Source organism: Anabrus simplex, chromosome 1, assembly GCF_040414725.1.
Source record: "Anabrus simplex isolate iqAnaSimp1 chromosome 1, ASM4041472v1, whole genome shotgun sequence".
NCBI classification, from domain to species: Eukaryota; Metazoa; Arthropoda; class Insecta; order Orthoptera; family Tettigoniidae; genus Anabrus; species Anabrus simplex.
Window position 1 is genome coordinate 1,223,009,571 of NC_090265.1, and position 72,089 is coordinate 1,223,081,659.

The window sequence follows — 72,089 nt, forward strand, 5'->3', positions numbered from 1 at the left end:
CTACACTCTGTTTTAAGGTCGTCCCGATTGGTGCGCTGGCAATCAATGTCTTGCGATATCCCGCAAAGTGTCACATTTGTTTGCATCACCTTTGAGAATATTTCACTTATTTTAAGATTTGTTTTGGCGGTATTATAATTTTATTGAATTTTGTAATAATTTTGTGGTGATTTTGGACTGTTGTAATCAGCCGTATATGCAGTCAGATGTATAAATTATTATTCTCTTTATGTTCAAAGTAAGAAAGAAAAAGGAGGAAGAAGTTTTAGTTAACTCATTCGGCAAGTGTTGGTGATCTTGGCTAGCAGATTCTCTTTGCTTGGCTAGTGAATGCCAAAGTCATTGATAGAGGTCTCTAGCTTATGATTTCGTTTCGCATTTGGTGATTTTGGTGTGGACCAGTAGCTTGTACCTTGCTCTTGGGACCGAGGGAAGAAAAAACTGGGATTACTGGTTTTAATATTGTGTTTTTTTCTGAAATGGGAAATGCCTGGGCATTATATGTTTCGGATCCCCAAGGAACACCAAATCCGTTGAAAGAACCGTCATTTGATCCGTTGTATGGCTTTTCAAGCGGCAGAAAGGAGCGGGGTAAGCTTATTCGCTAGTACAAAAAACGAGAATAGTGGTGAATATATAATGTAGTGTTAAAACTAACATAAATATTGCAGAGTTGTTATTTTCGAACGAACAAGTTTGACTATGTAATCGTAGTACAATGGATAGGTTGTTTTTTTAAGGTTAAGTAGGACAGTTTACGTATGGCACTTCCTTAGTACTTCTGCTGTCGAGATGGATTTCTTTTTATGTGATGCCATTCTAAACTAGAATGAATTCATCATTCACCACTGACTTGCATTTAGGGCAGTAGCCTCTGTGGCAGTTTGCCTATCAGTTGTTAACCTAGTCTTTTTGTAAATAATTTCAAATAATTTGGACATTTCTTGAACATCTCCCGTGGTAAATTATTTCAATCCCTAACTCATAGGACTACTGTAAACGAGTATTTGTTCCAATTTGTCCTCTTGAATTCCAGCTTTATTTTCATATTGTGATCTTTCCTATGTTTAAAAAAAACCCACTTGAAACTTGTTTGTCTCAAGCATTCCATGCTGTCTCTCCACTGACAAAATTCAGAACATACCACTTAGTTGTATACCCCATATTACTCCTCCCATTGAAAAAGTATACACGAGAAAAAGTTTCAAGCATAGATTTTCTGCAAGGTTAGCAGATCTGGGCACGGATATCTTGTGAGAGAGTAAAATAACTGCTTCGGTCTTTCTATAAGCCCCAAGTCCCGAAAGAGGTTTTGTAATGGTATAAAACCTACGTTTGGTTATATGGATATTAAATATGAATTTTGGATGAAATATGTCAAGCAGTTTTCTGGTTAAGTTATAAGAAATCGGGTCTATACGCACCTGCTTCTGGGCTATGCTTACACTGTAAAACATTGTGGTAATAATATTTCTTTTATTATTTGTTCTACTGGAAAAATGATTAAACTGTTTTAGAAGTACCGGGTGAGTTGGCCCTGCGCGTAGAGGCGCGCGGCTGTGAGCTTGCATCCGGGAGATAGTAGGTTCGAATCCCACTATTGGCAGCCCTGAAAATGGTTTTCCATGGTTTCCCATTTTCACACCAGGCAAATGCTGGGGCTGTACCTTAATTAAGGCCACGGCCGCTTCCTTCCAACTCCTAGGCCTTTCCTATCCCATCGTCGCCATAAGACCTATCTGTGTCGGCGCGACGTAAAGCCCCTAGCAAAAAAAAAAAAGTTTTAGAAGTGGACTTCAATGGTAAATTATGAAGGAAGTTCAGTATCGACCTATAATGCAACACTTTTTTTTCCTAGAAGTTGGTTGGTTTTATTGAGGATTCAAATACATCATGTTATTCCCCAGTCCTTTTGCTACAATACCCTATTTTACAGCATAATCTCCGTTCATTGCTACGGCCTTTACAACACCATAATGTGAGGGCCTGTATGCTGCATGGTACTACTTGGCTGGTTGATGTCGGAGCCACCGTCGTGCTGTATCGGTAACTTACTGCGGAGTGCATCCGTCATTGGGCTAAGAGGATGGAAGTCGGAAGGTGCGAGATCCGGGCTGTAGGGAAGGATGAGGAAGAACAGTCGACTGAAGTTTTGTGAGGTCCTGTCGGGTGTGCAGACTCGTGCGAGGTCTTGCATTGTCATGGAGAAGGAGAAGTTCGTTTGCATTTTTGTGGCTACGAATGTGCTGTCATTTCTTCAATATGCTTAGAGTAGCACAGTACACTTCAAAGTTGATCATTTCATTATGAGGGAGGACATTGAATAGAATAACCTTCAGAGTCCCAGAAGTAGTGATGGGTTGCGAGTGGAATCGCGAATAATCGATTCCATAAGCCTTGGGAATCGGGTTACCAGATTCCAGAATCGATTCCGAGGAGCCAGTAGCACCATCTATGATGCAGATGCGGAAACACGTGCAGCATGAATGTGTTCTGTAACGTGAGGTCACTTTATTTTATAACCCTGTCACTCTCCAAGCCATGCCTGTTCTCATTATAGAGTTCTGGAGTTATATACTTTAATACGACTGTAATTTGATCACAGTATGTGATTCTCTGTTTGAAACTAATCACGTTATATGGATTACTGACATAAATAAACAAAACTTGTACGGGGATTATGCCATAATATATTAGTGCTACTATTTCACGAAAATAGACTTGTACTAAAGAGACAATCTTACCTACTCTTATGCAGAGATGAAAACAAAATAGTAATTCTGACACTTTCTCATAATAATATTTAGCAGTAGTATGAAATGTTGTTCTTTTTCTACCACTTTTCTCACACCTGTGGGGTTGCCTCTGTGAACTGTATCACACATTTTGATTTGGCCATTTTTTACAACCGGATACCCTTCCTGACTCCAACCGTATGTGGAGGGATATAATCACTATTAAGTGTTTCTGTGGTGGTTGGTAATATGTTGTCTGAATATGAAGAGGAAAATGTTGGGACAAACACAAAAAAACACCTAGTCCCCGGGCCATAATAACTAATCGGAGGTGATTAAAATACCCCACCCGGCCAGGAATTGAACTTAGTACCTCTGAACCGAAAGCCTCAACGCTGACCGTTCAGCCAATGAGTCGGACAGTAGCACGAAATGTTAATTGCAAATTAAATGTAACGGAAGACAGGTATGCTACGAAACAAGTTGTGTACATTAAAAAAATGTGACTTGATTCCACAGACGTTATACGTTTATACTCGTTATTTTTTAAAACCACATTCGAAAAAGACAGTATAGGCCTAAGCATAAATAACAATGTTGCTTGTTACACCCAGTATTGAACTGTGAAATGTGATTTCCAGACAACCAGGATAAATTACTTCATTATTATGTGGCATAATTCATTCATGACAACTAATACATTTCACTATTTCACTGTATACAAAAGAAATAGCAAATATTGCATGTTCGAATTTGCCTCACGTTTAAACGGAAGACTCACTCTAGTGAGTACGCTGAGCACACTCTGGTGACGTCATCGGAAACAGATTCCTCGCATGCGACATTGAGTGCGAACCCGAAATCGTAGGAACCGATTCTTGCGATTCCAAGCGTCATTTCAACACATCACTACCCGGAAGACCATAGCTATGACCAGCTGAGGGTACAGTTTCGATCTTTTTCCTCATGGGAGAGTTGGTGTGGTGCCAGTCCGTGGATTGCTGTGTTTTGCCAGTTCGAGGTGATGAATCCATGTTTCATCGCCTGTGATAATGTTTTACAAGAAATTGTCGCCTTCCGCTCATAACAAGCAAGCAATTTCGCACAGATGTTTCTTTTTTGCTCTTTATGATCTTCCATTAGGTGTCGAGGAATCCAGCGGGAACAAAGCTTTAAAAACTCCAATTGGTGGATAAGTGTGACAGCATTATCAACAGAGACGTCAAGTTTGGCCGCGAGGTGTTTGACTGTGATCTGCCGATCAGCTCAAATAAGGGTATCCGCACATTCCAACTTTGCAGGCGTCACTGCTGTGTGTGGCTGGGCGGCACGTGGGAGATAAGACAGGTTTGCTTGACCTTGTGATGATAAAACACGCCTCACCCAACGACTTGCCATGCTTTTGTCCACTGCCAGGTCTCTGTAGACATTCTGCAAGTGCCTATGAATATCTGTGTTGCCTTGGTTTTCCGCTGGAAGAATCTGAATAACTGTTCTCTGTTTGGTATGCACCTCCGTTACAGACGTCAGTTTGAAGGCTAGTTCTAGTGCTGCCGCCTATCGGAAATTAATGAAACTCTATGAGACAAAGCAAAATATTCAAAGACGTCCCAAACAAAATTCCAATTTTTAAAAATCGGAATTGGCCGAGAAATAAAATTTGTTGCATTATATATTGAACGCCCTTCGTAGATTTCCATTAAGATTTCCATTAAGATTTCCATTGAATATTTTGTGTGAGAGTAAAGAGGATGGAGGAGAATAGAATTCGAAGACAATTGCTGGATGCAAAGTGCGAGGGCATGAGAGCAAGAGGAAGACCTAGAACAAGATGGATTGAATCAGTGAAGAGCGGCATAAGAAGACGAAATTTAGAGTGGGACAGGATCGTTGAAGGAAAGAGGAAGATGAAGTACCATAAATACCCCGAACCAGCAAGAGCTGGATAAGGGGAAATGATGATGATTTTGTGTGAGAGTAAATTCACTGTTTTGTTTTTCCTATAAATGCACATTCCATTCAGGGATTTAGAAATCGTATGAAAACTACATACAATCTTAGGGTAGGGAGATTCGAAATATGAAGTTTCGTTAAAATGTCTCCAGTAATTTTCTGGTAGTAAGAAATCAGCAATATGTGCACCTGCTTTTGGGCTGTGTCCGGTAGGACTTTGACTGTAAAATATTCCATTAATATCTCCCTTCATAGGTTATGATTTTCATTGCCTTGTTGACGAATAACTAATATAATAGGGTTTGACGGATGTTCCACCATTCAACACAATGTAAAATATTAGAAATTTATTAAGTGAAGACCGGTTTCAACTCCTTTGGAGTTATCATCAGTTCTTGTAGAATAATTAAATCAAAGGGAATTTGATAACAGTCATCATGAGGATTGAGTACATACATCTCAATAGGTTGACATAAAACATAATGACAAAATTATATACACAATGGCAATTGCCTAAATACATATCAATAGGTTGACATAAAACATAATGACAAATTATATACACAATGACATGAATGGCCTTTGGATTCTAGATATGAAGTTTGGTTGAAACATGTCCAGTAGTTTTCCAGCTTTATAAGAAATCAGCATGTTGCACACCTGTTTTGGGGTATGTCCGCTACGACTTTGACTGTAAAACATTCTGTAAACATCTTTTCCGTTGTTAATACTCCTATTGAGAAAGTGTTTATGAGAAGAAAGTTATGAAATGCATTTCCATTAAGAGTGGATTTTTCTAATAAGGATGATCATTGATATTTTGCGGAAAAGTAAAACCAGTGTTTTGGTCTTCCTATAAACCTCCAGTTGATTCAGGGATTTTGAAATGGTGTGGACCCGAAAACCTACTCGTGGGTAGGTATATTCCAAATATGAAGTTTGGTTGAAATATGACCAGTAGTTTTTCAGTTTTAAGAAATTAGACACCAATGCTAAAAAAATCTGTAGATGGTCTTTATTATATCTGAGACTGATAACTAAAAGAAAATTTTTGCCAAAATCAATATGCAGCCCCAGCCCCATGGTCATTACAATTTTATTGATATACGGTAGATTATAACAGGTATGGAACTGAAAGGGGCCACAGAGCTTATAAGAAACTAGCTGATGTACCTGTGCTTTGCTACGGAATTCTACATTGTATACAGAATTCTAGGTTAAGTAGTGTACACCTTGTGAGCAAGATTGTATTATACTGCACAGCTCTTAATGTTACCCTAGAAGCGTAACAGAGAAGTCGCCAAGCGTCTTTTCTCATATGAAGACTGGGTTAGGGAATTTTCATTGTAATCGCCTACCATCAGTCACAATCAGGTTGGGGAGTTTTCATTATAATGGCAGACACTCACTCTCCACCTGCTTTTTTTACATCCTCAGTAAGACTGTCTTAGTAGTTTTCCCAAGTGAAATGAACATAGGTCATTTCAATGACATCAGTAGGAATGGCACGTTTAAAAGCAATATGAAATACTTGATCAAATGAAAAACCACACATTTTCTCGCTTTTAACGAACAGTACTACGCTACAAACCATCACTCTCATTTTTGATGCGCATTGAAAACAGCGATCTCACTCAGTTTACGAAAGAAGTACATTTATTGTTCCACCTATTCAATACAATCAACACGCGAAGCAGGAACTCCAGACAGACCAACGCTGCTAATACAGTAAAATAGATATACATACGGCATATGATATAACCACATTCTATTCATCGATGTTCCATGTCTTCAAGAAGGACTACTTTCACGTGAAAATCAAACATAACCTGTCTAATACTCAGAAAAAAAACTTGTATCAAAGCAGCTTCAACCAGCACACTGTCTGTTTGCAATGGTTATATCAGATAATATTTTAGACCAATCAACTTATTGTGATTAACATCATAACATTTGCCTTTTCTCTTAGCCAATCTTTTAATGTCGAAATATAAACAAATTTCACCCTCAAGTTTTCAACCATTTTAGTCTTTTGAAAACTTACATTGACAACTGCCCCAGCAAATATATGCTGACTTTTATAACGAAGAGGATCCTCTTCAGTACCAGACAAGTGCCATTTTTAGAACTGTATATTGACATAAATTTTCTTTTAGACAAGATTTTAAATTAGTTTACAATAATTTTAGCATATGTTGTACATGTTATATCCCAACAGCATATTTTATAACAACTGTTCTGTAAAGTTAATATTATAGGAAATCATAGTTCAATTTTTATGAATTATAAAGTGTCATTGTCCTCTAAACAATGTTTGTTTTAAGATTAAATTAACCGAGCTCGATAGCTGCAGTCGCTTAAGTGCGGCCAGTATCCAGTAATCGGGAGATAGTGGATTTGAGCCCCACTGTCGGCAGCCCTGAAGATGGTTTTCCGTGGTTTCCCATTTTCACACCAGGAAAATGCCGGGGCTGTACCTTAATTAAGGCCACGGCCGCTTCCTTCCACTTCCTAGGCCTTTCCTATCCCATCGTTGCCATAAGACATGTGTCGGTGCGACGTAAAGCAAGTAGCAAAGAAAAAAAAAAGATTAAATTAATATGGCTGATGATGCCCATTAAGAAGGGCGAAACATGTCCCCATAATATTTAGATTTTCTATGTCTAATTGACCACATAACGTGGTACTGATTGTATTTAATATGTGGAACAACAAATGTACTTCTTTTGTAAACTGAGTGAGTACTACGCTGCCGATCTAACAGTCCAAAGTTCCAGAGCTGGAATGACCAAGCCGCAGACAGGCGTGATCCGTGAACACTCTTCATATTTTTTTTGACAGGGGGGGTCTAATAGTGGAGAGTCCCAGGGCAAATCTATGCCCTTTTTCTAATGTTTCCTAGGAGTACCCCATGAGCCGTAAAATCTCATTTCACTACACTGGTGGCAGAAAAATCTGACTTCGAGACAAAAATTTTTCCTCCAAGTCAGAGGAGAAAACCCCTCTTCACTGCTAATTTGGAATAAAATGAATGTAGAATTTAATAAAAGTTAAGAGGAAGACGCTTTTTATAAGAAATGGCTCTTTTCAGGGTTGAATTTTGAATAATTATTTAGTGAATTGTGGTGCTATAATTTGGAATAGGCTTAAATTGTAATTCTAGACCAGGTTATACTACTATTACTAAGTGAGCCGCTGCCAAATGTGCACACTGCTCATTCAAAACAGTGCGTCAGAGTAGGGATCGAATAGCTGGAATACTCTGATGAACCAGTGTGTTACGTATCAGCAGTATCAGACAATATATGAACCAGAGGAATGGCATGCTAAAGAAAAAAAGTTTTCTAACTCCCCAGCTGTTTCCCGCCAGTATTTGGTCAGGCTGTTATACTCGGTACGCAACAATAATCCTATCTATCGGGAGTTTTGGGCACCATAAGAGGTTAAGAACATAACAACAAACAGTGGTCAATGTAATGTTATTGTTGATCAGATTATGCGCTTTTGATATTGTAGGCCTTCACATTTAGTTATCTTCTGACTATGGAATACTACTCTTATCATAGTCGGTACGGTAAAACTGATTAAAACATAAATGATCGGAGATTGTATTCTCTATAACTTTTGTTTTGGGGTACTTTTCTATAGAACCAATAACATAGGTATTTAAAAATTAAATTTTGGGAGCCTACCCCTAAACTACCATTTCATCCAGGGTCAGTAAATTGTTCATAGCTTAGACTATAGTTTCTTCTTCCCTGACTCTATATACCGATTTTCATTAAATTCTGTTCACCCATTTTCTCGTGGCTCGGCGTTGATATGGACTTAGCAACAAAAATCGAAATTCATTAGTATCTGTGTTATCATAGCCGGTACGATAAAAATGTATGAGACATAAATGTCGGAAATTTAATTCTGTGTAACTTTAGTTATGTAGTATTTATCGATAGGACCACTAATAAAATAAATATTTGAGTATTGAATTTTAGGCTTTCCCCCAAACCACCATTTCACTCAGCGTGAATAAAATGATTTATAGCCTAGATTGTAGTGGCTCATCCCCTGACTTTACATAACGATTTTCATGAAATTCTCTTCAGCCGTTTTCTCGTGATGCATGTACACACATACACACGGACAGAAATTACGGAAAAGTAAAAAATGTATTTTCTTATTACTATGGACATGATCGATACAGAAATACCATTCTTTTCAAATTCTGAGCAATGTACAGACAAAACTCTTATTTTATATAGATAGATAGAGGATTTTGGAGAAGAATAGGTAATTCACCAAGACTTGCAGACAGAATGCTGGAAGGTATAACAGTCCATAATGATGATGTATGTATACTTTTGAAGGAGGGATGAAAATCTTTTCTCACAAAGACGTTTGAAATTGCACGACAATTTTCAATGCTTCAGATAATTCAGGAAATTCACTTCTCGCCGGTAGAAAAATCTAGAATTGAGACGAATCATGATCACAGAATTGCATTTTAAGTCCACTGTCACTTGAAAACTGTATGAATTATTTTCTTATGTTTCAAATTTTGCTTCACGATTTTGAGGTAGTCATAAACTCTTTCAAGAAACGCGATAATGTTTTTAATGAATAAATAAGGTTCATTAACACAAAGTGTGTTGACAAGGTGGATCATTCCAGCATTCTGTTTTAAATAGCTTTTTATTTTGAGATCTTTCAAGAAACTCGGAATCAGCAAAAACAGGTTAGTTCAGTTACCCTCACTTTTCCAGGAAACAAATTCTCGCAGTGTGACCATTCAGATAAGAGTGGATTAAGACATCTCAAGCCAAGCTGCTTTATTCAAAATACTGTACAGTCTTTCATTGTCAAGGTTGGGCTCATTAGGAATTTTCAATAAGCCTCCTTTATGAATGCTACCTGCTAAAAGTAGACTAAAGGCAAAATAAGTATCCTGCACTTTCCTTCAGAAATAGGTTTTACATAGTTAGAAATAAAAAAAAACTCTTAGAACAAATATGACATGTCATAGAAATCTGCCCCTTAATCATGAATTATCATTTGCTTATCTTACATAGCACATTAATATTATTTGAAACTGGCAGCATTTACTGTCGCTCCCCTGGTGAGGAAATCAACCACATGGCCCAAAATACCAACTTGACTGGAGGCGTAACTTGCACTCCTAATACACTTTTAAAACCTACTTGGCACTAGGCCGCATACACAAGGGCTAATCCCATACTAAAGAGGTGACTTGTATAAGAAGACTTAATTACATTAAGAAAGGAAGAAACGGTTGTAAAAACAAAGTCACCTCAAAACAATAGGAGTGGGAGCTCGAGAAGGTTTAGCACTCTCTATCCCAATTTATAGTTAAAGGGACGAAGTTTTACCAAGTGTCTATTACATTTTAAAGATAGGTTACATGAGAAAAGTTTTCGAACCTGCCCCGAGGGTTAAACTGCTGAGCTAGCGAGAAATGAAGTTATTAAATGGCTATTACCTTATGGATGAACTGCTGCCCGAAGAAAGAGGCGCTTCCCGCCCCCTGCTACATAATCACACTAGGAGAGATGTTACTGAAGTGGCGAGGAGACCAGAAAATCAGCAGTTTTTAAACCCTCGTGGAACATTCAAGACCCACAGCAGTTTATTGGTTACAGAACACAGTTACAGAGCAGGTTGGGGAAGAAAGCCCCGATTGGCCGAAAATTAATTTAAGAAATTCGGGATTGGCTAATTTCAAAACTGGCGGAAAGAAAGGATTAACATTGCCAACCTACAACTGACAGAACAAAATTTAGTTAAGACAAAACTTATGAATGTTAAATTTCTTCAGGACAGTTCATTCCTTTACACCAGAGTGCGATATTAGTTTTGGTAGAGACATCTGTTAGAGAACGTCCAATTTTCTTGATCCGGAGGAAACAAACACAAGTCGAAATAGACACAGGTCAGAACACTTCAAAATTTATGGTAGTGACATCTTCTAAGAAATCTTTGAATTAGTACAGTTTGTTAAAGTTCAGGCGTTCTCCTGTAGAGGAGTTTCAACTGGCGCAATATTTGAATTTGCGTTGTGGAAGTGTACCGCCCGGTACAGACCCCCCCCCCCAAAGTCCTTCCACGGGGTGACACAGAAGAAAACAAAATTTTGTTTTAAAAAAAAGGTCCAAGTTATTGCTGAGGAGATGAAGAATTTAGACGAGAAAAATATAACTTTTCAGTGGTCGGAGGTCTCAGAAGTTGTTTGATATAAGTAGAATCCAGTTTTGAAATTTCTTTGTAGTAGCTTTGCTGAAAGGTACTTCTTTTGCTGAATAGTTAACAAATCTTGAAGAAAGAAAGAGAATTCAAGGTCTTTAGTGGTTATTAATTTAAATTTAAATTTAAAGATAGGTGAAACCACTACACGCTGCTAATGCTTGACGGCCAGACCTGCCGTCGCAGCCGATGTTTGTACGAGTCGCCCGGGCTCCTCCCGTACTCGGAGATACCGCTCTCCCGCACGATAGAGGGGTAGTCGAGGTGAAGCACGCCGCAGATGCGAAGTTTAGGAAGCAGTCCTCGAGTAGCTTGCGGTTGGTGCGCCGCACATCAGCCTTTGCCGGGAGCTGAACTCCGGCTCGCCGTTCTTAGAGAGTCTTCACAGGAACGAACGGGGCCCAGTTTCCGTTCAAGTTGCTGCGCGGCGGTTGATGGCTGGGGGGGCACTGAAACCAGTAAGATCTCCGCAACAGACTTTTGTTGGAAATTTTGCTTTAGGGTACAGTAATTGTGGTTGAGGCTGAGGCGCCAGCGGCGTGGAAACTTTTATTTCATTTATATAGTTATTGCCACTGGTGTGGTTTAGCAGGAGGCGGGAGCGTGGTAATGGCCATAGTGCAAGGACAGCAGAGTAACCCTGGGGAAGGTTTTACATAGTATTGGTACAAGGCAGATTCAACCACATGTAAAAATATAAGGGACAATAGGCCTTAAAATGAAATCAAAAATATAACCTTCAGGATTCTTACAAAATTATAAAGACAAAGTTAGCACGGAAATTATACAGATTTCACCTGTGACAGATGAACCCTAAATATCCTCTCGGTTTCTGGGTTACTCACAAGTGTCAAAAAACCAAGAATCAATTTCTGACATTAAATAGTTAGACATCCATCCATGTTCATATCTGTTTCATTACCAGAGTACCAAAAGGAAGAAAGAGCAACTCACTTTACGATATGAAAACACTGAATCCAAAAAAAAAAAAGAGGGACACGGAGATTCAGTAACATTCTATAAGGGAAGACTGTTATGATACACTCCCGAAAGAATTTAACGGAAGAAAATGAATGGCACCTACTTCCCAGGAGGAATTCTTGAGATGGTAAAAATAAAAGAAATATCGAGAACTTCACAGGGATGAACCTCAAATCGACCATGCAGATGGTTTACTACCGTATAAAAGCCTGCCCCAAAGAAAAAGCACAACTCCCAGGAGTAATTAATGTGTAGAAACTCATCGATAAATCCAAAGGCCGAAACACGCCTCATACCGATATAAACGTCCTACCGGGGATAATCACTCAGGGATGACTTACTTACACCCATGTTACAAGACAAATTACCCTATACAAGTACACATGAAAAGAGGTAACACCATGACCTCACAATACAGACAAGAAATAGCACGAGAAGATGCATCAATACCCAAAAGGAGCAACCTACTCCCAATACATCCTCCCATTCTCTTACATCATAAATACCCTAATTCACAAAAGAGGAAAATGTATATCGAAAAGGAGCCTATAACTCCCATACAAGATCCCCTATTACACAAAAAATGACCCTACAAAGCATCAAAATACAAAAGACATCATGGGTGAACTTGAGCAGGAGGACCAGAAAGCGGGTCAAAAGAGTAGAAATACATCTCAAATTAAAGCAAAATTCCTCAACTGAGTAGGCACTGTCAAAAATAGAGAAGTGAGACCGAGAACTGAGTATGTCGTGAGGACGAAAACAGGGAAGATCAATAAACATGACGGAGACCACTTTAAGTATGCTGGAAGCTTTACCCCATCTGACACATAACCAACGGGAGGGATATCTAAAGTGAAGACACAACAGAATGTTGGGCGACAGGAACACATACTTCGTTTGCATACCTCGCAATCACGCTACCCTACCAACCAATATGCGCTGCAAAATCAGAGAACCCTACAATCAAGCCTAGGGAATAGACGATATACAGATCCTGCCTAGAGAAGGCTACAGGTCCCAAGAACTTAGATTCCCCATAACATAGAAGGCTTCGATTACAGAGAACTAGGACGTAAGCGACCCCTGAACGCCACAAGGCTCATTCGATACACGGGACGAATTGGGCAGAGAAATGTCCGACCCAGGAAGAAAAATAAGCCGCGCAAATAAAATATACACATTTTACCATAGCAGACAAACATTAGACGTGACATCCCGCAAGGCTTAATAGGAAAGGTTGGCCAAAAGGCATAGTGCCTATACAGTGAGAGTAAGTCTATCGCAAAGAATTTAGCCAATGAACATACCCAGCGACCTCGCCCAAAAACTACATCTAAAAGGGGCAACTGATAGGAAAAGTGCAGTTAAGAAGCACTCGAAACGAATGACAAGGTTGATGTCAAACGACCAAAGCAATGATCATCACTCAAAAGAAACCACTTGAAAGGGGCAACCAGAGGGAACCTTAAGTTTCACAATCCCTTGAACAAGCATGCCACCATATTCACCCTTCGTAATGGGGAGTTTATAGAAAAATTCCTCCTTGCGCAAATGGCCAGGATGGAAGACTTCGCGAGGGTCAGACATGATAGAAAAGATTTTACAATTTTAGAGAAAAAAAAATTCCAGCACCTGAGAAAATCGTTAGAGTTCGAATCGAAAACAAGGTTTAGCCATCAAAAGGGGCTAAATTGAGACCCATTCAACCACGCTCTGCTATTGCTTGTTCCGAGGTGTCTGTGGAACAGCAGAGGTGAAAGAAGGTGCGGGCGGGAATAGGTCTCAGCTTACGAAATTAAAGTTAATTTTGAAACTCTAACAAAGGTTATATTTTCTTTTCAAGGTAAATAAATAACAGAATATAACAGGTACCAAGTAGAAGATCAACAAATTAAGAAAGTACAATTTTAGTTCATTACAAAATTTGGGCTTCGAGCCCGTCACTCACGAACCTTGAGCTATGAATCCAACTTTACCTATGTACCAAGTTCAAACAAAGGGGCAGAAAACCCCAGTCATGCCAAGGAGCACTGGCTCCTGATTACCATATTAAGCCTCTTCGAGGCACACAGAAACCAGATTTTTTTTTTGCTAGGGGCTTTACGTCGCACCGACACAGATAGGTCTTATGGCGACGATGGGATAGGAAAGGCTTAGGAGTTGGAAGGAAGCGGCCGTGGCCTTAATTAAGGTACAGCCCCAGCATTTGCCTGGTGTGAAAATGGGAAACCACGGAAAACCATTTTCAGGGCTGCCGATAGTGGGATTCGAACCTACTATCTCCCGGATGGAAGCTCACAGCCGCACGCCTCTACGCGCATGGCCAACTCGCCCGGTGAAACCAAATTTAAGAAAGAGCAAACCCGCTCTCAAGGTTCAAGCCCATCAAAGGCCACAACAAACTATACTTCAAACTGCTCTCAAGGCATACCAAGAACAGGGGTAATAAATACCCAACCTACTGGGCCTATTCAGTAAAGAAGCAGGTTAATTACTTGGCCCAAAATACCAACTTGACTGGAGGCGTAACTTGCACTCCTAATACACTTTTAAAACCTACTTGGCACTAGGCCGCATACACAAGGGCTAATCCCATACTAAAGAGGTGACTTGTATAAGAAGACTTAATTACATTAAGAAAGGAAGAAACGGTTGTAAAAACAAAGTCACCTCAAAACAATAGGAGTGGGAGCTCGAGAGGGTTTAGCACACTCTATCCCAATTTATAGTTAAAGAGACGAAGTTTTACCAAGTGTCTATTACATTTTAAAGATAGATTACATGAGAAAAGTTTTCGAACCTGGCCCGAGGGTTAAACTGCTGAGCTAGCGAGAAATGAAGTTATTAAATGGCCATTACCTTATGGATGAACTGCTGCCCGAAGAAAGAGGCGCTTCCCGCCCCCTGCTACATAATCACACTAGGAGAGATGTTACTGAAGTGGCGAGGAGACCAGAATATCAGCAGTTTTTAAACCCTCGTGGAACATTCAAGACCTTTCATGAATGATGAGACACACCCACAGCAGTTTATTGGTTACAGAACAGTTACAGAGCAGGTTGGGGAAGAAAGCCCCCATTGGCCGAAAATTAATTTAAGAAATTCGGGATTGACTAATTTCAAAACTGGCGGAAAGAAAGGATTAACATTGCCAACCTACAACTGACAGAACAAAATTTAGTTAAGACAAAACTTATGAAACCGGGCGAGTTGGCCGTGCGCGTAGAGGCGCGCGGCTGTGAGCTTGCATCCGGGAGATAGTAGGTTCGAATCCCACTATCGGCAGCCCTGAAAATGGTTTTCCGTGGTTTCCCATTTTCACACCAGGCAAATGCTGGGGCTGTACCTTAGTTAAGGCCACGGCCGCTTCCTTCCAACTCCTAAGCCTTTCCTATCCCATCGTCGCCATAAGACCTATCTGTGTCGGTGCGACGTAAAGCCTCTAGCAAAAAAAACTTATGAATGTTAAATTTCTTCAGGACAGTTCATTCCTTTACACCAGAGTGCGATATTAGTTTTGGTAGAGACATCTGTTAGAGAACGTCCAAATTTCTTGATCCGGAGGAAACAAACACAAGTCGAAATAGACCAAGTCAGAACACTTCAAAATTTATGGTAGTGACATCTAAGAAATCTTTGAATTAGTACAGTTTGTTAAAGTTCAGGCGTTCTCCTGTAGAGGAGTTTCAACTGGCGCAATATTTGAATTTGCGTCGTGAAGGTGTACCGCCCGGTACACTTATAACATGCGCTTTCTCAAGAAATGCAAGGTTGGTGACACGGTCCTCCCGTTTGATGTTCTAGATGGATGTAAATTTTTGATATCCTGATGGTAGAGGGTCCAAGTTTCACAACCATAAGGCAGTGTTGATATGACAAAAGCATGGTAAACCGTGATCTTGGTATGCATTGATTGTAAGGTCTTCATTCATGAAGACACAACGGGATAAACGTCCAAATGCTGAGTGGGCAGCACCAATTCTCTTATCCATATCTTGTGAGCGGTTAGCATTTGTTTAGAGGATACTTCCTAGATATAAAAAGTGGTCTACCTGCTCCAGTGGAGTATCCGTTTACAAGTTGCTTTACGTTGCACCGACACAGACATGTCTTATGGCGATGATGGGACAGGAAGAGGTTTAGAGTAGGATGGTAGCAACCGTGGCCTTAATTAAGGTACAGCCGCATCATTTGCCTGGTGTGAAAATTGGAATCCACAGAAAACCATTTTCAGGGTTGCTGACAGTGGGGTTCGAACCCACTATCTGCCAAATACTGGATACTGGCTGCACTTAAGCGACTGCAGCTATAGAGCTCGGTAGGAGTATCTGTAATGGAGATTTTGAAAGCTAGGAAGTTCAACCCAGGTGCGGGCTGTGCGAGTACTTTGGTTTTCTGAACAATAATGGAAGAGACCAAAACGATCGCAAGCTCTCTTGAAACAACTGACGGACTGTTGTAGCTCATCAGGTGTGAGAGGAGGGGCGGCAGCATCATCTGCATATTGCAATTCTGTAACTGAGGAAATCTTAGTAAACTTTCAGGAGTGAAGTTTAGCCAGATTGAACAGTCCCCTATTGAAATGATATCTGATCTTTACACCTTGGTTGTCTGTAGACATTCCATATAGTATGTCAGCTAGATAAAGAGCAAAGAGTGTTGGAGCAAGCACACATCCCTGTTTTAATCCATGAGCAATTGGAGGTGGATCAGAGATAATATTTTGATGAATGATTTGCCCAGACATATTATCATGAGCCTTGACCAGATCTACAAAATGCTGTAGACAGCCAAAGGGTGTCAAGTACCATCCACATAGCTGTTCTTGGGACTGAGTCAAAAGTCTTTTCCAGGTCATAGAACACTAGGTATAAAGGAGTCTGTTGCTCTCAGCATTTTTCCTGGATTTGCCTTGGACAGAAGATCATATCTGTTGTGCCTCTGGATGTTTGAAAACTGCACTGCGACTTGGGTGGGATCCTCTCGGAAATAATCTGCAGGCGATTGAGCAAATTTCTAGCAAGAATTTTACCTGCTATAGATAGCAATGATATACCCTGATAGTTGCCACAAACACTATCACCTTTCTTGAAAAGAGTAATGATAGTGGCATTTTTAAGGTCATCAGGTATTTTGCAGGTTTCCCATATTAAGAGGATAAGTGTATGAAGTCTGGTCTTTAGAGCTAGGTCTCCGCTTTGAATCATTTCCAGAGGAATGTTATCTGGGCCAAGGAGCCTTGCCAGGTTTCATTTTACTGAGAGCAGCATTGAATTCCTTGAATGTTGGTAGGAGAGCCATCCATGGTTGTTGGGGATGTAGAGGCACATCATTGAGAAAGTCTGCAGCTGCATTTGAACTCCAATTGAGTACCTTTCTATTAAATGAATGCCTGGCTAAAACTCTCTCCTATATTTTGATGTTGCTGTTCGTCAGAGTTTTTGCAGGTTTCATACTCATGTTTGCCAACACTTTTATAACACAGAACACTGTGTGGCTTTTGTTCACTGCTATCACTACACCAAGTAAACACATGAACTGTCATATTTCCTACTGGTACTATTTATTCTTGGAACCTACTTAGTTCTTCAACTTTAATAGCAGACATTTTACGTGAATTAGCCATAACAACACACATATCACAATTAGGTTTGCAAAATCCATATTATTGACATTTTTCAAAATCTGCGTTCTGAGCCACTTTTCTATTTTTAAGAAAGTATTTGAAAAACATATTGAAACTGAAATTAGCTGATGGCCTACTTTGTTCAGTTATTGATTTAAGAAGATAACCTTCAGTAATAAATTACAATAAACAACAGCTAATTTGTTGAAATGTTTGTAATACATGTTTACTTGAAATTCAAAAAAATGGCAGGGGAGTTTGGGAGCAATGAAAACATACTTTTGTATAGTTATCCTTCTGCAGCAACCAGTTGTTAGTGCAGACTGCAGTACCTCTAAAATTGACAATTCAGCTATAGCCTCATAACCTGGACATACTGGATTTTTGACTGATTGTTGAAATATTCATGAATAAGGATGGTTACACCATCCCTTTTATTTAAACAATTTTTATTAATTTAATTTTTAATCATAGAGTGAGTTGGCTGTGTGGTTAGGGTCGTATAACTGTGAGCTTGCATTCGGGAGGTAGTGGGTTTGAATCCCACTGACGCCAGCCCTGAAGATGGTTTCCTATTTTCACACCAGGAAATTGCTGAGGCTGTACCTTAATTAAGGCCATAGCCACTTCTTTCCCACTCCTAGACCTTTCCTATTCCATCGTTGCCACAAGACCTATTCATGTTGGTGCAACATAAAGCAAAAAAAAAAAAAACTTTGAAAAACAAAAATGTGTAGTTGCTCAGTTTGGTTGATTTTAATTGAAATTAGATAAGTATATTGTTACCTCAAAACAAATTGGCCCTTGAGTCTATCTCGTAAGAAACTGAAGAGCGAGTCTCCTCACTTAACCTTGGCACCCTTTCTTGCGTTGCCTGCTAATCTCCTTGTTGGATATTACCCACCAGTCATCAGTCTCTGCAGCAACTCACAAATTTACTCATAAAATAACCACTGTCATATCACGTCATGACGCGTGGCCTCCAGAGAGGCCTGGTATAGGTCTTTTGAACATACGCCGTATAGGCGACCTATGCGTCCGTGAGGATGGTGCTGAACATGGCACAAACACCGAGCTGCTGAGCCATTTGAATGAACTAATTAAAGTTAAAATCCCTGACCTGGCCTGGAATCAAACCCGTGACCCTTGTGACCAAAGGCCAGCATGCTAAACATTTAGTTAGTAAACCACGGTTTACCATAAAGAATTTATTTTGCATGTTAACTACTAAGGTTAAATAGAACATAAATAGCAACCTGAATAGGGCTAAACATATAATTGACAGTACCTTAAATATCTAATGGTATAGTTTAGTAATGCTTTGTTCATCATTATCAATTAATTAATTAGCCAAGTAAATAGTAAATTTTTTTCTTTTTACAAGTTACTTACGTCGCACCGACACACATAGGTCTTATGGCAACGATGGGACAGGAAAGAGTTAGGAGTGGGAAGGAAGCGGCCGTGGCCTTAAGGTACAGCCCCAGCATATTCCTGGTGTGAAAATGGGAAAACACGGAAAAACATCTTCAGGGCTGCCAACATTAGGGTTCGAACCCACTATCTCCTGAATACTGGATACTAGCCGCACTTAAGTGACTGCAGCTATCGTTCAGTTAAAGAATTTTAAATCTTTGCAAAAAAAAAGGCAATCACTGTGCAGTCTCTAAATCATCATCTAAGGGTTCAATTCTGGACATTTCACTGTCACTTTTATTAGGTTCACTTCCACTATCACTGCTGGTGTCATTGTAGTAATTATTTATTATGATAGATTCTCTCCTCTACTAGTTCCTCCCGTTCATAGCACTCATTTCCATATTTTTTTCTACATGGTCACAAATGCTAATCTGGCCACTTTCACCTCATTCTGAATGTCTCTGTTTGCAAAGGCATTTAACATAAATTCGACATTATTAGCACTATTTTACGATATACCAGATGAGTTCTATGGGATTTATATCTGTGTGGTATGGAGGCAGTCTCAATACTATATTCCCACAAACAGCCATGATTTCATCAATTACGTATGTACCAAGTGAGTGGCTGCGTGGTTTGAGTAATGTAGCATTCAGCTTGAGTTCGGGAGGTAGTGGGTTCGAACCCCACTGTTGGCAACCCTGAAGATGGTTTACCATGGTTTACCATTTTCACCCCAGCAAATGCTGGGGATGTATTTTAATCAAGGCCATGGCCGATTCCTCCCCACTCTTAGCATTTCCTGTCCCATCACCATACTATCAAAGATGAAACCTAATACATAGTAGCCATTCTATACCTGGGTGAGACATAAAAGCAAATTGTAATTTAAAAAAATAAATATGAAAACCATATGATATGACTCTTTTATCATTGGTTATGAAGTTTATTACGTTCATATAGTTGAAGTTTCAGCATGGAATCATACAATGGAATCTTTTTAACCTGCAGCCAGTGGTAGACTTCTTATGGGACTGGTAAATAAGCAGCGTGCTAGGAACAAAACCACCAGCATTGAGAATAATCAGTCGATCTCCTCGCCAGATGGGAAGTAACACTCCTGAAGTACTATTATCGGTTCAGGCTGTAGGCATAGAATAGCTACTATATATTAGGTTTCATCTTTGATCGGATGGCCTTCTTCATTGTAATTCTTTATGTCTGGAAGGTAAGATACATGCTTCCTATGTCCTTTTTCTCGATTAAAACCCTTCTATTATTTGTAGTCTTCTCCCAGTTGAAGCCCAACTCTTTTACACTACTTCTCAAACTGACAAAACCTCCTTGGAAACCAATCCTCTCTCCTTTTGCAGGGTGTAATTTATATATTGATAGAGTTTTAAAAAAAAAATGTAACATTAATGGATTTTGCATACATAACATTCTTATCAAAGTCGTCAATGTCCATCACACGCTTTTACCCTTTCTGTGTTTTTCTTGGCGTACCTAATGAAGTTCGTTCAATCTCGAGCTCTCTCTTTTCTACCATTTTTTTTAATGATGTGTTTAACGTTGGACTAACACATCGAAGGTTTTCGGCAACAGACGGATGGGAAAGGGACAGGATTGGGAAGGTACTGGCCGTTGCCTTAATTAAGGTACAGCCCCAGAATTTGCGTGGTATAAAATGAGAAGCCATCGAAAAACATCTTCAGGGCTGCCAGTGGTGGGACTCGAACCCACTATCTCCTGAATACAAGCTCACAGCGGCACGGCCAACTCGCTCGGTTAAAATTCTCTTGACTATCCCCTACAACACTTGTTGCATCTGCTGTTCTTTGTTGTACTTTCAACAGTTTTCTATACTGTTCTTGCATTTTATTCTTACTTTCCTCACCTTATTCATTCAACTATGAACATTGAGAAGAGTCTCTCGCGTTTGTCCTCTTGTTGTAAATTTCAGTTTAGAATTTTTGGCGGCATAATTCACTTGGCTCATGAATGGTAGGAATATGTACTCACAGTGAATCCATTTGTTTTAAGCTATTGAGCTTACATCCCAGTCAAGTCTGTCACAGGAAGCAGCCTCATCCCTTCCCACCTCTCTTCTTGCATTCCACTAGTATGCTAGCTGTCAATCAACATGTGATAGGTCTGCCAGCAGGCTTTGCTTTCCATTTCAAGTGCCAAATTGATTTAAGACAGTTATAAAAATGAGCCATCTTCATGGACAATGTATTGAGAAATGTAGGTGTTGGGTAGGATTCATAGTTTTCTTTTTGAAAATTGGAAATTCCTAATTTTTAACATAGGTGTAGACTATAGGCCCTTAAAGGAATTACTGAAAGGCAAAACATCTTACTGTCATCTTGAGATCTGAAGATTTTTATTGTAATAGAAGCCAAAGCAGTCAAAAGTTGAAACATTCATAAATTTAAACAAATTTTTACAATATTATTTTTTCTTCCTTATTTACATATTTTTCAGCTAAAGAAAGTAAACTCTTTTCTCAATCTGGAGGTGGTGCAGCTATTTTCAGGCACACTCTTGATGGAGGTAGGCTGCAAGTGCCTTTTTTTTTTTTTTTTTTCACAACATACCAGCCCTCCTGCTAATCTTAAATTTCTGGCCTAGGCTACACATTATCTACACAGCTTTTTGGAAGATAATTTCACAATTATGGTTATGCTTATGGAAAGTATTCTTTTCGTCAGTCATCAGTGATAGTCTTCACGAAAGGAAACTGTTTCAACCATATTTGATTAATACACATTTTCTTTTAGGCATTTTTGAACAATTTTCTTGCACACATTAGCCATTTCCAATATTGTTAAACCACAAAACAACTCTGACATTTACATTTATCGACTACGAATCTCGAAAGGAGAAATAAAGCAAATACAGTAGTTGGGGAGGGACTTATACCGATTGACTACAAACAAAGCATCATTTTACTCTTCCTTAGAAAGAGAAGTTCAGCTAAGAAGTAGAAACAGATGTATCAAGAAGGAAGAAACAGTTGGGGGTGTGATTAGCTCACTGGCTTAGCTGCTGGTTTCCCACCCAGAAGGCTGAGGTTCGAATCCTGGTTGATCCTGGTTAAGATTATCATCTCAAAAATCATTTTGCATCTCAGGAAGGGCATCTGGCCTTACAACCTTGGCTAAAACCAAACTCGAGCTTGGGTGGCTCCAGCAACCCCAGAAATAACAGGGATGAGCTGAAGAAAGTTTTTACTTCGAAGAAATTGACATGGAAGGTCAGGACATAGTTAGTGAAGAAAGAGCCTGACTATGACTGGTGTGTGGAAGTGTGAAATTTGTCCCTTTATACATTCCTCAATAAAAATTTGGAATACCAGTTAAAGAAAAGTATACATAGAACCAAGCCAAATTTTGTTTTTATGTATACTCTGTACTAATATATAAAGAGGTAAACTTTGTGTGTAATGGCTAATCTAGGAACTACTGGACCAATTCTAAAAATTATTTTACTAATGTAAATATACATTATCCCTGATGGACATGGGCTTTATTTTATTTTCAAAACAATTCGAGGGGAAAGGCAATGGGGCGAAATATAAAAATAATAGGCTAATATGGACAAAATAATGAATTTGTCGTACAAGGATGACACAAAGCTCATTTTAAGCCCCTTGACGCAAAGAACAAAACTTGTTAAGCCCTATGGGCCCGAAAACCATGTTTTAAGACCCTAAATCCAACCGTTATGAAGATATTGGCACCACATTACCCCTGCTCGAGGAATTGTTTAAAAGAAATAAACTGCCGTAACTATGGCAACGTCAGCTCCAGGATTCTTTAGCAGCGAGATTATGCATGTACGTTTGGGCATAGCTGCCAACTAAAATTGGTACACATATGACTTACTATCTGGAAGAAAATATAATCTTGTGTAAGACACTCATAGGACTCCTTTGGGTGGGGATGGAAAGGGGGTAAAGTATAAAAATTATATATAAATGTCATTGTTTTTGGCGTAGGGACGTGGCGACCCCATCGCCCAGTGGGAAACCACTGTAATCAACCACCCAAGTATTGGCGGGAAAACCATACCTCATTGGATTAGGAAGAAATGCCAACCCTGAACATCTAGGGTTATCCCTTTGCGGTTAACAACCGTGGTTGTAAATCGGAGCTTGCTTCACCCAAGGTTAACTACCTTCGAAAGTCAACCATAGAAAGGTCTTTTAGGAAAAAGTTTTCACCGTCCTGTCCAAGAAAGCAGGAGAAGGCTACATCGAATTCGGTGGGTAGCCACCTAGAAGGTGTCAAGTCGGAACGTTGGCAGTCACCCATTCCTATGCCAGCACATAGAACAGGATCAGATCTACTACATTGCAACTCATAATATTAATTCTCTACTTAAAGCAGGAAAAATAAGAACTTGACGGGCAAATTAGATAAACAGAAAATTTTAGTAGCAGGACTCCAGGAGATGAGAAATACTACAGAAGAACTATTTGAATCTCAAGGCTACAGAATTTACAACAGGAAACCTGTACTAAGGGTTATGAAACAATGTCCCCAATTTGGAGCTGGGTTTATAGTCAGTGTGAAAATAATAGATTCGATAATCGATTTTCAAGCCATCTCACCTAGAATTGCAACTTTGAGTTTAAAAGCATCCAACAAAATTTATACCATCATAAATGCCCATGCCCTTACTAATGAAAATAATTTTCTAACAAAGACTAGGAAAGAAGTGGAAAAGTTTCGGGATCTCCTTGACCAAACTGTAAACCAAATAAATATTAACAACGTTAAGATTCTGTTAGGGGACTTCAATGCCCAACTCGGAAGAAAAGAAATACTGAGATATCATTGGGAAATAGGCTCCATATAAACATACAAATAATAATGGTCAAAGACTTGTCGAACTCTGCAGAGAACACAAACTGATCTCAAAGTCCACATACTTCAAAAGGAGGCCCAACAAACTTAAAACTTGGAAACATCTTGATTGGAGAAAAGGGGAATGACAGCTGGATCACATATTTATGAACGAAACCTTCCACAGAGAAATCTACAATGTTAAAAGTATTAAGAGGAGTAGATATAGGTTCAGATCATTACATAGTCAAAATCAAAATTAAGTTCACACCACTGAAAAAGAAACCAAGACGCAATAAATGAAAGAGGAACTTTGATCCACACCAATTAATTAGAAATGATAAATATAGAGAAGTCACAGAAAACATAAAACTGACAGATAATTTAGAAGAACTGGTTCCAATTCTCAGGCAACAAGCTGAAAATTTAGCCCCATTGAACATGTGCAAAAGAATTGCCTGGTGGACCTCAGAATGTGACAAAATTCATGAAGAAAGACATCAGGCATGGTGAAAATTTCAAACACACAAAACAGAAGAAAGTGCAACCAACCTAAAAAATATCAGGAAAAAGTTCACACAAATTTTATCAGGCAAACCAAGAGACAATCACAGAAAGATCTACTCAACTCAATAGAATAAAACTACCACAAAACCAATTCCAGAGACTTTTACAAAATGTTTGGAAGACAAGTACAAAAATTTGCCCCTCCGACGTTAATGCTGAAAAGCAAGGGTGGAAAAACGACTCATAATGACAAGGAAAATGTCGAAATCATGGCAAAAACATTCATTAAAATTTTGAATTGTGAAGAACCCCAGGAACTTTTAGCAATTAATACAGACACGCCCATCAAAACCCCGCCTGAACTCATAAACCCCCCCCCCCCAACAATCCAAGAGGTGGAAACAGCACTCCAAGAGTTGAAAAATTATAAGGCATGTGGAAAAGACAGAGTTTTCGCAAAAACGTGGAAATATGCCAGTGATACAGTTCGAACATCCTTACACATGGTCTTAACAAAAATCTGGATAACAGAAAAGTTCCCCGAACATTGGACCACAGCCATAATCCACCACTGCACAAAAAAGGAGATAAAAGCAATCCAGATAATTACAGAGGTATCTCTCTCTTAGACTGCACATACAAGATTTTCTCCAGAATCCTATACAGGAGGATCAAGGAGCAACTAGAGGAAGAATTAGGTGAATACCAATTAGGCTTCAGACCTTGGAGAAGCTGGGCAGAACAAATCATTGTTTTAAAATTAGCCATAGCATATTACAAGAAGCAAAACAAACCCCTTGCAATAACCTTCGTGGACTTTATAAAAGCTTACGACTGTATCCATAGACCTTCAATGTTCAACATTTTAAGAAATTTCAGGCTCCATCCAAAATGAATCAAATTGATAGAACTCACCTTAACCAACACTAAATCAAAAGTCAAGTTGAGAGGGAAATTCTGTGAGCCATTAATCATAAAAACAGGCTTAAGACAAGGTTGCTTGTCACCACTGCTGTTCAACTGTGCCTTGAAATATATAATGAGGGAATGGTACAAGATTAACCCAAAGATCATCCGAATTGGAAGACCCAAAGACAACATAAGTTTAAATTGCCTAGGATTTACCGATGACCTTGCTATCTTGTCCAACAATATCCAGGAAACCAGACAACAAGTTATATCACTACAGGAAACAGCACAGAAAATTGGTCTTGGAATATCTTTCGAAAAGACAATAACTCATAAACAAAATTGCCATAGGAAACCAACAAATCAAAATTGTAGATAAATCTGGGAGAAATCATAACATATAACCTCAATGAAAAACCAGCATGGCATAGCAGAATAAATAAATTGACCAGAACACAATATGTCACCAAGAATACCTACAACAAAAAGGCCTGTCAATAGCAACAAAAAACACTACAAAATTCAATCAGAAATAACATACGCAAGTGAAACCATCTTCAAAACAACTAACACTGCACAAATAGACAAAATACTCAAGATAGAGAGAAGAATCATTAGAACGTACATCAACAAATTATACCAAAAAGATGGACACTGGAGAGTAGCTTTTAATGGAACAGTCTACAAGGAAATAGAACCAGTAATGAGCACAATCAGGAAGAAATGCATTTCATTTCTTGGACATCTAATTAGGACACCAGAGAACAGGATCATCAGGAGAATAATAGAAAAATTATGGAATAGTAAGTGCAACATTAGGTGGATTACAGAAAGCAAGGAAGATATGGGTGAACTACAAATTACAGTGTAAGATCTAAGAAACAAAACCGACAAAATCAGGAAACTCTCAGACAAGCTATCCAGACTGCAAACCAGAATCAACAAACAGACAATAGGGTGCTTTCTGATCAAGAAAGAAGGCTAAGATCAGAGAGAATGAAGAAGTACTGGGCTGAGAGGAAACTGAAAAGTTGGCTAGAGTTGTTTGTATGTATTACATCTCCTCCTAAACCTCTGGAGCGATTTCAACCAAATTTGGTACACTTATGACTTAGTATCAGAGGCAAACTGCGTGGGGGTAAGACCCCCCTAGCACCCTTATGCGCGGAGGATGAAGAGTGTAAGGTATAAAAATAATCTAAAATAGTATCAAATCCATAGTTTTCAGGGTCGCGAGATGAACAGTGATACTCCAAAATGTTTAAAGTCCAAGTTCAGGCCCCATTGGAAGTGAGGGGGGGAGTGAGATATAAAAATAATCGAAAATAGTATTGAATGTATAGTTTTTTGAGGGGTCGCTGAGATGAATAGTGACACTTCGAATTTTTTTGAAGTCCATGTTCAGTCTCCTGTGGGGTGAGGGGGCATGAGATATAGAAATAATCAAAAATAGTGTCAAATCCACAGTTTTTGGGGTCACTGAGATGAATGGTGACAATCCAGATATTTTATCTTGTAGAGAGAGGGCCTAGATGGGAGCAGTCTCGTTGACAGTTGAAATCCTGTACATTGTATCTACTGTATAGTGTGACAGCTAAATACATATAGTTATCACATTAATTTTTGATAGGATCATATACTTTCTAGTCAATTTGAGCTTCCATAAGAACAAAGTTTTACTTGAAAATTAATCTAAAACTTGAAATGAAACATATCTGAATAACTCTAAAACTGCGTAACAGATCGTAAAATATCAGTCAACAAGTCAAAAAGGAATTCTATAAAAATTCACTTCACACAAACCCCACATGACACTACAGCCCTTGAAGGGCCTTGGCCTACCAAGCGACCGCTGCTCAGCCCGAAGGCCTGCAGATTGCGAGGTGTTGTGTGGTCAGCACGATGAATCTCTCGGCCGTTATTCTTGGTTTTCTAGACCGGGGCCGCTATCTCACCGTCATATAGCTCCTCAGTTCTAATCACGTAGGCTGAATGAACCTCGAACCAGCCCTCAGGTCCAGGTAAAAATCCTTGACCTGTCCAGGAATCAAACCCGGTTCCTCCGGGAAACTTAAAGATGAACATTAAAAAACTATCCGTGCAATGCTGGGTACTACAGCTAGTACATAATAGTTCATTTGAAATGTTAAATACGGTATATAGAGAGAGGGTTTGATCTTACTCCTGTGAGTACAAATAAGAGTTGTTCATGTATGTGTTAACCTGCAACACATTTTCGGCAATATTCCAAACTTTTGTTGAGGTGTATATTTTCATGTTTGTCCTTGTTTCCTCCTTTCTGTTCCTTACTCTGACAAAGCAACCTGCCATTGTATTTAACTTAATGTGTGTTTCTCTCCTCCTTCCTAATTGTTTTGGATATAATAACAATATTGTTTGGCTAATAGAGCTGGGTGCAGACCTTGCAAACCAGACCCTCCAATGAGGGTGGGCAGTATCTGATGTATATGGGAAACTGTGTGGAGGAGTGTTGTATGAGTGAGTTGCAGAAGTGTAGGGGAGAGCACAAAAACCCAGTCCTCAAGCCAAGGGTATTAACCACTTATGTTTATTTCTCGTGATTCAGTCAGGAATTGAACACAGGGTCCAAAGACCAAGTCGCTGACCAGTCGCTTGTGGAGCTGGACTGTATTTGATTATTTATGTACATACATTTGTTTGTTTTAATTCTATTATTTATTTTCAAATACGTCTATGTTTTACAATATTAATAATTTATTTCCTCCATATTGAGCAAGTTGGCCATGTGGTTAGAGTTGCATAGCTGTGTGCTTGCATTCGTGAGATGGTGGGTTGGAATCCTACTGTCAGCGACCCTGAGGATGGTTTTCCACGATTTCCCATTTTCACACAAGGCAAATGCTGGGGCTGTACCTAAGACCATGGCTGCTACCTTCGCAGTCCTAGTCCTTTACCATCCTTCCATTGCCGAAAACTTGTCATGTGTTAGTGCGATGTTAAACCACTAGCAAAGAATGGTATTTACACGACTGTTTTATCATTTACTTCAAAATTGTCACGGTGTATACTCCTAATCCACTTTTCTCTTAATGTATTCTTCTTAGGAAACTTAAAAATACTAGTACGAGAGGCATTCGTGTGGTTTGATTTACAACCTGGCACAGAGCATGAGCGACCCATATTAAAATAAACACCTTTTCACATTACTACACATAATTACATATCATGAATGTTCACTGAATAAGACAAATAATTGGAAATTGTATCCTCTGTAACTTTATTATGTAGTACTTTTCAATATGACCAGTAAGATAAGTAATTAAAAATTAAATTTTTGGCACCTTCCCCTAAACTACCATTTCGAACAGAGTGAATAAAATTATTTATAGCATAGACTGTAGTTCCTTATTCCCTGATTTACATAAAATTCTGTTCACACATTTTCTCGCACTTCGGCGCTGATATAGACTTAGCAAAAATATCCAAATTCATGAATATTTCTGTTATCATAGCTGGTACGGTAAAAATGTAAGACATAAATGATACAAAATTTAATAATACATAACTTTAGTTATGCAGTATTTATCGATAGGGCCAATAATAACATAAATATCTGAGAAATTTTAGGCCTTCTCCTAAACTACCATTTCACTCAGCGTGAATAAAATTATTTATGGCCTAGATTGTAGCGACTTGTTACCCGACGTTATATACCGATTAGAACCGATTTTCATTAAATTCTCATCAGTCGTTTTCTCGTGATGAGCGTGCGTCATACAAATACAGTAGAGACAATACGCGACACTTCCGGATTTAGCCTTGTTAAAATGGGAGACAATTCGCAAGTGGCACTCCTTGTGGTGTGACCTGAAAATTCGCGCTAAATTCAAATATCAGTGGAAATGTATATACGGAAATTGATAAATAAATTAAGTCTAGAAAGAAACTGTTGCTGAAATATTGGCTTCAAAGATGCTAAAGCAATTCTGGATACATGAATGAAGAATTATTTAACACGTTATTATTTAATGAGGAAAGCAATGGCAAACTACCTCACTCCTCATCTTGCTTAGTATGCCTCATTTGGGCTCTGCCATTGGTTTTTGCTGTTTCCCTATAACTGCATAGCCTTTGGTGGTGCTATTTGAGGATCCAACCAGTCTCGGGGCTGATGACGTGACAGACACATCTTGTCAAAAAATGTCCATTGACTGACTAAAAAAACCAAAATTATTATTTAATGACTGAAATTAGACATATAATCAAGATGTGAAATGGACTGCTGTGAAAGGGCTTGATCTTTCATTTATGCATTACTTTTTTTTAGCTTTAGCACACCTATCTAAACTTTCACGGCTAGATTTTTTTTTCCTCATTTAAAAGCATTGTATCATCACATTAGCACACTTGTCAATAAAAATATCGGCACATTCCTTACACACATGATTCAGTGAATTTACATTTAAGAGCTGGACAATTTTCCTTTTAACTTGAAGTCTACTAACAGATAGAAAATCTATAAATTTAGCCGCAAATACTTCAAAATTTCCCTATAAGCAATACTTGCCATTACATTAGGGTAAAGCAATTTGCATCATCGCATTTCTTAAATCACCCATATTTTCTTCAGTGCGGTTTTGTAATCTTTTTCCATTATCGTGTGAAGTGAAATTAAAGAGACAGTGTTTGTTTGACTAAGTGAAATTTCTAAATAATCAGCTTGCTGTTCGTTTTTCATTTTGGGGTTGTCCATTTATTGTAGTAGAATATATGTACATCTAGTTGATTATATGTGGTGGGCAGTGGTTGCTAACATGTTTTCGTACGTGCAAGAGTGGTTTTCCCTATGATGTTATATTTGTAATGTTGAATTACCGCATGTGTACGTGATATTTTCGTGTTCGCCAGACGCAGCAATTTGGCTACTCCAGCCGCCATGTTTTTTTTCTACCGTACCAACCAGTGGCGGCTGGTGTTATCTGAAGCTAGGTGTTGCACCAACATTTTCAATACCTGGCGAGTTGGCCGTGCGGTTAGGGGCGCGCGACTGTGAGCTTGCATCAGGGAGATAGTGGGTTCGAATCCCACTGTCGGCAGCCCTAAGATGGTTTTCCATGGTTTCCCATTTTCACACCAGGCAAATAATGTGGCTAGACCTTATTTAAGGCCACGGGTGCTTCCTTCCAACTCCTAGGCCTTACCTATCCCATCGTCACCATAAGACCTATCTTTGTCGATGCGGCGTAAAGCCACTAGCACAAAGAAAAAAAATTTCAGTGTTACATTTTTATAACTTACAGAAATAACAAGAAACTCTTATTGTTAAGTAATGAACTAGATTCTTACTAAAACTGTAATATATCTAGCAATTACAACCCAGGAAATAAGAGGCTAATTATACACTGTATGTAATTACTCGTAATAATAACGTTACTGGCTTTATGTCCCACTAACGACTTTTTACGGTTTTCGGAGACGCCGAGGTGCCGGAGTTCTTTTACATGCCAGTAAACCTACTGACAAGAGGCTGACGTATTTGAGCACCTTCAAATACCACCAGACTGAGCCAGGATCGAACCTGCAACGTTGGAGTCAGAAGGCCAGTGCCTCAACCGTCTGAGCCATTCAATCTGGCACGGTTACTTTTGCCTCACTTCAATTGAAAATTTGATGTCTTTTTTTTCTTCATTGAAGCAAGATGTTGGTAAAATTGTGGGTGGTCTGGTATGGCGTGGAAAAGAAATTACCCAGCAAGTTGGCTGTGCGGTTAGAGTCGCGTAGCTGTGAACTTGCATTCGGGGTATAGTTGGTTCGAACACCACTGTCGGAAGCCCTGAAGATGGTTTTCCGCGGTGTCCAATTATCACACCAGGAAAAAGCTGTGGCTGTGCCTTAATTAAAGCCACGGTCGCTTCCTTCAATCTCCTAGCATTTTCCTATCCTATCGTCGCCGTAAAACCTATCTGCGTCGGTGCAACGTAAATGAAATTTGTAAATTTAAAAAATGGAAATGAATTATCTTTGCGAGAGGAGAGAAAGTAGGAATGAAGTGATCTCCGCAGAGTTGAGCAATCTAATGGGAACATTTGGAACTGTTTCTCGATAGGGGACTTGCTAGTCTCGTGCAACTCCCTGAGACCGATACTGGCGAGCACGCTACTTGATGCTATGCAGGCTTAGGTTCGTCCCTACTGTCTGCTAGGGAGTTGCCGTAGGAAAGCACACCCCCTATTCGAAGCCAGCAGCGTTTGTTGGTCCTTTACAAAGCATTAGTACAGTAAATGACTGAAAATGGTTGATTTTCATGTTTTCGATTACACATTAAGTTTATTGAACTAAAACATTAAGAAGAAAATACGACAAATGGAGTGCAAAATTATTGGGAGTTGTGCAACCCTGCAACAATACCACTCACCGCCCTTGGTACCAACTATAATAATATTGATGGTGGTGGTGGTGATTAAATTTTGAAGATGATTGTAAGAATGAGAAAAAGGTCATGAAGGGACGATCGCTTGAATAACAACACATGAGGGAGTTATGAAGGAAAGGACAACTTACTTCACATTAGATGCTCTAGTATCATAGATTCGGAAGGAAAATAAATGTGAAGGCCTCCAATATAGAAAGCTCTTAAAATTGATCAACAATAACGTTATAGTACGCAAACATTTTCTTGATCCCTGAGCTCCCTAGTGCTGAGTGGGAACTTGGGATCAAGAAAAGGTTCACGTACTATACATTGACCATTGTTTGTTGTGACGTGCTTTGTGTATTCTGCTGCCATTTATCTCTGATAGATAGAATTACTGCTGCGTATCGAGTATAACAGCCTGCCTGAATGTTAGTGGGAAGTAGCTGGGGAGTGGGGAGTTAGATCTCTCTCTTCTTTAGCATGCCATTCCTCTGGTTCATAAATTTTCTAATACTACTGGTACATAACACACTGGATCATCACTGGAGTGTTCGTGGCTGTCTGCAGCCTGGTCATCCTAGCTCTGAAACTTTGAACTGTTAGATCGACACTGTAGTACTTAAACTGTATATAGGATAATATCTTTTATTTATTTCCACCTATTCAATACATTACAAGAAGTTGGCATTTACTTTAAAACATTATTCAGATGAGACATGTTTCGCCTCTCACTGTGAAAGAAACGGGGCACAACTTTACCACAATTGAACAGGACCTTCAAATCTTAAAAACAATAAAAAAAGGTAGACTTATGACCGAATTCGAAAATTTATACGTATTTTTGGACCAAAAATTCAATGCTAATAAGAATTTAAATGATCCAATAGACAATAGAAGCCCTTTATATGACCAAATAGTAACATTATTCAATAATGTAAACCTTCAGGACAAAAAGTTTTTTAATATTTTCAAAACAGTATCAACAAACACCCCTACGTCAACAAATACATCACACCCCCTCCCCCTCCCATCTTACGTAATTCCCCTCCACGCGCCATTCATAAACCAATAAATGATACACGCCCCTCCGCTTCCCCTACCATTCACAACTCCCTCCCGTTCACGAATCACAAGCCTACAACTCCGCCCCCTCCTACCCACCTCCCTCTAGCCAGACGACATACGTACAACACAAGGAGTAAAACCCGTTAGTGACCATTAGTATCCTAATAGCGCCTCACACAGCTTGTTAAATGGGCCTACAACGCCATAGGTAAGCACCAACATTTTCTCACTAACAACACTTAAACAAAACCTTCCCATGTTTTCTTTCATTTTCGTCAAAATTAACTACAGTCTTTTCTTCATTTCAGAACCATTCTATAACAACAATAATTCAACAGCTTCATCAAACTTCCATAATACTCTTCAATAGTATAAATTATTTACAATCAACGTTTTATAAAATATATTGTCATCGAAGAAGAACACAACAGCTCTCCAACCTTCACGTCAAAAAACCATACCAACGTTGAGAATTTCCACCCATCATCATCTCTGCAACTTTCTTTTTACAAATTAGGCCAACTATAAACATCTGGTGAACTTCTTGTCAACGCAATCTTGCCGAATAAATCTAAAATAACCTACGGAATGTTGACCAATAAATATCACGGACATACGCATGCCAACGTCAAGTAACTTTTGTCAAGCAATTGGAATGTTTTTCCTTCATATTTTTTATACTAAGCTGTATATTTTGACTTATATCTTTTTACCATATATTTAGCAGTTATTTGACCTACATTTCAAACTTTGACTACGGCTTTAAGCCATCAATTGTCTTTTATAGTCACATGACGCCTTCATTTTTAAAATGTACCTCTTATAAATCTACCAGTTTTTATGTATCAATTGTTTATATTATATATTCTCATTGAACTGATTTCATATGCCTTCCACTATGTATTAGACATCTATTAATGACTACGGCTTTAAGCCGTACAATCTTACGACGTCCTAATTAACAAAGAACTACATATGTGTTTATCATTTTGTTAGATCTATAGTTATTTCATTGAACATTTTATATGTACTACCTTTGAATCCACTAGTTTTTAGTATCATTTGAATGTAATGTATATTCTCATAGAACTGATATTTTATGCCTTCCACTATGTATTAGACATCTATTAATGACTACGGCTTTAAGCCACCTTCTCTTACTATAGTAGAATCAAACAAGTCCTATTCAACAAAGAACTACATATGTTTTTATCAATATATTGGATTTTTAGTTACTTCATGAACATGTTTATAACTAACGTAAATCTTACCTCTCTTATCATCAAACACATTTTTGAATATCTTTAACCAGATGCCTGGTAAAATAATAAGGTTTTTGATAATGACTGAAGATGCCTCACAGTGAGAGGCGAAACATGTCTCATCTGAATAATGTTTTAAAGTAAATGCCAACTTCTTGTAATGTATTGAATAGGTGGAAATAAATAAAAGATATTATCCTATATACAGTTTATGAAACTTTCAATACGGACGAAAAATGATTTTCATCACTTGTAATAACTGTAGTACTTTTAGCTAAAAGTGAGAAAATGTGCTGTTTTTCATTTTAACGAATATTTCATATGGTAGCATTGCTTTTAATCGCGACGTTCATACTGCCATCATTGTTATGACCTATGTTGATTTCAGTTGGGAAAACTATAAGGACAGTCTTTCTGAGAATTCCATAGCGAAGCACGGGTACATCAGCTAGTTATTTGCTCCAAATAGCATTGCGCTTCGCATAATCGCACGGGTGCTTGATGCAGTACTATATTAATCTATGCATTTGCTAAGTAATGGCATCTAAGTGCATGACTGATTCACACATGTGAAGTATGAGTTCATACCGTTTTTGGTAGGCTTATCAGAGACCGATCATCTCACTCACATACTTCCTGTGAGGGAATAGATGTGTGTAATTTTTAGCCTTGTAGCCTCATATAGCAACAGTTGGGCTTTGAGACAGTAAGTGTTATAAATATATATCATAGTACTGTATTGCGTAAGACATGTAGAATAAGCAGTTTTGACCAATTGTATCTCCTGATTTATCCTGATTTTCATATCAAAATCTTCTGATTTTTGGTTTTGTAAAGTTGGCAGGTATGTTCTTGTTTACAATTTTTTTTGCATACTTGATGAATGTTACTGATTTTAAAGAGAATTATGTTGGCTTTTGTTTGCAGTTATGATAGCTACACAGGAGGAAATGGAGTCTGCAAAACTTCCTCTGGAAGATAGAGATTATTGTGCTCATAAATTGTTGAAGTACCGTGCTTGCCGTGCTGATGTTTGGCCATGGTTGTATAAATGCCATCATGAGAAGCATGACTATTTACATTGTGAATATGAAGAGTAAGTTACCAGTACAGTACCATTATATATTTTTGATCAAGCTTTCATTCCCATTATCAACATTTATTTTATTCTAACCTTATTAATGAATGTTGTCAAAGGCAGATTATTATTATTATTTATTATTTAGCGTATGGCATACAAATACGTTATTACACAGTGTTCTCCCCAGGACCTTTTTAATGGGCGCACCGCCCGGCTGTTTTTACAGATCGCCCGGCTAACATAACCTAGATGAGTGCTAGTTACTTTATTTGAACACATAGTTGAGTCATTGGTTGTTTCGAATTAAAATATAAATACTGTGAAACTATTTATTTAAATGATAAAAATTCATTGTTGTCAGCATAATTACATTGGAGTTTAAGTGTTTTGCTTTGCTATAACGTAGCGTTGTGCGTGAGCGGCTCTTGGATCAGCGTAGAATCAAGGAGAATATGTAGAATCGCTTCCGAGCACTTGTCTCGATTACGTATGACGTCACAAACCCGCACGGCACTCCACAGCAACGGAGTGGCAAGCACGATGATACACGATTATGAACGAGCGGTAGAACACCAGAAGTTCAAAATTCTCTGTCAATACTTGAATTAGTAACGATTAGAACAAATTCCATGCAATACAAATGGAAGAAATACACCGTATAACATTGGCCAGGATCGTTAGAGACCATTATAAGAACGAGATGGTGATTGTGATATATTAGTAGTGTTCTAAAACACAAAATTCTAACTACATTCTCTCAATATAGAAATTCATTTACGAATCAATTGGAGAGGATTATGTTGCAGCAGCATTATTAAAGTCATGCATCCCAATGTGATGCTTGGTACCGGCTTCCTCCCAGTCACCTTGATGAATTCATTAACAGTGTTATACTGATAATAATAATGTTGTCTTTTCGTACCAGTAACTACTTTTGACGGTTTTCGGAGACGCCTAGGTGCCGGAATTGTGTCCCGTAGGAGTTCTTTTACGTGCCAGTAAATCTACCGAGGCTGACATATTTGAGCAGATTCAAGTACTACCGGACTGAGCCAGGATCGAACCTGCCAAGTTGGGGTCAGAAGGCCAGCTCCACAAGTCTGAGCCGATCGGCCGGGCAACAATATCACTAGCAACTACATAGAAATTACTGACATTCAGTCCTTCCATACTTAATTTCATGAGGTGGTAACGCGAATACCGGTACCACACTAATATTTGAGATTATGCTAAGTTAAGATTTAACCGAGTTTGGGGTTTTGTTCATTATTTTATTCTTGATTTGAAATATATGTACTTCGCATATATTGAATCATGCCATTGCCTTGGAGTCATTAAGTGTTATTTTAAACATACTTCCTTCGTTACATCACGATTTCATTCCCGCTAGTTTCGTTGTTACAAGTAATTTTACGAACGGTCAGAGATACCGATGCGTATTCCTATGGACTCGATTCCGGCGCAGTGTCCATTTCCAGGCATAGAACTCAACTCGATACAGACTTTCTCGACTCCACTCCATCGCTAGCTTATCGCAGTATTTTACCAAATCCTTCAATACAATATTTGGTATTGCGCATTTGCTATGGCAGCCATTTTGACGGAAAATATCGATCTACAATCGAATATGAAATATACGAATCGATAGAGTATGTGTTAGTGTTCAGTGTCACCAACTTAGTTGTTTTCGAAGCAAATCTTTTTGTTCGGTGGTCTTTTGGTTTCTTTAACATTTACTACTGCTAACAATGGACTTCAGTTGAATTATAGTTCCGATTTAATTACATTTTAACTATTGTTGTCAGTGTTTTCCATTTGTGCTTTACTTTCTAATTCATCACGAATATTGGTATTATTTTCAATCTCTTGGCGGGAATTACCTAAATGAACTGCCCGTTTCATTTCTTTGTGTTTTTGACGCCAAATTCTGTGTTCTCAAAATCAGCAGGAAATCTCGTCAAACATCTACTCTTCCAAGTTCCTTTAAGAAAGAACCTAGTAAAAGTAATAATTCAACACCAGGAGAGATTTCCGAAAAGGACATTTCTGAGGCCGCCTCATCTGGTGAAGTGGAAATTATTCAAAATGAAAAACCACAAGTGAAACATTCTTCTAAACACCACTTATCGGGCATCAGTAATGACTGGTTTAAGCAATTTACGTGGTTAATTGTGAAAGAACATGGTATGTTTTGTTCCACATGTATAAAATGTTCATTGAAGAAACCGACAAAGAAGGAAGCGACTTGGGTGACTATACCGTGTGCAAGACTTCGAAAGGAGAGTTTAGTTGACCATGAACAAAGCAAGCTGCATACCAATTCCTGTTCAAACTTACGTGAAAGACGTGCATTCGAAGAAACTGGATTTGGGCAAATAGAAAAATCAGTTTCTATTTTAAACAATTTACAGAAAGATGCTTTTCTCGGAGCCCTAAGATCAATGTATTGGTTGGCAAAAAATGAGCTACCACACACTACACTATACGGAAAATTGCTCAAACCCTGTGAGGCTATGGGTTGTACATATCTAAAGCATCTTAATATTGGTGATAATGCTAATTATACTTCAGAAAGAATAATGCAGGAGTTACTTGATGTTATAGCTTCAGAAATTAGATGTGAAATATTGAAGAACATACATTCAGCAGATTATTTCAGTGTTCTGTGTGATGAAACTGCAGATATTTCTGTACTGAAATAACTTATTGTGTACATAAAATATGTCAGCCAACTTGAAAAAGAGGTTAATGTTAGTTTTGTGTCAACCTGCAACATCATTGATGGTAAAGCTGAGACCATAACAAATAAACTAACTGAAATCCTTGAAAATTTAGGGTTAAAAACTTGTAATTTGGTAGGTCTAGGATCTGATGGGGCAGCTGTCATGATTGGTAAGCAAAAGGGAGTAGCAACACTGCTAAGAGAGGAAACAAATTGACTCAGGGTGAACTGTCACTGCATTAACCACAGATTGGCACTTGCTAGTGCCCAGGCAGCAGCTGAAATGCTTTATTTAGTGAAGTTTAATGACATTTTAAGACAACTCTTTTTCTTTTTTCGAAATTCCTTAGTCAGGATGGCTGGTTTAACTGAAATCCAGAATATCATGAATAGCCCTCAAATTAAACTAAAATTGGCCAGTGATACTAGATGGTTGTCTCATGACTCTGCTGTACAGTCTCTAAGAAGGTCTATGGTGAGTGTTGTTGCTGCACTTGAAAGAGAGGCCACTGAAAGGAATGATATTACAGCTGAAGGCTTAAGCAAGTACATGAACACATACAATTTCTTAGCTGCAATTATGATGCTTTCAGATATCTTGCCTCTTCTATTCACATTGTCTAGAGCTTGGCAAACGCAAGATATTGACTTGACAGAAATTGAACCAATCTTAGAAGCCACAAAACTCAGCATCTTACAATTGAAAGAGACTCCAGGAAATCATTTTCATAGTCTCTGTCACCATCTTGCTGGTGAATGGTCAGACTTCCACATCACTTATTCAGATGTCGATGTTGTGACCTTCAAGACAACAATTTATAACAAGTACATAGATACTGTTATCCAGCATCTAGAACACAGATTTTCAGATATGCCCATCATTTCCTGCTTTTCAAGAGTGTTTAATGCAAAAAGTCAAGATCAGAATGAAGCTTCTGAGTTGCTTCTTGATTTCTACTCTAAAATGGGAAGCCCTCCAGTCATAAATTACAATAGCGCTAAACTGGAATGGTCTGTTGCATCAAAAATGTTCCAAGGAGAGTCCTACATTGGATTAAGACCTAAACAAATAATGATGAAGTTTGCAACAATATGCTAGCTTCAGGAATCTTCTCCAAATTTAGCAAGACTAGCTGCTATTGGACTGTCCAGACCTGTGAGCACAGCTGAATGTGAAAGGGGATTTTCGGCTTTGAAGAGAGTTAAAATCTCTTTGAAGAATCGCATGAAGCAGAGCACACTCAACAATTTGATGCTGATTTCACTAGAGGGACCAGACTCAACAGAATTCAATTATATAAGAGCTGCAGACAACTGGGCCTCAAAGAAGAAAAGAAGAAACAACATATAAAATGTCATGCTAAAAGTAAATTTCAATTTTTTAATGGTAGAAAGAGATATATCTTATTTTGTCTTGTTGGTGATAACAGTGAAAACAATTTTCAGTTTATGTTTACCTCTCTGATATTATTGTCAATCCAAGCATGTGCCCCACCTATATCAACCGGAGGGGAATAAACAATTTATTTATTGAAATTATATCACTCATTTTTGAAGTAGTATTCCCCCACCCGGCTACTTATTCCTGCCACCCGGCTGACAAAAATTTCTGGGGAGAACACTGTTACAAATGAACAAAAATAACCAATGAACCAATCTACAAACAAATATCTATATCTTGTATGTACTCAATACATTTTTGGGTTGCCATCAAGAAGTCTTCATATGGCCCTCCATATGCTCTGATGCTGCATTCCTCCCTGATGTGTTTAATAGTTTGTCGCGGTGCACTACAGTCGCATAGCGGCGAGGAGAGCATTCGCCATTTAAAAAGTGAATCCCCACATCTTCCGTGTCCCGTCCTGAGTCGGTTGAGCATTGACCATACCTTGCGGGGTTGATCAAACCCTGGAACTGTCTTATCGATGCATGGCATTTTCAGGCATGTAGCTGGAGCATTTTGCATCCATTCTTCCCTCCAGGAATCGGTGATGTTGAATCCGATGTGATTGATCTCGGCTGCAAGAGGTGGATGTCTCGAACGAAGTCGTTTGATTTTGATGTCTGAGATGTCAGAGTGTACCGGTAGTCCAGGGTTTGCTAGGATCTTGGTGTATTCTCTGATCAAAGCTACTTTCCTTCGCAGGTTAGGAGGTGGTATGTTACTTAGGACAGGCAGCCAGATTGTGGGAGTAGACCTGATTGTTAATGTGATAATGCGCATAGTACTATTAAGTTGGACATCAACTTTGTTAGTATGGGCGCTGTTCAACCATACTGGTGCGCAGTACTCCGCAGCAGAATATACCAAGATCAGCGCAGACGTCCGTAGAGTTGTGGCGGATGATCCCCACGTGGTTCCACAAAGCTTTTGTATGATGTTGTTTCTTGTTCTCAGTTTCGCAGCAGTTTTTGTGAGATGTGATTTAAACGACAGGGTCCTGTCTAGCGTGACTCCCAGATATGTTGGTTCCTTATTGTGGGTAAGTTGTGTACCATCAAAGTAGACTTCCAGAGTCCTATTGGATTGTCTGTTGTTGAGATGGAAGCAAGTCACCTCTGTTTTTGATGCATTAGGTCGAAGCCTCCATTTACGAAAATACTCTGCAAGCACAGACAAATCAGATGTTAGAGTTTCTTCCATGGGTTCGAAGTGAGTGTGCCTAGTTGCAATGGCCCAATCATCAGCATATCCAAACTTTTTGCTGACAGTTTCTGGCATATCAGCAATGTAAAGGCTAAAGAGCAGTGGGGCTAGAACAGAACCTTGGGGGAGACCATTTTGGAGGAATTTCTGGCCACTGGTTTTGTTTCCCATAATAACCTGAAATCCTCTGTTTCCAATCAATGACTGTTATACAGAGAAGGTAAAAGTGAAAATCATGGGCAACATAACCGAGTATACAGGGTGAATTATCTAAAACTTTAACTTCAGATATTTCTGAAATGGAAGGTGCTATTGTGTCACCGAAATGAAGTGTAACCAAGGGCTTATGATATTATTGTAGTCCATACATAGATTTTTAATAGTGATTAGAATGTGTATTATTTTAGAAAGTCAAGTGCCTTTGCTGGCAGGACCTAGTGTTTACAGTGCACTATGTCTTCTGGTATAGGCTAGAGCAATTTTGTTACTTTCATTGATCTGTCTCTGTCTTATCCTTGGCTTTGACTATATGAAAGTGACTGAGGTATGAGCGATGCTAGTAATGCCATTCCTTCTGCAGCCAGTCCCTGCTATGAATGGTGTGAAAATGTTGCTCGTAGGGTCGGTTGGTGCATGCATTTCAGTGGGCTTGGCAGACTGATATGTAATAGCAACTTCTGGCTCGGTGAGGAAAGCAACGGAAAACTACCTCACTCCTCATTTCCCTAGTACGCCTCTTCAGTGATGCCTAGGCCATCTATGACAGCTGATGGCAGAGCTGTTGAGGATCCAACCAGCCTTAGGGCTGAAGACTGAACATACATACATTTTTCAAATGGAGTAATATCTATTGAAATTAACAAAATAAAACTGGAGTAAATTAGAATGTCAGTGGTGTTTTATACAAGATTCTAGTACAAGTAATTTTCGAGCTGTCATAGTTTGAAAATTTACTTACAATTATTACTCTCTATCATTTCCCTCTTGATCTCATTTATCTCTCCTTGGATCTCTTTGTTCTTTTCCTCCATCTTGTCACTCATTTCGGCCTTTAAATTGTCCATGTTACACTTGATTTTGTCCATGTCCGATCCTATTTTCCTAATCTCCTCCATCATTACTTTCTGCTTCTCCTCTTGTTCCGTAGTTATCTCTTCCATCTTCTCCTAATGTTTATTCATTTCCTCTTTCATCTCCTGTTTCATCTCTTCCATCATTATCTTCTGTTTTTCTTCTCGTTCCTTGCTCATTGCTTCCATCCGCTCTTGGTATTTATTTATTCTCTCCATCATTTCCTCCTGTTTCTCATTCTGCTTTCTACTTTCTTCTTCTTGCCTTCTATTCATTTCCTCCTTCATCTCTTCCACCATTATCTTCCGTTTCACCTCTTGCATCCTGCTTATTCCTTCTATCATTTCCTTTCTGGCTTCTTCTTCACGCTTTCTGGCTTCTTCTTGTCTTTCTTTCCTTGCTTCTTCATCACGCTTTCTATTCATCTCTTCCATCAGCTGTTGGAACTTCTCTAACTCCTCCTTGCTCTCCTCTCATCTTTTGCACCTCTTCTCTGTCATTGTTTCTTGCTTCTTCTATTTTCCTCCACTTCTCTTATTGTTCTTTCTGGTCTTTGAATTGTACCTTCATGTGGCTCAATGTCGTCATATTGATTTATATGTATTGCTTTCAACTTCTCTATTAACTTGACAATACACTAATGTTTCCTATAATTCTATATAAATCAACTCTTCCAACAATATTATTATAATTATTCTATGCAACTGTATTTATATGTACTCAATAAATAAATAGGCTTAACTACCCAGATTAAGCATTACGGATGACCTTGCCACCATTTTTGTCAAGAAACATGACACATTTGTCCTATCAGCTGTGATTCCAGTTTTTAAAACTCTCAATCTAGATTAATTATCAAAAGAAATTCAAATAACGTGATTCCTTATAATCTATTCCTATATCTACGTCGTCTCTTAACACCCTATGATTAACATTCTTAACTAGTCATGTTCCAAAATCATGAACCTATTCTATGTCATTTAGATCTTCTCTCAGTCTTGACTTCTTCCAGCTATCTCCTGTTAGCCTCTTCCTATTATTCATCTATCTCTTCTTCACAGTTCTCCCGCTCATCTCTCTACGTTCTCTCCAATTCCAAAATCAATAATTATCAGGTCGGATGATAACTCTCTTACCAGACCCAACTAGGTTTTGCGGTGTATTTATATTTTTCTCTAATTATCTTATCACTGTTTTCTACTACTTCCTATTAGTGACCTTCTCAAATACCTTTCTCTCCTGACAAGTTCCCCCGGTGACTTTCTCTTCTTTTTACGCCGCTGTTGTGCCAAAGTCTTTCTGTTTGACAACCTTTCTCTAGTACCTTTCTCTTTTACTGCGAGACATTGGTGTGCTAACTTCTTTATGCTTGGCAACCATCTCCAGTATATTTCTCTTTTATTGCTCCACTGTTGGGTGTCAATTTTTTTATGTTTGCCGACCTATTGCTTCACGTTCCCGCGGTGTCTTTCTCTTCAATTGCCCCACGTATGGGAGCCAGTTTCTTTATGCGCCGTTCTCGTGTCCAGGTAAGAACGCACAAGATCCAGACTAGCTCAAATTATAATAAAATTTGCCACTGTGTCATTTACGGGCTATGAGTTCCGGTTGAGAAGAAAGAATACCGAATTATGCGCGAGGAAATCTCTAACTCACGTAGAAGGACGTCTCCTGCTCGCACATTAGCTAGAATTCCTTATGGTTTACCAGATTGCCAAAAATATAGGTACTTACAACTAAGTAACTACTCTACAAAGCCATTAAAAGAAAGGTTGATATTTTAACATACTACTTTTATTACAAACTCAGTTCATTCCGTAGAAAGAATATCATAATTTCTCCTTTGGGAATAAAAGTAACGAGTGATGGGCTGTGCCCTTATCTAAAAGTTCATTTCTGACAACATTAAGTTAAGGTTCTTGGAAGAAACGAAGTGTCCAGTTATGATGCTTGAAAAATAAATAATCACGATCTTAAAAGATCTCAATCAAAGAACTACTTGTCTAGAAAGTCTCTATTTGAAAAAGAAAGAAACTAAATTAAATGATGGTATCGGATAAAGAAATATTGAGTAATGACAATATTAAGTAATTAACACATCAGATGATTAAAGTACTAAATGATAAAATATTGGATAAGTAAAACATTAGATAATTAAAATATTAGATGGTTAAAATATTGACTAAGTAAGATATTAGATGCATCTAATGAAGAAAAATAATATTTACATTACAACATAATATGTACAGTGTCATAGATTGAGGGTGGTTTTAGAAAATATAGGACACTGATTCGTATTTGGCAGTAAACCTCTTAACGAAATTGGAATCACATCTTTTCTACATGAAATCTCACAAAATTGAATTCAAATGTTCTGTTTTCTCTCATCTTATTTACGTTGATTCACAGAAATGGAATAACTTCTCTTGCTTCTAATTCTTTGTGTCAAGATACACAATCAAATTAACCTGGAAGATATCCTCATAGTATTTATAATACTTGACAGATGTTGTATTGCAAGTAATGCTCATGTTTCTTGACGCATTCTGTTGCATAAACATCGATAAGTCTCCCTTAAATTAATGTATACTCTCAAAAGGACGATCAAACATCGCATTTAGAAAATTAGATAAATTACTCTTTTTAACTTGAGATTATTCATAAAATTCAAGTGCATATCCATGCTATTACACTATATTACCAAGTGTATACAATCATACTTCCATCAAAATATACGATAACTATGTGGTCTACCTTGTGCGAAGACTCTACCTCGAATTAGTAACTCTCATTTGTGCAGTCAAGTCACCAGTGATACTAGGTAATGCCTTAGAATTAACTTCAAAGTCTGCCTAACACATGAGAAGAATCTTATAATTAGAAGATATACAAGGGTGTTAGCTAGTTTAAATTCATCATCCTCATCAGAAGTCATTTGGTGATTTTACACATAAATGTCAACATACGGCTGGCATTGCTAACGCATTCTATCCTACTCTTGGCTTACTCATGGGTAAATAATCAAATGAAAACAGAATAAGTTCACTAATCACTTCAAAATACGTAACTTGGAACATTATGTCCTCAACAACATAACCATGACTATATTTGCGAAGAATAATAACTACCACCAATATTAATTTCCATATCTCATATCATTACTCACATTAAATAATCATCATTTCACATTTCAAATAAATATCACATTTCACTTCACCGTATATATCTTATCATATTCTAATTCGACGTATCTCTTACCTTTATTGTGGTTCGTGAACTTATCTACCCTGTCATAGCTTTAATCCTTTCATAATTCCAAAGTATATTACCACATTTATACGTATAGTAAGCATTGCGTACACACGATCTCCTTCATACAATTCTTCAGTCTCATAAGTTCTCACACATGCCTAACTTCTATTTAAAATGTCGTATGAAACTCACCAATACAATAAGAACTAGCCTCCTCTCACATTATATTGACAGCGTTACGAACGAAGGCTTTCTTATCACTGAATGACTGTTCCCTACATGTAGATTTGACGTTTAAGGTTTGAAGAATACCTAATATCCTTTAACCTAACTTTGGTGACCAACTACTCGTATTTATTAATTATCATACTTGCATTGACAAGAATAGCACTTTAATAATAAGAGAAATGAATAATTTCTTACTTGTACATTTAACTCAAAGTGGACTTATCTTTGTTCAGCAACTCCTGTAGTCAACTCATGTCCGGGCGTTTGGACATGCGGACATAGCTCCATTCATCTCCCTTAGGTGTTTGGGAACGTTCGGGACCGTCTCGTCTGGTTACTGGTCATGCTGGGGCTGGCAACATCATCCTACGGTGCGTTCATCTGGGTAGTCCACCTTCCGTCTTCTTAGAGCATCATGGTAATGGCTTGAGCAATTGGAACAGAATAATAATACATCATTTCAGTCAACGTCGTCATCTTTTGGCTATGTTCTGTTACTATTTGCCTATGATGAATAAACGTCGTTCTTGGAAGAGTTGATGTTAGAAATAATTAAGTCTGGGATAGGTAAAATTTATTATTCCACTCAAAATGTAAAAATTGCATTTTATATATGTTCTTTCTCAATGTTCTTGCCGAAAATCCAATCCTTTAGCCATTTAAAATTGGGAGCATCGGCTAATACGTCGTCTAAGGAATGTGATGTGACGTATCACCGTGGAATCTTCTGTATTTTTAAAAGTAATTTAATTTCGCGGAGCGAAGTAATGTATCCCGCTAATAATGTAGAGTATAGCCATAAATAAAGTCTTCCTCCTGTCGTCAGAATGAAATTCCGATACGCTGATATCCTCCTTTTGGTAACCGACTATGTCGTTACTCTCATAAGCAAGTTAAGTGAATGCATGAAATTTTCTTTCTCATTTTTTCCTTAATAATAGCTCGTAACAATCTTCTCGCTTCGTTCTTTTTTCACCGCCTTCTATGTTTCGTTCTTTTTCCGAGCGCTTGACGAAAATATTACCATCTGGGCTTGTAATAGTGTCTGACGTTTAAATATCGTCGTTTTGACAATTTAGACTCCATTTTTGTTCCGGTTGTATTTTTGAGTAACAGTGAAATGGCACAATAGGAAGGATCCACAGTGTTCCAGTAGCCCCTCCCCTACGTCCCGTCCCCTCTCCGTGGAACAACATGCTTTGCCCAAAATTTTCCACTAGCTTTGCCTTGACCACAGTCGTGAAATAGTGTTTGGTGACAACGGACTAATCCAGATAAGTACAGAATTTTGTTCTTCGTTATGTTAATACGGTGTTGGTGAGTACTTACAAAATCCTCATTTATTAATACTTATTTCATATTATCACCTAATAGGGGTCAAAAAATACTGGGCGCCCAGTCGCTATGGCGCCTGAAAATTTTAACCTTGCGCCTGAATTTTCAAATTCAGTTTTCAAATTTTTTTTTTTTTTAATTCGGAGTTCCCTTACATGTACGTTCCCATCACTTTACAAAATAACAAGTCGTGTGGTGTTTCACGTTTTTTTCTGTAGCTCATATATTCTAATATGTGCAATAAACATTTTCAGTGCTTTTGGCAGAGTCTGTTATGTAATTGCTCTTCATACCTTGTAACTGGACTTTTCAGTTCTGCACGGGAGCTGCCTAGCGGTCAAGGGAGATATCGTTTTAACCTGTCAAACAAGTATCCTTTCATGTGGATTATTATAACACATCGAGTTCCATTACAGATGATCAGCTATCGGTAGCCGAGTACAAAGATCAGACCAGAGTTGTGGAGAAATGCAGAGAACTACTACGTTAAATAATTCCACAAACACTACATTACCACTTTCCTTCCCGTGACTAACCGTTCCTCAACTATTGAGTTGGATACTATTTATTTTATAGCAAAAAGAAACGGGTTCAACAGGCAATTTGTGGATAAAATTATTAGCAAAATTGAGAAAAAAATCATTTTCCACATTAACTAAGGATACCAAAAAGAAAGAAGATAGTTACGCCCTTTTTACCTATAGTCACAATAAAATATACGATATTACGAATGTTTTCAAGAAACTTAATATGAAAGTTTCTTTTAAAACAACCAATAACAACGCTCATCTTTTCTCCAATCAACACACTATCAACAGCGGCAGTAGCAAATTTCAGAAATCAGGTGTTTACAAATTAAAGTGCCAGCAGTGTTCCGCCAGTTATATCGGACAAACAGGCCGCAATTTTAATATAAGGTATGGTGAACATGTTAATGCGTCAAAGTACGGCAGATTCTCAGCATTCGGTTCTCATATGGACGATACTAATCATTCATTCATGGGCATACAACAAGACCTTCAAATTCTCCATTTATGTAAGAAGGGTAATCTATTGAATATTTTAGAAAACATTTTTATAAATATTGATCAAAAATACAACCCGATTTATAATCTTAATGAGATATCGGAGGACATTAATATACTTGTCGAGGAGTTAATCAAGAAATTCTTTTCACGAAGGCTCGTGAGTAATGCTTTACCTCACGCCTCTCCCCTTACATCAAACTCCCCTCAACCTCCCCTCACGGTCAGTCCTCAACGACCTTCAAGGACGTCACTCAGTTAGCTTTAGCACTTGAGGTGGAGTGGTCGATGTAGGATGGGCAAGGAGGTGAGTGACTGGATGGGCACTTAGTTTACATTTCAATTGAATTTTATTTCTTTAGTTCATTCATATATCTTTTTCTTTTTAGGCCCCTATTGTCAACACACTATCAGTTTCAACTTGTATCACCAGTATAACTCCACCTCCTAATCAAGAAAGCTGTTGTAATGTGGCATCACCTCAACAATGTTTTTGTACAATAGGCACATAATTTTATTCGCACAGCCACTTACTGTGTTTTATAATTGACAATTCGACGTTTTGAACAACATTTTTAACTTATGATTTTATTGGACTTCATGTTTCACATCATGTTCACGCCGCACCATTTTAATATTGATGATTGACAAGACGCCACCACGCCGCGTCACATGATACTAAGACTTTTTATCTACTCAATTCAACGTGTCCTCGCCTTATTTTTAATGTTTTGTATTTGTGACTGAAGATGTCCCATAAGAGGACGAAACATGTATCATGAATGTAATTTAATGTAGTATTTTTAATAAAGACACTTGCAGTGTTGTAAAGGTGGAATTATATAATCCAAATTTTCACAAGTTGCAACATAACTGCCTTGATGGGTACAGGTTTTGGCACGGGAATGTTATTGTACTCCATAAACTTAATAATGTCCTTAATATTAGTGCTCATGGAAGGAAACCTAATCAGCTGCCGCGAATGATAGCTTGTGTTGTCCATCACGATTACACATTTTCGGTCACATGGTAGGTTCTCTAGAAGATAAGACCTAAACCAGTTTTCGAAAACTTAAGCTGTCATTTCGTCATGGCTATCAGCTTTGCAGTCTCCAATATTTTTAGCCAATAAATAAAGGCAATTCTCAACCCAGCCCTCTCTGCCTCCAGGATGCAATACCATAATACGCTTGCCTCGCGATGTTGGTGCTTTCAGTATGCATTTACAAGTTCCATCATCTCACCCTTTCTTCACAATGTCACGAGTATCGTACCAAGTTTCATCGAGGTAGACAACTCTACATCCCTCGGAACGCAACTGAAATACTGTTATATTTACCCTCTTTTGCTAATATAAAATGTGCATTGCAATTACAAAACAACAACAATAATGAGTACGATATAAGATTAATAATTTTTCAGTAATAATAGTAATAATTACAATAATGAAAATGGGAGCTCTTATGAAATTTTATTTTAATTGATAATTTTTTTCAAAAGTTACTCAAATGTAAAGATATTGTTCTATTTACCACAAAAGACTTCTGAAAAAGAGAAAATAGTCTTCTAAATAGAAAACTTTACTAATATGTAGACAATCTTACATTCACGCAAATTTGAAATACGCGGGAACATGCGCTAGGCCGTAAAACGAACTCCAGTCATAATAAAATGTGAGAAGTTGTTTCGAATTCATATGTCAACGATATGTTCATTTGCGCATAAACTTATAATATATCATAAAATATCGAAAATACAGTATCACTTTCGTCAAGCACATGTTTGCCGCGAGAAGCATATCTTAGAGCTCACTGAGTGACAACATCTACTGATGCTTGTTGGTCGAAAATATCGTAAATTCTCTGACTTAGACATATAATACTGCCATCTGCTTAAATAATCTCGTAACTAATACATGAAGAAACACGATGTAACCACCAGAATGCGTACATAGCTTGTTCTCGATTTTTAGTGTATTAATATATAAGTAATAATAATAACAACGTAAACGTTTCCACCTTTTCAATACTACAATATATTAACAAAATTACAAATTACACGGTACTAGTTTCAACCCATCTAGGGGTCATCATCAGCCGTATTGGAGCAAAGATCATTTGTGGCGAAATCCTAAGAAAATGTTATTTTAAAGAATAACAAGTGAAATGAGATGTTATGGTAATAGTTAATAATACAAGGAATATACATACTAAGAGGTTTTTAACAAAGAATAAACCTCTTAGTATGTATATTCCTTGTATTATTAACTATTACCATAACATCTCATTTCACTTGTTATTCTTTAAAATAACATTTTCTTAGGATTTCGCCACAAATGATCTTTGCTCCAAAACGGCTGATGATGACCCCTAGATGGGTTGAAACTAGTACCGTGTAATTTGTAATTTTGTTAATATATTGTAGTATTGAAAAGGTGGAAACGTTTACGTTGTTATTATTATTACTTATATATTATTATCAGTTCAATACGGACCAAAAACATGAAATTCATAACCATAAATTTTAGTGTATTGTCAAACCTTACTACGGGCTATGCCCGCAACGTGGCCTGAGCGTAATTTCGCGCGGTTAGACCGGAAAGAGTTAACTACCACAAAACAGCTTCGTGATTACTAATACCATCTAATACTTCGGTTTCTCTATAGAGCTCATCTGGTTTTACCAGCACCACATCCAGAATATTCTTTCCTCTAGTTGGTTCCATCATTTTCTGAATCAGGTGCCCTTCCCATATTAACTTATTTACCATTTGTTGGTCATGCTTTCTGTTGTTCGCATTACCTTCCCAATTGACATTTGGTAAATTGAGATCACTGCTACGATCACGTTCCTTTCCTTATCGTTTCCCACATAGCTGATTATCTTATCAAATAATTCTAAATCAGCATCTGCGCTACCCTTTCCTGGTCTGTACACTCCAAGGACATCAAGTTGCCTATTATCTTTAGAAATGAGCCTTACCCCTAGAATTTCGTGCTTGTCATCTTTAACTTTTTCATAGCTTATAAATTCATCTTTCACGAGAATGAATACTCCCCCTCCTACCATTCCTATCCTATCTCTACGATACACTCTCCAGTTCCGTGAGAACATTTTTGCATCCATTATATCATTTCTCAGCCATGATTCAACTCCTATTACAATATCTGGTAAGTATATATCTGTTAAATTACTTAATTCTATTCCTTTCTTTACAATACTTCTACAGTTGAGCACTAACAGTTTTATGTCATCCATACTTGATTTCCAGTTCCCTGTTCCCCTAACACCGCTCCCTAGGCCACCCTGTTTCCCTGAATGTACCTCCCTATAACCCTTCTAAACAAATTTCCTAACTTATATGTACCACTGCGGTTTAAGTGAAGGCCATCTGAGCACAGATCTCTATCTCCTACCCACCCATTCGGATCTAGAAATTTCACTCCCAGTTTCCCACATACCCACTCCATAGTCTCATCAGTATCCCTACTACACAGTATTCCACTGATAACAATCTCCACCTCCTTAAACTTCACCCGTGCTGCATTTACCAGATCTCACACATCCCCAACTATGTTGGTCCTTATATCTGCTTGTCTTACGTTGTTAGTACCAATGTGAAACACTACCACCTTCTCCTTTCCCTCCTCCTCTTCTACTTTCCTCAACATCTGCCTTAACCTAATTCCTGGATAACACTCTACTCTGGTACCCTTTCCTCCACACACTTTCCCGACATGTCTAACAATAGAATGCCCCATGACCAGAGTCTCAACCCTACCCACCTCATTTGATCCCCTGCCCTCCTGGTTAGTCCTATCTTTCCTGACAGCTGCAGAAGCTACTTCCCCCTCCCTTTTCTCCATCCCATGACCCTGTTCCACCTGTCTTTTCCTATCCACTACTCCACATTTCCCTTTCCTACCTCTTCCCTTTCTCCTACTTCCAAACTTCTCGGCAACAATTCCCTGTTCCTCATCTTCCCTCGGTTGTTCTACCTGCAGTGACTTGTACCGATTTCTCACCAAGACCTGTCTTACGTTGTTAGTACCAACGTGAAACACTACCACCTTCTCCTTTCCCTCCTCCTTCTCTTCTACTTCAAATCAAATCAAATCAAAATCTCTTTATTTGCAAATGAGGTGTCTACCTCGGTGGCAAATGGTACACTAAAATACATTATTGTCAAGCACTAAATATTAAATTAACAAGAGAAGAAAATTTTTCCTATAATACAATATTATACAATTTACGCTAACAATGTTTTCTATTAAACACACAGCTCATCCTTAATAAATTTATATTGTTTACAAAATTCTAATTATAATATCTCCTGTACTACTTACGAATATAGTCAACTGATATACAGTATGTGGAATTGCTTCAAATGATACTATAAAACTGGTATAACATTAATATTTACATTGCATTTATTTATTTACTTTTTTTTTTTTTTTTTTACCCGTTCTGGATCCTAAGTAGCATAACGACCTGCTGCGTCTTAACCAGAGCCCCTTTTGCCACCACTTTTCAGAGTTCCTGAAGGGCCTTCACAGCTACCGTAGCGGTCCCAGGGCCCTCGAAGTCCCCACTCTACTTCACCCCTACAGGCAGTCCCCTACTTTGGCTGTCCAAACTCCTTAGACCAGGGGATGGAATTAATTTATTCACACACATTTTTTTTTATTTACAATAACCTGCACCGGTCGAATGCCCTCTAACACTTCATTTATTTTCTCTGTTGCTGTTTATTCTCTTCTTGAATATCTGTACAGATTTTGGAAAAGGATCAAACACTACCCCTGGTAAACTGTTCCACTCCTTCACACCCTTCCCAATGAATGAAAATTTACCCCAATCGCTTCTGCTAAAATTCCTTCCAATTTTATATTTGTGGTCAGTCCTGCCGATGTAATTATTTTCCAACTGAAGCCTCTCACGGATATCTCCCCATGCTTCTTCTCCTGTATAGGCTCTATATAATCCTGTAAGTCTAGTTTTCTCCCTTCTCTTACTTAAAGTTTCCCACCCAAGTTCCTTTAACATTTCTGATACACTACTCTTTCTCCTGAAATCCCCTGTTACAAATCTTGCTGCTTTCCTCTGCACACTATCTATTTCTTTTATTAGGTATTCTTGGTGAGGATCCCAAACACTGTTTGCATATTCCAATAATGGACGAACCATACTCAAGTAACTTTTTTCTTTTAATTCTTTGTTGCATCCTTTAAGTAGCCTCATTATGACATGTAATGATCTGTATGCTTTCCCAACAATGTCATCAATATGACCCTTCCATTGCAAATTACTTTGAAATCTCACACCTAAGTATTTGCACTTGCCATCTTTTGGGATAACTACCTCATCCAAAGTATATTCAAATTCAGTTTTAAAGCTCCTGTTTGTAAAAGTTGTAACAGTTGATTTGCCTCCATTAACCTTCATATTATTTTCTTCAACCCATTGTTGGATACTTTCAAGGTCCCTTTGTAATTCTGAACAATCCTCAATGTTGTTTATTTCTCTATAAACAATTATGTCATCTGCATACAATCTTATTTTTGATGTTATATTGTTCCCAAAATCATTTGCGTATATTAAGAAAAGTAACGGACCGATTATACTACCCTGTGCAATTCCCTTCCAAACTTTCTCTTCCTGAGATACATTATTTCCTACTTTGACTTTCTGAACCCTTGAATTTAGAAATGCTTTTATCCAACGTGTAACCCTTACGTCCAATCCTATTCCCTCCAATTTCTTTAATAATATTCCATGTTCCACTCTATCAAAGGCTTTGGAAAGATCTATGGCTATGCAATCTAACTGACCTCCTGAATCCAACTGATCTGATATGTCCTGCTGAAATCCCACCAGTTGTGCCTCACAAGAAAATTTCTTTCTAAATCCATACTGGCTCCTCATGAACCAATTTTTATCATCACATATCCCTCTGATGTACTTTGATATTAAACTCTCCAGAATTTTACAAACTATACTGGTCAGGCTGATTGGTCTGTAGTTCTCTGGTTTCCTTTTATCACCCTTTCCTTTATAAATTGGTATTATTATAGATTCCTTCCATTCCTTTGGTATTACACTATTATTTATGACATAGTCAAAGAGAAATTTTAAATAAGGCACTCTGTACCACCCCATTGTCTTTAATACCTCCCCAGTAATTTGATCACTTCCTGCAGCTTTTCCTTGCTGAAGCAGTTGGATTTCTCTGAAAATATCTTCGTTTGTGAATGAGAAGCTTCTTGTTTCCCTCTGTCTCTCTCCCTCTCTATCTTCTGTTTCGGTTTCCATCTCTTGATAATCATCTACTGAATCTCTAAATTCCCTACTAAATAGGTTTGCTTTCTCAGTATCTGTTAAATAGTGTTCACCCCCTTCTCCCACCATTGTAGGAATTTGGACTCCTTTTCCTTTTTGATTCCTGATATATGAATACAGCTTTTTCCATTTCCCTTTGTGGTCATTACCCTCTTGAAGTATGCCATTCATATAATTCTCTTTTGCTTCCTTTTTCACTCTATTCAGTTCCCTCATTAGCTGTTTTCTAGTTTCTCTACTCTCCCTACCCTCTTTGATTTTCCTGTTTACTATTCTACATTTTCTTTTTAATTTTCTTATTTCCCTTGTATAATAAACAGGGTCTGAGGTCATTTTACCCTTCTTAACAGGTACGAATCTCTTCTCTCCTTCCCAAATAATTCCTTTAAATTTAGCCCAAAGTGTATCCACGTTACTCCCTTCACTTATCCAACAACTGAATTGTGATTTAAGGCAAGTCCCAAATTCATCAACTTTAGTTTTTCTGTCCAATTTCTTGTCTTGTGTAACCCTCTTATTAAGCCTTTTTGGTACGAGTCCTACATCCATTATTACAGCCTTATGGTCTCCTATTCCTTCAATTACCTCAGTTTTATCAACAATTTCCCATGGTTCAACCAAGAATACATCTAGTAAGTTATTGAGACGAGTCGGTTCTTGTACTACTTGTGTAAATCCTCCCTCCCAAATTAACTTATTTGCCAGTTTCTGTTCATGGGCTTCACTTTCCTCAACATCTGCCTTAACCTAATTCCTGGATAACAGTCTACTCTGGTACCCTTTCCTCCACACACTTTCCCGACATGTCTAACAATAGAATCCCCCATGACCAGCCCTTAGCCTGCAATCTCCTTCCCCTTAAAACATTAGACCATCTGTCTTCCACCGTTCCCCCCTTTCCTTCCAAACCCTTTATTACACCTACTGTATCCTGTACATTGTTTGGAGGCCTACTTTCCTTCCTGTCCTCTGAGAGAATCCTAATTATCTCCCTCAAGCTCTCCAACTCCTCCCTCATACTCCTTAATGCCCGGCCACACCCACAGTTCCTACACTTGCACTGTTTACCCATTTTTTACTAAATAATGAAAAGAAAAGGAAAAAATAAGATAACTTATTCTGTGCAAAATAAAAATGAAAGGAAAGAAATATTGTCTAGGTTAATTCACAAAGATCACATGACAGTAAGTTATTTAATATAGGCTACTACTACACTACAATATTACTTAATTTTACTATTTTTTTAAATTCCTACAACACGCTAACACGATGAAAATTGCTGTTAATTACTGGAAACTGAGAATAATACACAAGAATTACACAATTCGTAACTGCAGTTAAGTCTACCCTAATTACAACAACAGAATTTTTAGTAAGAGGGTTACTACAGATACCACGGAAATGGTACTATACTATACAAATATTTCACAGTTATAGAATAAACACACTACTTTCTAATAAGATGCTATAATACACTACAATAATTTTAAACTACGTTCAGACTAAGTACAGATACTACAATGCACTGCAATAATTTTAAACTATGTTCGGCCTTTTTCAAATTACAACAGGTTATTACCAAGCAAAAACAGAAAAGAAAATTACCATTAATGTTCAAAATTAGCAAAACCGCTGAAAATTATAGAATAGGCACTCTAATTTCTAATAAGTTACCATACTACACTACAACAATGTTAAAACTACGTTCAGATGTATCCTAGCTTCTTACTAAGCACAAATAGAAATGAAAATTCCAATTAGCCCTAAATTTAGATATTCGCAAGAACTACCGATAGGTACTCAAAGATTACCAACAAAGTTAAACATGTATACAGATTAATATTAGCACTACTTTGTCCTACTATGTTGTAATAGAGATGAAACCTGCCGTTTGCACAAAAATACACACGAATATAACAGGCAAGATACTATCTAATATACCGTATCTACACTACAATTCTCAACTGAAATGCGGTTATGTGATCTTTACAGATGATGGATTACTATTATTTTCCCTACTCCCTGGGACGGAGAATAAAAGTGTGAAATGCTGAAAAATATGAGGTGGTTTACAATAATTTCTCAAAAGTATTTCTGTCTAAACTACGCCAGGGACTTGAATTGCAATTATTGGAATGTAGGAACTTGATTATTAGCTAACCGCTCACAAATACTGAAATGTCGAGGGTGTGAAATATAAATTACGGATACTTAAACTGCCTACTGAGAACTACAAATGATCGGAATACAAGAATCAGCTGATTTTTATTTATATTTTCTTGATACACTACACTCTTTGTTCACAGACTGTAGCCAACATTGCCAATATTTGAATAGGAAGAGTGACATTGATCAATAACAGTTACGACTCTTTTAACTATTTCGCCAGTGAAATACTGTCTATTCTGTTGAAGTCCTTTCTTTAAACAAAATTTATAACAGTATCGCGTTATTAAAAGAAGTAATTACTTTTGTGATAAGTGGGACCGTTGAACTGCTATTTGAAATACCCTGTCAAATACCTGCACTAATAGATATAACCACTGCCGAAGTTACGACTCTTTTTAATATCATGTCTTTGTAAGTACCGTATTTTATCAACAAACCTATTGATATTTTAATAATACTATTAAAAAGAAAGATATATTTCTTCTTTCACTCAGACCTAAATTACCGGTTGTAACCTAGCAATCGCCTACAGAACTACTCAGTGTGAAAACTGTAAATAAATGCCACTAATCGCAGATTACTACAAGTAAACACTAAACCCAATTATTTGTGGAGCTAAATATCTCTCTGTCTCTCTGTCTCTCTCTCTCTCTCTCTCTGATATTTCCTGGCTCCATCATTGTACACATTTTTACTTTTATCAGTCTTTATGACATTGTAAGGAAACTTTTGTTGATGAAGCTTCAAAGATGTGTGCCCGTGTTGGATTCTGTGCCACTAGGAAGCATTGCACCTTAGTGTTGCGGGAAAGCCCTTAAGCTCATATTTCAATGTATTTTAGCTCAAAGAAAGGATTTTGCTTGATCTGATTTTGTACTGAAGTTATACTGTGGCAAACCTTAAAATAAATTTCTGCTATTTTTATATATATATTCTAAATGTGAAAGTTGTATGATAGAACCTTTTCTCTTTCCTTTCAGTTATGTGCTTAGAATGAAGGAGTTTGAACGAGAAAGAAGATTGCTTCAACGGAAGAAGCGCATTGAAGCGAGAGCAGCTTAAATACGGATAATTAAACGCAGTCTAGTAATGCATTTTGAACTGAATTGTAGGTTTCTTCAATAAATATGTTACGGCTGTTCTGAAGGATTCCTACGGGCTCTCATAAACAGTGCATATAATAGTGAAGTAACAGATTTTGTTGAATCTTGTTCTGAAACTTGGAAATCAGTTCATCTCTGCAAATTTGTTAAATAAATGTATTGTATATTGTTATAGGAATTTTTGTTTTTTATTGGATCCCTTTCTATTTTTTTTTTAAATTGCCACATACTGGTACTTCTTAGTAAGTGGTTGCCATAGTAGGGGTACTGCATAATATCGTTGTTGGCTGTTACTCATCTCTGAGTATAGAATTTTCTTGCTTAACAATTCACTTCACACTCGAAATGCAATCTTCTGGTGACTAAACACACCAGTTCTTGCGTAGCACATGCATCCACACAATTTGCAGTTTTTATTTAGTGTATGGTGCACTTTAAAGAAATTTATCATGGTTATAAATTGTTCTTCATTGAACAAAATTTCATTTAATATATCCTTATAAATACACTTGTTTTTTTCTTAATATGGACTTTTAGCAATACATAGTATTGCTTAAGTTTTGTTTTCATGCATTCATTTAAATAACTCTTATTTCTTCCTTGGACATCCAGAAATCCGATAAATCTCTATAATCTGACAAGGCATGGTCTCGTGTTTGCCAGACTGGAGAGACTACTACTGTACTTGTTTTCTCTAAAATTGCCAGATTGGTGATATGGTTCTTCCACGTGATGCTCAAAATGGAGCAGAGCTTCTGTTGGTGAAAGTGCTCAAACTTCTTTAAGTCACAATGGTGTAAGGTTCAGGGTTTACATCCATAAAGTAGTGTTTAAATTACTATTGCTTGGTTTGAGTTTGGTGTGGATTGTTAAATTTTTGTTCCTGAAGACTCTGGGATAGTTGTCCAAACTCCATGTAAGCAGCACGGAATCTGTTTCCTACGTCCTATCTGGACTTGGACAGGATGTTCCCAAGATATGAGAAGTGGTCGGCTTGTTCTTGTGTTACAAGTAACTTTTTTTTTTTTTTTTTTGTTTTTTTTTTTTGCTAGGGGCTTTACGTCGCACCGACACAGATAGGTCTTATGGCGACGATGGGATAGGAAAGGCCTAGGAGTTGGAAGGAAGCGGCCGTGGCCTTAATTAAGGTACAGCCCCAGCATTTGCCTGGTGTGAAAATGGGAAACCACGGAAAACCATCTTCAGGGCTGCCGATAGTGGGATTCGAACCTACTATCTCCCGGATGCAAGCTCACAGCCGCGCGCCTCTACGCGCACGGCCAACTCGCCCGGTTTACAAGTAACTAATCTCATTTTGTTCCGTATTGAAGATACAATAAAACACTTTCAAGATTAAAATTATTGTGTCCACCTTTTCAATACAAATATATTTTTTAGTGATTAAATTCTACATGAATTAAAAACACCAGTTAGGGACATGTTTCACCCTAGTTATGGGCATCTTCAGCCTAATACTAAATCTTAAGGTCAAGAATTAAAGCTGTAAACATCGGAAATTAATAGTAAACTTAACTTAATACTAAATACAATGGTCTTATGCTTTTTACATAGTTTACAATATGTACAGTATGTACAATATGTACATTAACTTTGCTAGAATTTACGAACAATGAAATAATTTATTTTGTAACTAGCAAATGTACCCGTGCTTCGCTGCGGTATTCTGCATTGTATACGAATATTGAAGTAAATACTGTACATGCAGTAAATAAGATTGTTTTAAAATAGCATGTCTTTTAGCGTTATCCGAGAAACAGCATGGAGTGGTCCCCATACGTTATTTCCAATGTAAAGTGCTTGTTACGGATTTGTGATAACGGCAGGCTCACTTGCCTACTGCCATTCACAATCGAGTTGGGAAGTTTACATTATGATTGCAGGCCCCATTGCCTACTGCATGGTCACAATCGATTTGGGGAGTTTGTTTCAGTGGCAGCCCCCTTTCCTACTTCGACATATTACAAATTGAGGAGTTTTTATTATAATGGCAGGAAACTTCCCTACAACCAGTCAAAATTGAGTTGTGCAGTTATCATTATAATGACAGGCCCCTTTTCCAACTGCCAGCCAGCTTACTGCCAGTCACACCAAGTTGGTGAGTTTTCATCAAAATAACAGGCCAGTATGCCTAATGTTAGTCACATTTTACATGGGTACATCTGTTTATAACTGCGGGAACGCTTGCCTACAGCCAAACACAATCGGGTGAGGGGAGTTTTGAACAAAACTCCATGCTCCCTTGCCTCCTGCAAGTCAAATCTAAAAGTGAATTATTCATTACAATGGTAGGCCTGCCTTATTAATGCAAGTTACACAGGAATTGGAGAAGGACCCCATTCCTACTCCCAGTCAAAGTCGGTGTGGAGATTATTGATTACAATAACAGACACACCCTTTCTCAATTGCTACAAAATCGACATCAGTGAATATATATAGTTCGACATACGGAAATATGTGCTTGTTAACAATATTGCAGACCTTCATTTACAGATTAACTGCTGCTAAACGGTACATCATATTGAGAAAGGATTGTACCATAAGACACCGGATTTAGTGGCCTAAATTGCTGGTCTTATGATATCTCGTCTATTCATGGGTCAGATTGAGTTACAAACATAGAATAGGGTAAAATTTGTGTAAGATTATCTCACATTGCATTGCTTTTCGGATAATTGACAGCTACATACATAGCATTTTGCTCACATATGGCTGCTGGGTGGATCAATTTTCGTGTAGAGTTTGATGATTCTATCTTACCTATAAATGATGGAAAGTATGAATTATGTATGTGAAAAGTGCAAATTTACTTAACATTGAGAAATAGAGAAAAATTCAACGTAAAAGGGATAGAAATAGGACAAAAAGTCGTAAGACCAAGGTTGTTGATCACTCCAAATTGAACGGGGATTGTGCCATCCGTTATGTGATAATACTTCCCGAAGGTCTGCACCATCATTAAAATTGCCTCCATATTTAGATATTCTTCGGGATAAAAAGGGAAAAATTTAAAGATCTTGGAAGTTTTTAGTCCGTTACAGGCTAAAACGTATAATTTTGCCAAATTTCAATAACCTTCTTCGACTGGCAGATTATGCCGCAATCTGGGTTTTCGGTGAGGAGTGTAAAAATTTGGACTTTCAAGAAACTAAACCAAAAAATATGCAGATGGTCATTATTACCCCTTAAGCGTGTAGCTGTATAAAAATTTTGCCAAAATAGTCAATGTACAGGCACACAGTCGTTACGATTTTATTTACATAGATAGATAAGGAACCTGCTCCATGTACAACACCTTTTGGGCTATATCCGCTGGACTTAACCTGAAAAACAGACCGTTTATGATATCTCCCTTATTAATCCTCCTGTCGAAGAAATGCACATGAAAAAAAGTTTTGGAAATGGATTTCCATCAAGTTTGGTCGATTTCCAGTCAGGTTGGTCTTGTACTGTATATATTGTGTAAGAGTAAAATCACCATTTCGGATCCCTATAAACCGCCAGTCCATTCCGGGAACATGAAATATTATTGACGATTAACCCCTACCGTTGGACAGGTAGATGTTAATGTAAAGTTTGACTCAAATATCATCAGTAGTTTTCAAGTTGTAAAAAATACGCTTTACATGCACCCGCTGTTGAGTTAAGTCCGGTGGGACTTGTACCGGAAAAAGCTGCCTCTGTGAATCCGTGGTAGAGTGTCGGCCTTCGGATCCCAAGATAGCGGGTTCAAACCTGGCAGAGGTAGTCAGATTTTTGAAGGGCGGAAGAAAGTCCATTCGATACTCCATGTCGTACGATGTCGGCATGTAAAAGATCTCTGGTGACACATTTGGTGTTTACCCGACAAAATTCATTAAATCTCAGCCATAGACGCCCAAGAGAGATCCAGTTTACTCTGTCTGCCATCTAGTGGGCCTAGAGTAAAACTCGAAATTGACGAGCAGACAGCCAGATGGCGTCAAATCGAAATGTCTGCACACGGTAGCTGAGGCCATACGATTATTATTATTATTATTATTATTATTATTATTATTATTATTATTATTATTATTATTATTATTATTATTACCGTATTTTTGTGGTAGGTAGAGGTGAAAGAAGGTGCGGGGGTGAACGGGTCTCAAACTACGAAATTAAAGTAAATGTAAAATTTAACAAGGTTATATTCTCTTTTCAAAATCAAGAAATAACAAGCATGGAAGGTACAGAGTAGCAAGGCAACAAAAGAGCAACAACAGTATTTACAGGCTTTGGGCTTCGAGCCCCGAACTCACAATTCTTGAGCAGTTAGCCCAAGCTTACATGTACATAAGGTTTAACAAAGGGGCAGAAAACCCCAATCATGCCCAGGAGCACTTGCTCCAAATTACACAGTAAGACCTCCTAGAGGCACGCAGAAACAAATTTCAAAAGAGCGATCCGCTCTCAAAGTTTTAAGCCTATCAAAAGGCCACACCTAACTCGACCTTCAAGCTGTCCTCTAAGGACGCAAACACAGGGGTAAAATACCCAACCTACTGAGGCCTATTAAGCGAGAAAAGGATAATTACATGGCCTCTAAAATACCAATGTGAGAGGAGGCGACCTGCACTCCTAATACATTTTGTTTTAAAACCTAATCTGGCTCTAGGCCACAAATGCAAGGGCTAATCCCATACTAATGAGGTGACTTTAGAAGGAAACAATTTACATTACGTTAAAGAAGAATTGGTTGTGAAAAAGTAAGTTCACCTCAAAACAATATGAGTGGGAGCTCGAGAGGGTTAAGCACTCTCTATCCCAATATGTAGCATAAAAGAGAATAGATACTAGGAGTCTTTACATTTTAGGGAAATTTTACATGGTGGAAAAGCTTCGGACCCGCCCCGAGAGTTAAACTGCTGAGCTAGCAAGAAAAGAAGTTATTATACGGCCATTACCTGGTTGTTGAACTGCTGTCCGAAGAAAGAGGCGCTTCCCGCCCCCTGCTATGTACTTTACACACTGAAAGATGGTACAGAAGTGGCGCAGAGACCCTAAAATCAGCAGTTTATATACTCTCGCGGAAAGTTCGAGGCGTTTCAGGAAAGAAAACACCCGCCCACAATCATTTATTGGTTAGGGTTAAGCAGCATATCCAATTTGAAGAAGAAACACCTTATTAGTCATAAATTAATTAAAGAAATTCGGGATTGGCTAAATTCAAAACAAGGGTGAAAGAAAGGGGTATACAGCCAACTTAAATAATACCAGAAAGAAATTTAACAAGAAACAAACTTTTGAAATAAAAATTTCTCCAAAAAACAGTTCTTTCACCTTGCACTAGGGTGCACTATTGTAGTTCTTCAGTAGTGTCCTCTAGAAGAGAAAGTTCACACTTCTTACTACAAGCAAAACAAAAATACGTCGAAAACGACCCAGTTCAGAAACTTCAAAATTTCCAAGTAGTGACATCTTCTGGGTAACTTGAAAATTAATACATTAGATAAAGTTCGGACTTCCTCCAGCAGAGGATTTTCAACTGGCGCAAAGTTTGAATTAGCGGCGTGGAGGTGTACCGCCCGGTACAATTATTATTATTATTATTATTATTATTATTATTATTATTAGTACCGGAAAACGGTCCGTTAATGATATCTCCCTTATTAATCCTCGTATTGAAATGATGCACATGAGGAAAAAGGCTTAGAAATTAATTTCCATTAAGGCAGGTAAATTTACATTTTGGTTGTGTATATTTTGTTGGAATGCAAAATCACGGTTTTGGTTTCGTATAATCCCCCAGTCAATTCAGGATTTAGAAACAATATTTGCCCTAAAACCTACCAAAGGACAGGTGGATTCTAAATATCAAGTTTGGTGGAAATATATCCAGTAGTTTCCAAGTTATAGACAAACAAACAGACACCAAAACTGAAATATGCAGATGGTCATTATTACACCTGAAACGGATAATTGTATGGAAATTTCGCCAAAATTGTCAATGTACAGGCACACTGTAGAAGTGCAGACCTTTATTTCAATAGTTACTGCTTTGAAACTGTACGACGTATCTACAAACGGACTTCACCATCAGACGCCCCTTTCAGTGCTCTACGTGGTTGGTCCTATGACATCTTCTCGTATCTCCTATATTTATGGGTTAGAATGAGTTAGTCATTGAATGGGGTAAAATTTTGTACAGTTTTCACATACTACTTTATATTTTTGATACTCATGTGACAGCTAGAATGATAAAATTTGGCTATAACATTGCCAATTTTCATGTCAATGTGCATGCCGAATGTCATGATTCTACCTTTCCTATAAGTGTGCCAAATGATAACATATAAGTGTAAAAGTACAAAATCAACTTGAAATCGAGAAATACAGCTGTATTTAACGTATTAGGGATAGAAATACGACGAAAAGTTGTAGATCTCTCCAAAATGAAACGCCATTTGCTTTCTGACTTGTGATACGACTTACTGATTAGCCACCAATTACCCCGAAATGAAGGTCTGCACCATCGTTAAAATTGCATCCATATTTCGGAATTTTCCTGGGCCAAAAGTTATACATTTGCATAGCTTAGAATATTTCCTCAAAGAAAAGAGTGTCTAGCATTAGGGATTAGCACTCGCATACATATGTGTCAATTAAGGAAGAAAATAATGTAGTTTAGTAAGTTGAAATTAATAGAAAATGGATTATAACTGAGGACATCCGGATGACGACAAATATGTAAATACCAAATGAATGTATTGGAAAATCAAATGCTCCTCAATAAATTATGCCGGTGTGAGTTATGGATATAAGAAAGCGGTAATCGGAGAGAAATTTAGGTGCAGGGATTCTTAGGTAATGAGATAAGATGATGAATATTTGTGTTATTACTTAAGCTATTCGAGGACGGTTATAACCTCCAATGATATTCCGCCAAAATCCTGCAGAATGGCCAATTGACGATTCTCTTGCTTTCTACCCAAGGAACAACCACGAATTTAAAGGAATGATGAGGAAAATGGCAATACGTTACTTCCCTCCTGGCAAGCAGTCAGAGACGTTGCCATGGTAACCCATATATTCGTTGTCGGTCTGTCGGTCACTCAATGCAGAGCATGGTATCAGCAGAAAATAGTAAATTTCTCCGTCATTTGAAGAGTAAGGTAAATTATGAACATAACGAAAGTTGTTTATAATGAAGAGACCTTTCACATACGGTCCACAGAGTTTACAGAAAATCAATAGTATAAGAGAAAATGGAGGAAAACCGTTGTGGTTTTCGTATAAAACCCCTGTCTTTTCAAAGATTTTAAAATGATGTGCATATCGAAACCTTCCCCGGGATGAGTATACTCTATATATGAAGTTTGGTTGAGATCTATCCAGCTGTTTCGACGTGTTGGTGGAACAGACAAACAGAAAAACAAACACGAAAAGTAAAAACCACCGATTCGGTCTTGAGTTGACCTAAAACGGATAAATATTTGAAAATTTGGCAAAACAAAAGGAATTACAGTCAGCGGACCCCCTACAACTTAATTTATAAGATGACTAGACATCCAAATTGTTGATTGCATTGATCACAGCGTGAATTGGGGTTTCTCAAATTGTATTGACTAGAGATTTATCACAGCATGAGTTGGGGTTTCTTCAACTGTTATGGTCGCCCGAGTCGTAAGAATTGTTACAAAACCGGAACCTTGGTTAAAGTCGTTCATGTTAGGGTATGAATCAGTTGAATATACCTTTAGAAAGAAGCATGGTTATGTTTTAAGGTTGAAGCATGTATGTTGGAAACTATTGTTGATCGGATAAATTTTTTTGGAATATTGCGTCATTCTTGTTGATTAACTTCCCATTGGTGCATTGTTCAATCTTGGGAGGAATATGAGTTGTCCGTAATTGTCTTGTCAACGTTAGCTGGGATCAGGTGTTCCGGTTGTGTCTGAACGACTAAGCTTGCTGTTACAGCATCAATACTACACTAGGAGTTCTTCTGTTGTATATGAGACAGGGTTTCAGGAATGTCTGTCCAAACTCTTTCATCCAAACTTCTAAGTCCAACACAAGTAGGTTCAAAGGAGTAGCAGTATTTTCATCCTATAGCAGTACAGGGTGATTCAGCTAAGTTGCACACCTCAAATATCTTCTGATTCACTGATTCATTAAATGTATAGACATTCCTTTTTCAAATTCAAATTGTATTAAGGGGCTCATATTCCTCTTGATCACATACATAATTACCGAGAAACCGGTAGCAACTTTGTTTTTTCAAATGGGACTGTACCATGTGTATGCATAAGTCTTTTCCAGTTTCACTAAGAGATGCGAACAGTATGCAGCGTATGAATTTGACACATACGTCAGTTTGTTCGTCTGACATTAACCTATCAACACACACAAGTCGAGTCCGCCAAACACTAGCGTCTGTGTTGTATCGTTCAGTGATCATGTTTGTTTGTGCCTGAAAAAGAACATTTGCAGCGAGCATTGCTTTTTTTATTTAATCAAAAGAAAAAAGCTGTGAAAAGTCATCATTTGCTGGTAGAACATATGGTGAACACGTTCCATCGAGTAGAACATGCGAGACATTTTAAACGGAGTGATTTCAATGTGAAAGACAGTGCGCGGTCAGGTAGACCTCAAAAGTGCGAAAACAAGCAATTGCAGGCATTACTGGATGATGACCCAACTTAAACTCAACAGCAATTGGCACAAGCATTAAATGTGTCACAAGAAACAATCAGCAGATGTTTACGAGCAATTAGGAACATCAATAAACTCGGTAAATGGGTCCCACACAATTTGAATGAATGGCAAATGGAAAATTGCAAAGTCACTTGTGAAATGTTGCTTCAATGCCATGAAAGAAAATTATTTCTGTACCGAATTGTGATGGGTGACGAAAAATGGATTTATTTTGAAAACCTGAAGTGGAGAATACCGTGGCTGTCACCTGGTGAAGCCGGTCCTTCAACACCAAGGCCAAATTGCTTTGGCAAGAAGACCATGCTTTTTGTCTGGTGGGACCAGAGCAGTATTGTGTATTATGAACTCTTATTAAAGCCCGGTGAAACCGTTAATGAACAACGCTATCGCCAACAAATTATTCATTTAAATCACGCATTGATCGAAAGACGACCAGAATGGGTCAGAAAACATAACAGAGTGATTTTGTTACTTAACAGTGCGCCGTCTCACACAACAAAACTAGTGAAAGACACCTTGAAATCGCTTGGATGGGACATCCTTCCGCACCCGCCGTACTCTCCGACCTGGCGCTACGTGACTATCACCTCTTCGCATCAATGGGGCACGTACTTGCAGAGCAGCACTTCAGCAATTTCGAGGAAGTTGGAAAATGACTCGACGAATGGTTTGCCGCAAAAGACAAGCTGTTTTTCTGGTATGGTGTTCATAACTTATCTGATAGATGGGCAAAGTGTGTAGAAGGCGATGGCCAATATTTTGAATAAACAAAAAATGAATATCCCTTGAAAATTATGTGTTTTCTTTACCACAAAAACTGGTAAGAACTTATGCATACACCTGGTACTAATTTCACCAGTAGACCAATTAAGAATCGAACGACAAATTCAGTGATGTGCTTATTTTGGAGATCCGACCATTAGAGATATTAAAGGGTTTCAGATGTGTGGGCATTAGAAGGAGATGCGCCATGTGCCTGCCTTGATGTCGGGCGTGTAGTTCTCGTGCCGTGTTGATAAACACACATCCCTTGCCATTATCTTGAGGGGGCCGGAGGAAAAACCAGTATGTTGTAGGCCTGCGGCATTTCGGAGTTACAAAGCTTTCGTTTCATTGCCATTGAATCAGAAAAAGACCAAATAATACAGTGAAATCGTAATAATTTAAGTGCTTTATTGTCCTCATGAGTACATAGTACAAGAGATGAAATCAACACCTGCTGCAGAATCTAATGACTGACATGGTCATTGCAAGGAATGGATGCAAGCTCAACGGACATTATTGTTGGGCTCTTTGGCCCTCCTTAGGGCCAACATGCAAGATCTATGTACATTAGCAACAGGCAGTGGTTGAGTTGAAATAATAAGTTCTGTACTTGTACTAGTGACCTTGAGAAAATTGAATTAATTTACACATTAAAATGAAACGAAACTCATTTCGTTTCTTATGAGCATATCTTCTAATTTTATTGTTCCAAGTGTGGTTGACCATCAAACATATTGACAAGCACAATAGCATAACAATATGCTATGTGTGGAATACACTCAGTATGTGTTAAAGCATGAGTCAGGCAGGTGGACAATACACTGGACATCACAGCGAGTGGTGCATCGCTTTCTGTCTAATACCCACACATTTCAAACTCTTTAATATCTGCAAAAGTACTCATCTGATTTGCAGAGTAAGCACATCTCTGAATTTGTCGCTCGATTCTTAATTGTTCTTTTAACATAAGAAATTTCATCTTAATTTATCCATATTGAACTGAGTTTACAAAAACTTATAAAATATGAAAGGTTCCACCTATTCATTACAAAAACAACGTCTGATTGTATTACAACTTAATCACTTTATTAGCAGTACTAGTTTTGATGTTTTTACAGCACCATCAGTTGCGTTAGAGTAAAGAGTAACCGGCATTTAATATAAAATGCATCTCAACATTATTTACATAACTTGCTCCTTTAGACATTACATTAAATTATAAATAATTAAAATTGACTTGTATTACTACCAGATAACAAATGTATAGGTCAAAACCAGTTAAAAAGCAAACAACATTAAAAAGATTTTCCATCTTAGGGTACTGAGTTCGATCACTTTATTCAATTGATGTTGTTAAATTACTATTTTACACCTTGTGTGTCATTTCAATGTCTCTGATCTTCAAGATCAGAAACAATCACTAAGTTGAAAGGTATAGGTCTATATTCAATTTTATTGCTATTGAAATTAATGTTAAGCTGTTTCTACATTAAAAAATATTACACCAATAAAAGCTTGTTGTGTTGACATTTGTTTATGATATACAGGGTGAAGCGTAATTCGCGCACTCGGGCATCGCAGCGCGACTCCTCACATGCCAGCAATAAAAAAATGTCTCTTTCAAAATTTCGTCTTGCGAGTATATCCGGTAGAAAACGGACGTTAAAGAGTAGCAATCTGGCAACACTGTAACCATATGTAGGGTAACTACCACTGTCAGCACGTCGTCGTCGTGCTGTACAGTTGGTGCAGTGGGTAGAGTTTTTGGTTGGCATGCAGGAGGTCGATGGTTCGATCCTGGGTTGAGGCGCATTTTTTATTTGATAATTTCCATCTGACATTACCTACTGTAATACAGTAAGACATCGTTTCTGAGGTCACATGTATCCTACATTTACAACATAATAATAATAATAATAATAATAATAATAATAATAATAATACATTGAGATACATACTAAACAGCATGCGGTTACCAGACGCAACACGCAATGTTGAAAGGCAGAATTATTGGGACCATGGTGATAACACATACAAATTGTAACCGAGTTTGGACATTATTCGCAGAGCACGTTGCTAGGCCTACTGGTAACGTAAGGCCCTAACGAAATGTAATGGACCTAATCGAGGCAAGAATAATAGTTGGTACTAATCTATGGGGTCCGCCTCTGTGGTGTAGTGGTTAGCGTGATTAGCTGCCACCCCCGGAGGCCCGGGTTCGATTGAAAAGTGGTATGAGGGCTGGAACGGGGTCCACTCAGCCTCGGGAGGTCAACTGAGTAGAGGTGGGTTCGATTCCCACCTCAGCCATCCTGGAAGTGGTTTTCTGTGGTTTCCCACTTCTCCTCCAGGCAAATGCCGGGATGGTACCTAACATAAGGCCACGGCCGCTTCCTTCCCTCTTCCTTGCCTATCTCTTCCAATCTTCCCATCCCTCCACAAGGCCCCTGTTCAGCATAGCAGGTGAGGCCGCCTGGGCGAGGTACTGGTCATTCTCCCCAGTTGTATCCCCGACCAAGAGTCCGAAGCTCCAGGACACTGCCCTTGAGGCGGTAGAGGTGGGATCCCTCGCTGTGTCCGAGGGAAAAGCCGACCCTGGAGGGTAAACAGATGATGATGATGATGATGATGATGACTAATCTATGGGACCATTGGAGGAGGGTACAAAGAAAACAGGTTTCACATCTAGTAGATGAAGTGGTGCGAATAAATTCACACCCACGACATGGAAAGGGCGCCTTTCAAAGCTGACCAATGAAAACGATTGTTCGTCTATTTCTAGGATCGTAGTATGTAAGTGCAAATGGTTTCTAGAGGACCCGCTGCAATCGCTGTTGATGATTAAGATGCCACCTGGACTACATTTACGAAATAAAAAACATACGCCTCAACCCAGGATCGACCACTCGACCTTCGCATGCTAACCCAAAACTCTATCCATTGCACCAACTGTACAATACGACTAACTACTGCTGACAGAGGTAGTTACCCTACATATGGTCACAGTGTTGCCAGATTGCAAATCTTCAACGTTGTTTTTCTGCCGGATATACTCGCAAGATGAAATTTTGCAAGAGACATTTTTTTATTGCTGGCATGTGAGGAGTCGCGCTGCGACGCCCGAGTTCGCGAATTACGCTTCACCCTGTATACAATAAAATGTGCCCTCTTCTAAAACTGGGTGTCAGAGGCCGAAGTGTTTTCTTATTATACTTAGCTGTGTTGTAACCTGATATGGTGGAACTGTAACAAGTATGTCATAAAGACTATGCTTCTTAGTTCATTATTGGACACCTCAAACGACCCTTTTTTTTTTGCCATCTTCTAAAGCTGGGTGCCAGAGGCCGAAGTGTTTTCTTATTATGCTTAGCTGTGTTGTAACCTGATATGGTGGAACTCTAACAAGTATGTCATAGAGACTATGCTTCTCAGTTCAATATTGGACATCTGCAATTGATGAAAACCCAATTAAACAAAGGGAGATGTATTACAAACCCTGTCAAACTGTTGAGCTTACTTTTTGTAGAACTCACCTCTAACGGCCATAGACCTAACTCGGCGGCTGTTACACGAGTGGGGCCTGTTCTGTGTCGTGCTTGATGCTGAGAAGCGTTGAGGAGGGGTAGTAAGGGTGCAGATAGAGTCGCCTGTGAAGCAGTAGCGAAGGAGGGGTCCGGAGGACATTGCGGACGAAAACAATAAAACGAAAAACAATTATTATATTTGTCAACAATATGATCAAGAAATCAAATAAAACCCAAGGTTTTTATGAAATTTCTTTTATGTTAGGATTGGCATTGAAATACTGATCTAAGTGTATGAAACACGCCTCTGTAACGTCAAGCACAGGCCCCTTGTTGAGCATCTCCATGATCTCAAGATCTTGTTCTATGGTTCTGAACTTATGTTTGTCATGGACATGCTGGCCTACAGCTGAAAATCTGTTGTTTTTCACACCATTAAGATGTTCATATATCTAATACTGAAACTACGTTCAGTTTGTCGTACATATCCGCAGCCACAATCATTGCATCTAAACTTATATACTCCTGACTTCGAGTATGGACTAATCCTATTAATTGCTGTGCATTATGTAATACCTCTGTGCTTCTGTTATCCATTCTGAATGAGATTCTAATGTTATGCTTCTTAAAAATATTATGTTATAAACATCTTTATTAAATTATTTCTGGTTTATCTTTGATCAAAGTGGTGCAAGGGCGATGTTTGAACTTATTAATTATGCGTTCTATGAAGTCCTCTTTAAATCCATTAACCTTGACCATTAACCGGATGATATTCAGTTCTTTGTTTAAATTGCACTTAGACATTGGTACCCTAAACGCACAATCTACCAGGCTATTGTAAGTCGCATTTATGCAATTTTGGGTGCGACGAATCTTGCCTGACTGTGACAGCTGTCTGTGTAGGCTTTCTATAAATGCCCAAAGAAAATGAAGAAGAGTGCCTATTAATCTTGAGGTCCAAATAATTAATTGACTTTTCTTTGTTGGATTCCAGAGTGAACTTTGTGTGTCTGTTGTATTAAGATTATCGAGAGTGGTTACAGCGTCACTTACTTGCTCATCTAGTATCACGAACGTGTCATCCACGTACCTAGACCAAAATAGTATATTCTTGAATTTGTCATCATTAATCATTAATGTATCCTCTAAAAAATCTAAATGCCGGGCTGAATGGCTCAGATGGTTAAGGCGCTGGCCTTCTGACCCCAACGTGGCAGGTTCGATCCTGGCTCAGTCCGGTGGTATTTGAAGGTGCTCAAATACGTCAGCCTCGTTTTAGTAGATTTACTGGCATGTAAAAGAACTCCTGCGGGACTAAATTCCGGCACCTCGGCGTCTCCGAAGACCAAAAAGTAGTTAGTGGGACGTAAAACAAATAACATTATTATTATTATTATTATTATTATTATTATTATTATTATTATTATTATTATTATTATTAAAAAATCTAAATAAATTTCTGCCAGAATCCCTGTGGCCAGTGACCCCATTGCTAGGCCATATTGTTTATAGATGATTAGGTCAAATACGAAATAGTTGTTATTAATAAGCAATTTTAGGATAGCCATAAACTCTTCAGTTTCTGGAGTACTCAAATGACTATATGTCTTCAGATTCTTCTTGATAATGGGAAGTAATTTATTAGTCTTTATATTAGGAAACATATTAACAATATCGAAAGAATGTATGGTGTGATGGGCTTGTAATCCGAATTTATTTAACCCATTAATCAATTCTAAAGAATTCTTTATATATTTGGTAGCAGTAAATCTGTAATGCTGTTTAAGAAATTTCTGGATGTACTTTGCCAGTTTATAAAGAGGGCTGGGCCTATAATTTATAATGGGCCTAATCACAGCCATCTTGATATATAGAGGCCTGCTGCCAACAGTTGTGACGTCACGCGTATAGTGCTCACTCTCCGTCGTCACGTGTAATTCCTATATTGCTGATACGATACCTTTTATCATAATGTGACAAAGAAAATGCAATAATAAGCCCATAAACACATAACATCGAAGAAACACTATTAAAAGAATACATACAAATACACAAATATGTGCACTCAAGGTAGTATACTACATTTTGTAAAATGTTCGACTGAAGGCTACTCACTTGAACTGTATGATGATGGTGACTAAGCGAATGGTTTTCTCTCAAAACAAT

General features: G+C 38.1%; 1 protein-coding gene across 1 annotated transcript; it reads left to right on the forward strand.

Annotated features, from left to right (window-relative positions):
* Window positions 1-357: 357 nt before the first annotated feature.
* ND-B18 (NADH dehydrogenase (ubiquinone) B18 subunit) lies at window positions 358-57,115 on the forward strand. Its single transcript, XM_067151892.2, has 3 exons — window positions 358-591; window positions 34,893-35,061; window positions 56,815-57,115. Exons 1-3 carry the CDS (start codon window positions 480-482, stop codon window positions 56,894-56,896), a joined length of 363 nt encoding a protein of 120 aa, XP_067007993.1. The 5' UTR covers window positions 358-479; the 3' UTR covers window positions 56,897-57,115.
* The last annotated feature ends 14,974 nt before the right edge of the window (window positions 57,116-72,089 follow it).

What these genes read in the sequence shown, in the direction of transcription:
- ND-B18 (XM_067151892.2), top strand. Translation starts at nt 480, where the DNA reads ATGGGAAATGCCTGGGCATTATATGTTTCGGATCCCCAAGGAACACCA. An exon ending in AAGCGGCAGAAAGGAGCGGG is followed by an intron (nt 592 to 34,892) that starts GTAAGCTTATTC and finishes TTTTGTTTGCAG; the next exon opens with TTATGATAGCTACACAGGAG. An exon ending in TTACATTGTGAATATGAAGA is followed by an intron (nt 35,062 to 56,814) that starts GTAAGTTACCAG and finishes CTTTCCTTTCAG; the next exon opens with TTATGTGCTTAGAATGAAGG.